Source organism: Lampris incognitus, chromosome 15 (assembly GCF_029633865.1).
Source record: "Lampris incognitus isolate fLamInc1 chromosome 15, fLamInc1.hap2, whole genome shotgun sequence".
In the NCBI taxonomy this organism is placed as follows: Eukaryota; Metazoa; Chordata; class Actinopteri; order Lampriformes; family Lampridae; genus Lampris; species Lampris incognitus.
This window is the reverse complement of record NC_079225.1, coordinates 32,172,994-32,245,082: the sequence shown is the minus strand read 5'-3', so window position 1 is coordinate 32,245,082 and position 72,089 is coordinate 32,172,994. Positions and strand designations below refer to the sequence as shown.

The 72,089-nt window shown below is 43.4% G+C and overlaps 1 protein-coding gene across 2 annotated transcripts; it reads left to right on the top strand.

Moving 5' to 3' along the window:
• The first annotated feature begins 58,507 nt into the window (after positions 1 to 58,507).
• On the top strand, positions 58,508 to 70,732 carry snw1 (SNW domain containing 1). Of its 2 annotated transcripts, none has more exons than XM_056294616.1 (14): positions 58,508 to 58,524; positions 59,088 to 59,241; positions 59,666 to 59,827; positions 60,434 to 60,529; positions 60,813 to 60,919; positions 61,636 to 61,740; positions 61,878 to 61,947; positions 62,262 to 62,327; positions 62,582 to 62,698; positions 63,133 to 63,274; positions 65,376 to 65,478; positions 67,611 to 67,728; positions 68,401 to 68,564; positions 70,410 to 70,732. In XM_056294616.1, exons 1-14 carry the CDS (start codon positions 58,511 to 58,513, stop codon positions 70,600 to 70,602), a joined length of 1,611 nt encoding a protein of 536 aa, XP_056150591.1. In that variant the 5' UTR covers positions 58,508 to 58,510; the 3' UTR covers positions 70,603 to 70,732. The 2 variants fall into 2 exon arrangements, with proteins under 2 accessions (XP_056150591.1, XP_056150590.1); XM_056294615.1 differs by having other exon boundaries at positions 65,373 to 65,478.
• The last annotated feature ends 1,357 nt before the right edge of the window (positions 70,733 to 72,089 follow it).

Below are 72,089 nucleotides of genomic sequence, written 5' to 3'. Positions count from 1 at the left end.
CACTGGAGCCTATCCTCAGCATTCATTGGGCGGAAGGCGGGGAAACACCCTGGACAGGTCGCCAGTCCATCTCAGGGCTGACACATTCACACCTAGGGACCATTACCCACAAGCAAAAAAATAAATGAAAACAGAAATGGCCATACATTTTGTGTACTGAACTCTCAACTCCTCTCGCGCCTGCGTCTACCTGACCTATCGTGTGAACTCCTGTACGGTTTCCAATACATAAACTTCGCTGCACTCCTGCCCTGCAGTGGTTGAAGCATCGGCTGTACAAATGAACAGAAGCAGTGGCTGAAAATAGTTTAAACGTCATGTTTATCGGGTCGAAATTTTTAAGTGCTAATTTTATGAACGGTGTTTAATTTTGTTTGATGTCAAGTTAACTCAAGTCAAGTCCATTTTATTTGTATAACCCATTATCACACATTACAAATTTGCCGCAGTGGGCTTTGCAGCAATACAGCATCCTGTCCTTACTCTCCCATCGGATAAAGAACAACTCCCTAAAAATACCCTTTAACAGGGAGAATAGGAAGAAACCTCAGGGAGAGCAACAGAGGAGGGATCTCTTTCCCAAGATGGACAGATGTACAATGGACGTTGTGTGTTCAGAATAAAACACAATTTACAGAATACAACATTGAAAGAGGATAACAGAATTAAAGTGGAATTATAAGATATATGAAGAATATGATGAGGAGGACGCCAAGCAGTGTCCAGATGCCACCAGAACAGCCTAGGACCTGAGCCATGCGACCACCATCACCATGTAGACCTGACAGGAGGACAGACTACACATGCACACAGGGGAGACTCACACCACACCATTCCATACACGGGAGACGAGACAGGAAAAAACATTAGCCACACTTTGGAGGGAGAGAAGGATATAACACATTGAAACAGGATGGAGTTTGAATCTAGAAGTTAGATGTAGCTAACGGTGTTGTTAGCTAATGTTAGTCAGCTGGCAAGAAAACAAAATGCACAAACGATAAATATCAGACTTTTCCTCACTCCCTGCCCACCCAAACCCAGTCTCCTCCACATCAGATACTGACGATGTCGAGACCAACTCGCCAGTGAAAGTTTTCAAGTGACATTTGAGTCATCTCAGCCCGATTCAAACTGTGTGCGCCGTGCGGTCCTTTACAGATGATGATAACCAAGTGCAGTCTTCCTCTTCCATCCCTGCGGCTCCGATCCCTACAAGACAGTTTAAATCAGCTTGGCTACAAGACTTTGCCTGGTTACGTTATGACAGGAAGGAAATGTACTGCACCTTTTGTGCTCAAGTAGGACAAGAGATTGCTGGTAAAACACAGTTCATTACCAGTTCAAGTAATTTTAAAAAAGAAATCGTGAAGAAGTATGGTGACAGTAAAAAAAAAAAAAAGAACGCCAGGGATTGTCTGCCCCTCATGCCACCCCAATAGCGAAAGCAGTGCAACACGCTAGTGATAAAGTCACACAAAAAGAGATGAGGGACTTGAAAAGAAAATTCAATGCGGCCTACATGATTGCAGTGGAAGAAATGCCATTCACAAAGTTTAGCGCTCAGATTCTACTGATGAAGAACAGCATGCATGGATGTGTCAAAAACATATTTTAATAATACAGCACGTGCAGAGTTTGCAGGTTGCATTGCAGATGAATAGAAAAGCAGTGGTCTGGAGGCGGCTTTAAAGGAAAATTACATCTCTGTTATAACTGATTGTGGAACAGATGTCTCAGGAACAGACAATATGGTAGGCACTTATCTGATGGAGCAGCTGTGACCCGTCTAGTAGGGTTGGCCGAACTTGATCATAGTCATGCAGAAGAAACCCTAAATACTATCATGTCGCTGCTTGAAAATCCAGATCCACCCATTCCAAACTGGTATATACACAAAATGAGCGCTTTTGGAGCGGATGGTGCAATGGAGGAATAGGGGTACGTTTCAGAGGTGATATAGGTGAACATGTCCTGTCCTTCCACTGTCTACCTCATCGTCTGTAACTGGCAATGCTGAGCACTCAAAGGTCTGTGCCAATGACTGAGAAAACTTATGGCCTTTTGCAGCTTGTGTGAAAAAGTCTCAAAAGCAAGTGAGAACTGAAGGCAATAGGTACATAATTGGGCTATACAGTGCAAAACCCTTCAACTACTAAAACTAGCACTGGCTGCCAAACATTTATCGGGCACCGCCGGTTTTCCTTCAGTCTAATTATGCAACAGGGCAGGGGCAATACACTGCTGTGCATCATCACGTGGTGCACCTTGCAGCCACATCCAAAAACACTGACATAAAGGGAAGGGCCAAGCATATTGTGCTGCAAATGGAAAGCCTGTCTTTTGTTGCCTTCTGTCACTTTTTGCATGGTATTTTTTCAGAGATCTCAAAACTCAGCCTCACACTTGAGAAATTCTCTGATCCTCCCACAAGCGGTTGCAGCTGTTGAGAGGTGTCTGGAGACAGTTACAAAGTTGAAGGTAAAGCCACTGAGAAAAGGGAAGCTCCAGGAATTCTTACAGCACAGAGGGAAAGATTCTGAAGGTACAGAGAAGCACGAAGTTCTGCCAGTAAGAAAGAGGTGGAGAGCTCCAAGTAACTCCACTGTCATAACTTTCCAAAATGTCAAACTTAAGGGCCCCCCAAAGTCATGCCACATTCATAAATGGTCTGAATGCAGTCATTGATATTACTGTTAAAAAAAACTAGAGAGAAAATTTGGAAACATGCTGATGAATGTTAGAGGAAGGGCATTCAAGGGGATTAGCAATCATTGGGTCCTTTTTAGTGTTCTGTCATGATGCATGGCCAGAAGACGTTGTTATCTATGGCAAAGAGCAGACTGACACAGTGAATAGGTACAGAGAGCTCTTGACAAACAGTGGATGTGATGTTATAGCTACCCAAAGGTAATGGAGAATGCTGAAAACATTAGTGAAAGGTCAGTTCATGGATAAGACATACACTGAGTTATGGAAAGTGATGCTAAGGAAGGTGCCGTTCTGCAGATTTTAAGAACATTCTTCACTTAGTTGAAATTGTGCTGGTGCTTCCCGTATCTGCAGCCCAGTGCTAAAGAGGATTCTCAGCACAGAATAGAATCAAGTTAAAAGTATGCCGTACCCTAAAGCGTTACAACACTGGAAGACTTAGTGAGGATCAGTAGAGGGCCTCTCACTTGAGCAGTTTGACCCAGAGCCCAATGTGGAGCGTTGGTTGTCTACAAGCAAAAGAAGGTACAGACCTAATTACACTGGCTGGCCAAGGGACACTAACATGGCGGTGGTGAGAGATACAAACTCAGACTGAATGAGCACAAAACAACTAATTGTACATCACAGAAAGTTGAATCAGATCATCTGGACACAACCTGGATTATTGAGCATGCGTAAAGACAACTATTTATACACAGTTGAATAAAAAAAGTGGGGAAAAAAAGGGGCATCAAGGTAGCGTAGCAGTCTATTACATTGCCGACCAACATGAGGATCGCCGATTCGAATCCCCGCATTACCTCCAGCTTGGTCGGGCATCCCTACAGACACAATTGGCCGTGTCTGCTGGTGGGAAGCCGCATGTGGTTATGTGTCCTGGTCGCTGCACTAGTGCCTCCTCTGGTAGGTCGGGGCACCTGTTACAGGGGAGGGGGAACTGGGGGGAGTAGCATGATCCTCCAACACGCTACGTCCCCCTGGCAAAACTCCTCAGTGTCAGGTAAAAAGAAAAGGCTGGCAATTCCACATGTATCGGAGGCATGTGGTGGTCTGCAGCCCTCCCCGGATTGACAGAGGGTGTGGAACGGCGACCGGGATGGCTTGGAAGAGCGGGGTAATTGGCAAAGTACAATTAGGGAGAAAAAGGTGGGGGGGGTAAAAATAAAAAAAGACTGGACACTTCAGTATTTATGGTATTATGATTGCAGTATGTTGAACATTGTACATAAAGAATACATGTTGTAGAGTTATGGAAGAGCAAACAAAGGCAGACAGTACAGAAGGGAAAGAAAAGGCAGTCGAGGCAGCCCTTTAACAATATATCATACGTCTTCATATATTTTGGCTCCTGAAAATTTGATTTGGCTCCTAAATGTTTTGGGTTTAGATATTCTTTTTCTTTTTGCATGGAGCCCTGCATGTAGGTAGCATGTCAGATGGATGGAGAGCCACAGGACAGCATGCCGTCTGAATGTGTCTTCCTAAGAGGACAGACTAACGTATAATACAGTATAATTGAGATCACAGTTTTCAATTGGTGCAGTGGGAGGGTGAATAGAATGGTGGGCGAGAAGATGGAGACAAAAGGAGGAGGAAGTGGGAGACAGGTTCAATAGAATTGGAGGACATTCGAAAGTGAGAAAATGTGAGGGAGTAGGACTGACAACAAAGACATCAAAAGAGACGTATGGGAGCACAACCTATAAATAAAAAGATTGAATGTGAAAGGAAAGATGGGCATTAAGAAGAAACAGACCTTTTCAGGAAAGGTGTGCGCTGTATTTGTCTAGAGAAGTGCGAGCGCCGAGATAGTCTCTAATCCTTTCTCCCCAAAGCCTTGAATCACCTGCCATCCACAAAGTCACCGTCGATCCCACAGGAAAACACTCATTATGGGCTGCCATTACATTTGACTGCATCTCTCGCCGTAACCTTGAAACGCTGTTCACTCAGCCAAAAACACTTCAATCCGGTGGGAGAGCCAGGTCAACTGAGTCAATGTTGAGTCTTTTCTCCTGAGGGCATCATAGTGGACATGTTGTTTTGGTTAGACAATCCTCTAAGGGTGATGAAGTTCTACCATATCAGGAACATGAAGAAATGAGTGTAGCATTGTGGATCTCTGTGAAACCATCGGAATGACTCGGACTGCCAACAAAGACATGCCCAAGTTATAGTACTTGTTTTTCTCCCCTTTTTCTCCCTAATTGTACTTGGCCAACAACCCTATTTTCCAAGCCATCCTGGTCGCTGCTCCACTGCCTCTGCCAATCCAAGGAGGGCTGCAGACTACCACAGGCCTCTTCCGATACATGGAGTCACCAGCCGCTTCTTTTCACCTGGCAGTTAGGAGTTTCACCAGGGGGACATAGCACATGGGAGGATCACGCTATTCCCCCCAGTTCCCCCTCCCCCCCAAACAGGTGCCCCAACCAACCAGAGGAGGTGCTAGTGCAGTGACCAGGACACATACCCACATCCGGCTTCCCACCTGCAGACACGGCCAATTGTGTCTGTAGGGACACCCGACCAACCCAGTGGTAACACGGGGATTCAAACCGGCGATTCCCATGTTGGTAGGCAATGGAACTACCAACATTCCCATGTTGGTAGTTCCATTGCGCTACCTGGATGCCCAAGTTGCCCAAGTTATAGCACTTTTAAGCAGCTATGATAGAGTGAATGTCCTTAAAATTTTTCAAAATACTTGTCACGGTTGCTATATGAGGTAAGGTGCATGATTTTTATTTTGGTGTGAATGTATAACGCTTTATCTACAAGACAAAAGATACCCCAAAGCTATAGGTTGAATGCAGATGATGTAGAATGCAGAGGATTCTCCCATCTTTCCAATGTGTGTGTGTGTGTGTGTGTGTAACGTGGAAATAAAGAGTCTCGTCCACCTATGTTATTTTCTCTCTTGCATCATATTCATAAGCCTACTGTTGTTGAACCTTTTTGCATTGCTTCAGTTGTTTTTTTGGGCCTTGAGGTAGGTTTTAAATGAAGACCCACACAGTTGAAAAGGATAAACGTTTTTCTCTTCAACACAATGACACACATTACAGTTAACCTTAAACAGTTAAAGGAAAACCTCCGGGCTCTTGCCGATTTAAAATGTGCAATTATTGCAATTACATTGTACATAATTAAAATCAACTTTGTGTATTATTTTCTACATTGGATGCGACTTCCCACATTGGTCTGAGCTGCTGACCCCTAATAATACGTCTAATCTGCACTTTTTTTCTGCCAGTTCACATGGAATGAAAAGTACAGCAATAAATACAGCAGGGGAGCAACTGATGTCATGGGAGACGGATTGCAGAGGAGGGGAGCTGTAGCTAATTTCATGCCTTGTATTTTTCCGTCACGCATGGTTTATTCGCAGTTCAGGCCGGCACGATGAAATGCGTGCCCCATGATCCCCCATGGTCCTCCCAGCCCGGGTCTCCAGTGGTGGAGAGCCTGGGCTATCTTTATGACGGGAGGCCTCGCAAATACATATTAGTCTTTTTTCATATGGCGCTAATTCAGAAAGAGCCTGATAAAACCATGTGGGAGACAGCGGTGGCAGTTCCATTTGGGTTCGCTACCCTTGACTGCCTCTCAGATGTAAATGACCGTGGTCTCCCCACAGCCCAATGTGCCTCCTCTGCTTTGGCTCCATTTGTAACTTAACACCTTTGTCACTGCGCTGGTTGGCTGAGGAAATACACATGAAAAACACACGCCAATACATTAGTGCGGGGGGGGGGGGCAGTAGTGGCAGGTGGCTGTGTAACATCTTAGACCCAGCAGTATGGCTAACTTTTCCTAACGTACAAATGCAAAAAAATAAAACATAACTTTCTTTTAAACAGTGGGCTAGGGCTGCGTGGAATGTACATTTTTAATAAAGTGAGTGAACACTCCATTCCAAATCTGCCACACACACACACACACACACACACACACAACCTTACAAATAAGGTTAAAATAGTGGTTATTCTTGTGTTGTTGTTTTGGGGGTTCAACTCAAACCAAGTAGGAGACCGTTTACTGACTGACTGTAGGACCGTGACTGCAACTGATGTCGCCACTTGAGACACTGGGGGGGGGGGGGGGGGGACGGGATTTGCGATTAAAAAGCGATCTCTGCCTCTCGACTCATTCTTCCAAGCTGGCTCGCCACAATACTTTTTGTTTTGAAAGCCCCCTTACTTAAAACATCTTCCCACACTCCTGCACTGTTGTGTAGTTGGTTCAGTATCAGACATCAACACACGAAGCAGTGGAAAAGGGGAGCATGTACTTTACTTAGCACTTTTTTCATAGACACATTTTACTTCTTCTACTCCTTCTACACATGCGTAACTCACAGTACCTGGAACATATAAACCATAGTAGTGCCACCTAGCGGTCTCCAACGTAAATAGCATTAACAGAACACAATGCATCACTATGTATGTACAGTGCATCTGGAAAGTATTCACACCCCTTCACTTTCCCCACATTTGTTATGTTACAGCCTTATTCCAAAATGGATTAAATTCCTTTTTTTTTCCTCATCAATCTACACACAATACCCCATAATGACAGATTGAAAAAGGTTTTGTAGAAATTTTTGCAAATTCATTAAAAATAAAAAACTGAAATACTACATGTACATAAGTATTCACACCCTTTGCTATGACACTCAAAATTGAGCTCAGATTCATCCTGTTTCCACTGATCATCCTTGAGATGTTTCTACATCTTGACTGGAGTCCACCCGTAGTAAATTCAACTGGTTTGGAAAGGCACACACGTGTCTATATAAGGTCCCACTGTTGACAGTGCATGTCAGAGCAGAAACCAAGCCATGAAGTCAAAGGAATTGTCTGTGGACCTCCAAGACAGGATTGTATCGAGGCACAGATCTGGGGAAGGGTACAAAACATTTCTACAGCTTTGAAGGTCCCGAAGAGCACAGTGGTCTCCATCATTCGTAAATGGAAAAAGTTTGGATCCACCAGGATTCTTCATAGAGCTGGCCGCCCAGCCAAACTGAGCAATCGGGGGAGAAGGGCCTTGGTCAGGGAGGTAACCAAGAACCCGATGGTCACTCTTGACAGAACTCCAGCGTTCCTCTGTGGAGATGGGAGAACCTTCCAGAAGGACAACCATCTCTGCAGCCCTCCACCAATCAGGCCTTTATGTAGAGTGGCCAGACAGAAGCCTCTGTTCAGTAAAAGGCACATGACAGCCCACTTGGAGTTTGCCAGAAAGCACCTAAAGGACTCTCAGACCATGAGAAACAAGATTCTCTGGTCTGATGAAACCAAGATTGAACTCTTTGGCCTGAATATCAAACGTCACGTCTGGAGGAAACCCGGCACCTCTCATCACCTTGCTAATATCATCCCTACAGTGAAGCATGGTGGTGGCAGCATCATGCAGTAGGGATGTTTTTCAGCGGCAGGAACTGGGAGACTGGTCAGGATCGAGGGAAAGATGAATGGAGGAAAATACAGCGAGATCCTTGATGAAAACCTGCTCCAGAGCACTCAGGACCTCAGACTGGGGCGAAGGTTTACCTTTCAACGCGACAATGACCCTAAGCACACAGCCAAGACAACGAAGGAGTGGCTTCGGGACAAGTCTGTGAATGTCCTTGAGTGGCCCAGCCAGAGCCCAGACTTGAACCCCATTGAAAATCTCTGGAAAGACCTGAAAATAGCTGTGCAGTGACGCTCCCCATCTAACCTTACACAGCTCGAGAGGATCTGCAGAGAATGGGAGAAATTCCCCAAATATAGGTGTGCCAGGCTTGTAGCTTCGTACCCAAGAAGACTGAGGCTGTAATCGCTGCCAAAGGTGCCTCAACCAAGTAGGTGTGAATATTTATGTACATGCAATATTTCAGTTTTTTATTTTTAATAAATTTGCAAAAATTTCTACAAAACCTTTTTCGCTTTGTCATTATGGGGTATTGTATGTAGATTGATGAGGAAAAAAAGGAATTTAATCCATTTTGGAATAAGGCTGTAACATAACAAAATGTGGGGAGAGTGAAGGGGTGTGAATACTTTCCGGATACACTGTATATGGACACATCATCTACCCCTTTTGAACAAACAATAGTTCTAGTACCTTAGATTAGAACTGACAGTATTACACTCTGAATAATGTATGTAACCCAATAACATCATTCACTTTTTACATTTTCTTTTTCCTCCCCACATTAGTCAGCAGTATGTTTTTCCACTTTCCCATTACAATCTTTGGTCCAGCTAGGTGGATTTCTAATCCTGGCAAACCTGAGCTGGTTATCAGAGTTAGAGTCAGGTGGTTTATCAGTCTCTGGTTTAGTACAGTCCATTGCTCTGTCAGAGTCAGTATCCGGGATCAACTCTGGCAGTGCAGATAAGCGTGAGGCGTTCCAGATCCTTCCAACATCCAGCAAGTAAGTGTTTGGTCCTTTCTTTGTCACAACAATCCTTGGTTTTGTGAACTTCAGTTCTCCTTTTACTTCCCGTGGCTTCCTAAGCCGTACTTTGTTACCGGACTGGAAGTCGGTTGATTTAGCGTGTCTGTGAGCATCTGTGTACTCTTTCGTCTTCACTAGTTTTTGCTTCACTTTTTCATGCACAGCGTGTCCATCTTTTGGAGCTACAGGCATCTCCATCACCTGTAGCTTTGTTCTCATTCGTCGACCATGGAGCAGTTCTGAAGGGGATACTCCAGTCGTAGAATGAGGCGTTGCTCTGTAATCCATCAGGTAAATTCTCAGGAGTGATTTCCAGGGTTCACTTTGGATTGATGCGGTCTGTAGGCAGTCTTTAAGGCTTCTGTTGAATCTCTCATCTTCTCCATTGGCTCTTGGATAATAAACTGAAGATATGAGGTGTCTGGTTTTGCTCTTTTTGAGAAAGTCAGAGAACTCAAAGGAGAGGAATTGAGATCCATTATCACTGATCAGTTCTTTTGGATTCCCTTCTCGAGAGAAAACAGTGGTCAGGAACTGGGCGACAATAGCTGTGTCAGCACGGGGAGCAAAAGCTACTTCAGGCCATTTACTATGGTAGTCTACCAGTTTTATGGCATATCTGCAATCAGCAGGTGCTATCTCAAATGGACCTACGATGTCCACGGAAACCTTTTCCCAGGCAGCAGTTGGTAGGGGAACGGTTTGGAGTGGAGCATCATGGGTTACAGTCGATTTACCATTCTGTCTTCAGGTTGTACAGTTCTTAATCAATGTCTCTATCTGGGAGTCCATTTTGGACCATCAATACTGTTCTCTGAGGCATTGTTTAGTGCGCACAATGCCTTGGTGGGTTTCATGAGCAATATTAATGAGTCTTTTCTGCAATGACTCAGGCACCAGCAACCGATGAGTACCTCTGACAATACAGTCATCCATGACTGCAAGCTCATGGCGGATCATATATAACCAAGTCCAGTTGTACTTGATTCAATTCCTTTGGATAACTATGACCTGGATGAATGAGAACATTCACAGTCATGGCGGATCAGGAAGAATGGCTGTAAGTCAGGCTCAGTTGCTTTCTTTCGTGAGGGCCAGCCCTTCCGTATCTGTGCACGGAGCTTTGTGAGCACCGGGCAGACACAGCACTCAGACTGGAAGTCATCCACAGATACAGCACTCAGATGAGTGAGAATGGTTGCAACGGATTCCACATTCTCTGCACATGCAGTGTCTGTCTCGGGAAGTGGGAGTCTAGATAGACAGTCAGCGACCTAGTTCAAAGATCCAGTTCTGTATTCAACATCATAGTCAAACTCCATCAGGCGAGCAGACCATTTGGCTATCTGGAGACCAGCGCGGTTATTGCCCTTGGTAATCAGGAGTGTTGTAAGTGCTTGATGATCGGTGTGTAACAGGAATTTCCTTCCCCAGAGCCATGTATGCCATTTCTCAGCAGACCAGACGCAGGCCAGTGCTTCCTTCTCAACAATGGAATATTTTCTCTCAGCGTCCCACAGACTGCGAGATGCAAAAGCAACAGTCTGTTCCTATCCAGTACTGTCCAGCTGAGTCAAGACGGCACCTAGCCCATGGTCTGAAGCGTCTGTAGAGACTATGGTAGGCTTGTTGGGGTCAAACAGCACTAGAGCAGGGCTATTCACGATCATCTTCTTGACTTGGTTAAATGCTGCTTGAGCTACACCATTCCAGTGGAATGAACTGTCCTTTTGCAGCAGAGCCCTCATAGGTTCAACAACAGTTGCGTAGTTGGGCACAAACTTTCTGTACCATGCACTCAGACCAAGAAATGAGCGCAGGGTTGCAGGATCAGTAGGGGGCGGGGCATTCAGGATAGCAGTGGCATGAGAGTCATCTGGCTGCAGACCATCTGTACTCATCTTTTGGCCAAGAAAGCTCAGAGTAGTTTGACGGAGCTGACATTTGTCAACATTGAGTTTCAGTCCTGCTTCATTGATTTTGTGCAGCACAGCACGGAGATTGGCCTCATGTTCAGCTTCTGAGGAGCCGTAGATGATTACATCATCGAGGTAACATTGCACCCCTTTGAGGCCACTGAGGATCTTTGTCATCATCTTCTGAAATGTAGCAGGGGCAGAACTCAGTCCATAAGGAACTCTGTAGTATTGGTAGAGGCCTTCATGCGTAATGAAAGCGGTGAGCCCTCTGCTCTCTTCATGCAGCTTCAGTTGATGGTATGCAGATTTGAGATCCAGGGTAGAGAACATGACAGATCCAGGCAGCTCAGACAGTATGTCCTCAATCAGTGGTAAGGGATGGTTGTCAACGACTACTGCTTTGTTAGGTTCCCTCAAATCGACGCACATGTGTATGCCACCTGTCTTCTTCTTAGTGACTACAATTGGGGATACCCATTCAGATGAATCAACTTTCTCAATAATCCCATTTTCCTCCAGGTTCTTGAGTTCATCGGAAACGGCATCATGGACTGAAAGTGGTAAGCGTCGAAGCTTTTGTTGTACCAGCTTCACTTCTGGTCGTACCTTCACTTTGTGTACAAAGTCCTTTGCACATCCAAACGCAGCTGGAGTCTCACTTTTCTGTTTGCTGGTAGTGGGCGGAGCTTCGGTTTGGTGGAGTGTCGCACAGACATTGGCAGTCTGAGGTATTAACTGTCCTCCTTTGATCTGTAGCTGGCGAGCAGTCACCAGGTCCATACCTAGTATAGGTGTCCCTGTTTTCACTATGCAAAAGTCTGTGGAGGCACTCTTGTTATAGTAAGTAATGTCAGCTTTAAAACATCCTAGCATCTTCAGCCTCTCTCTGGAATATGTAACAAGCTGCATTCTAGGTTCAATTAGCTTATTTGAACCAAAATATTCACTGTAAACATTCTCAGGTAGTATAGAAACACCAGACCCTGTATCAACAAGTAACTCAACAGTACATGCCTGTGCAGTACTAGGTGCAGTAATAGTAGCAGTACACATTAGCTTAGCAGCTGTTTCAGTAGTAGAACCAACAGTTAAGACAGTAATATCAGGCACAGTCACTTCATTAACAGATTTTGGGAGGATTTACACACTCTAGAAAAATGTGCCATCTTACCACGTTTTACATTTGCAGTCCTTCGCAGGGCAGGATTTATCGTTGGCTAGGTGATCAGCTGAACCACAATGATAGCATGTGTGGGTTGCATCCGTTTTCTGAACGGTCTTGTATTTTGGCTTGCGCGCTTTCTTTTGCACTTGAACAGCGGCGACATGCTTTGTGTCACCATCAGCAATGACTTTTGTATCAGCTATAGCAGCTTCAGTACGCCTAGCTACTTCCAAAGCTCTATCAAGTGTCAGGTCCTCCTCCATTAACATTTTCTCACGTATACGAGGATTATTTGTCTTCTCTACGATCTGATCACGCAGCATTTCACTTTCCATATTGCCAAACTTATATCTCTTTACGAGCTCGCACAGCGCTGCCACATAGTGATCCGTTGACTCACCCATAGCTTGAGCTCGTTGCCTAAAGCGGTACCTCTCGGCAACAACGTTCAGGGGTGCTGCAGATTCTTTGTCCCTCTGTTCCTAGGCAGTGAAAAAGCAAGGCGCTCTTTTTCTGGGCAGGAAAGTCACTTCCCCCGATAGCAAGCAGGTAATTGTCGAACAACTTTTTCCATGCAGCAAATGCGGTTTTCGGTTCACCTGGCCAATCCAGGAACATGGCAAAAGGTTGCAAGGAGAGTAAAGCCATGTCTTCGTCACTACTACTCTAAACGCCACTTTGTTGTGTAGTTGGTTCAGTATCAGACATCAACACACGAAGCAGAGGAACAGGGGAGCATGTACTTTACTTGGTACTTTTTTCATAGACACGTTTTACTTCTTCTACTCCTTCTACACATGCGTAGCTCACAGTACCTGGAACATATAAACCATAGTAATGCCAGCTAGCGGTCTCCAACGTAAATAGTATTAACAGAACACAATGCATCACTATGTATGTATATGGACACAACTTGCGCCAATACCATAAACACAAACTGCAGAATCAAAACAGTTGTCTTGACAAACCGAGAACTTCTGAATATCATTCTGAGGTACGTTTTGACAATGACGCACAGCGTGCAGAATTCTGAGTTGTGAATCAAGCATGTGGGTTTGCATGTGCCCAGAATGCTGTATTTCAACAAATATCAGCTTTGCAAAGTGGAGTGAACACTGCAGCTGTGTCCATTCTTCCTCGGGAGGCAATGCCAGCTGATCCACCACCAGGTATGTGTGGAGCACAGCTGTAGCCCTTGCCTTGCCTTCTCCCATACCTGTCAGGAGCCGTTAAGGCGGAGTGTGTGCCCATCCCCACCCCAGGCCGCCCTTCCTCCCTCCGTCAGTCATTCGGTGGGCGGCTCATCGTTTGGTTAGCACGGAGGCCACAGTTGTCCTTAGGTACACCTTGGCTCGCACTTGTTATGCTAATGAGCTGTGTTTAAGAACACTGGATGCCAGTTGTGGGGTATTCAGGGAGTGGAGTAGAAGGAGTGGGGATAGAGGGATGAGAAAAAGAAACAGAGATGGGCAGAAAGTGTTGGAGGGGGCACCGCCACAGGGAACCTCCATGCATAAAGATGAAAGCGTGGGGGCCAACGTTGCTGCAGCAAATCAATCAGACAGTGGTTGCAGGGCGCTGCTGGCCTGGCAGCGCCCCAACTGTGACAGGAACGTATCTCACAGCTGTATGTGCTTACATGTAAGTTTGTGGCATAGTGTGTGTGTGTGTGCACATGTATGTGTGCTATATATATATACACACACACACACACACACACACACACACACACACACACACACACACACACACACACACATATCGGCAGTCACTCGGGGTCGAGTATGACTGTCCTCCTTCTTGGTCCTTGTGGGTCTTCAGGTGGGCGAAGAGGCCAATCCTGGAGCCGCATATTTTGGTGCAGTGTGGGCAGGGATGGGCGGTGGTAATTGTGGGATTGGTTTGGGCCTTTTTGGTGGAAACTCCCTCCTTTCTGAGTCTGCGCTTACCTTCTGCAGCACGTCGGAAATCATTATTATAAAGTGCAGCTCCTTCCCGGACAAGTTTTCTCCAGGTCGCCCTGTTGGTTGCTGTGTCCTCCCAGGTCTTAGGGTCTATGTGGCATTTTTTGATGTTCGTTTGGAGGTTATCCTTATACCTTTTATTTTGACCACCTGAGGCACGTTGTCCTGTGAGAAGCTGGGAGTATAGGACTTGTTTTGGGAGGCGAGAGTCAGGCATACGGATGACATGGCCAGTCCATCTGAGCTGGTGTTGGGCAATGGTGGCAGTGATAGTGGGAATGTTAGCCTCCTCCAGGACGCTGGTGTTGGTGCGTCCATCTTCCCAGCGGATCTTGAGGATTTTTCGGAGGCACCTCTGATGATGTGCCTCTAGTGCCTTCAGGTGCCTGCTGTATGTGGTCCAGGATTCTGAGCCATACAGTAGGGTGGGCAACACTACTGCTTTGTAGACCAGAATTTTCGTTCTGGCCTGGAGGTCGCGGTTTTCAAAGACCCTTTTCCTCAGTCACACAAACACACACAATATGGACAAAAGTATTGGGACACCTGGCCATTACACCTACAGGAGCTTTTATGACACCCCATTCTAAATCCATAGGCATTAATATGGAGTTGGTCCCCCCTTTGCAGCTATAACAGCTTCCACTCTTCTAGGAAGGCTTTTTGGAGTGTGTCTGTGGGAATTTTTGCCCATTCATCCAGAAGAGCATTTGTGAGGTCAGGCACTCATGTTGGACATGAAGAACTGGCTCACAACCTCTGTTCTAGATCATTCCAAAGGTGTTTGATAGGGTTGAGGTCAGGGCTCTGTGCAGGCTAGTCAAGTTCTTCCACACCGAACTCACCCAGCCATGTCTTAATGGATCTTGCTTTGTGCACTAGGGCACAGTCATGCTAGAACAAGAAAAGGGCTCTCCCTAAACCGTTCCCACAAAGCTGGAAGCATAAAATTGTCCAAAATGTCTTGGTATGCTGAAGCATTAAGATTTCCCTTCACTTGAACTAAGGAGCCTAACCCAAACCCTGAAAAACAACCCCATACCATTATCCTCCTCCACCAAACTTTATAGTTGGCACAATGCAGTCAGGCAGGTAACGTTCTCCTGGCATCCATCAAACCCAGACTCGTCCATCAAACTGCCAGACAGAGAAGCATGACTTGTCACTCCACAGAACATGTTTCCACTACTCAAGATCCAGTGGCGGTGTGCTTTACACCACTCCATCTGACGCTTGGCATTGTGCTTGGTGATGTAAGGCTTACATACAGCTGCTCAGCCATGGAAACCCATTCCTTGAAGCTCCCGGCACACAGTTTTTGTGCTGATGTTAATGTCAGAGGAAGTTTGGAACTCTGCAGTTATTGAGTCAACAGAGCACTGGCGACTTTTATGCACTATGCGCCTCAGCACTCGTTTACCCCGCTGTGTGACTTTACGTGGTCTGCTACTTTGTGGCTGAGTTGCTGTTGTTCCTAAACGCTTCCACTTTTGAATAATACCACTTACAGTTGACCGTGGAATATCTAGCAGGGAAGAAATTTCATGAACTGACTTATTGCAAAGGTGGCATCCTAGGACAATATCACGCTTGAATTCACTGAGCTCTTCAGAACGACCCATTCTAAATGCAGACTGCATGGCTAGCTGCTTGATTTTATACACCTGTGGCAATGGGTCTGAATGGAACACCCGAATTCAATGATTAAGTGGTGTGTCCCAATACTTTTGTCCATATAGTGTGTGTGTGTGTGGCTGACACATTTGAGTGCTCTCACACACACACACACACACACACACACACACACACACACACACACACACACACACACACACAAACCCATTTAAAGTTTACCTCTGGAACCAAATGAAAAGTGAGGTGAAGCGAGAGTGAACTGGAGTTGTGGCATGATGTATTTTTTCCCCAAAATAAGAGGTGGTCTCAAGTTACACACCTAGAAACTTCAGTCTTCAATCCCTTGGAATCTTACTGCGCTAATGCCACCTGCCACTCTGTTCCAGTAAGGAATCTTTGTTTTCAACGAGCCAACGCCTATGGTGATACTGGTAATTGCATTGGTTTTTCACCACTTCGAATCTCACCGAGATCCATTTGAAATTAAATAGTTGCCAGTGCTATTGTTTCAGCACCTTCCCCATTGCCCAACAAAACATGAACCTGGAATTTAGCTATCCTCTTACGAGGATGTTCTGCCAAGATGTAACTATTAAAATGTAAATTAATTTAATGTTCTGGATAATCATAGATTAGCTTTGTCTTAAATACAACAGACAGAAAGTATCCAAAATTATGATTTATTTGCATTTAAATCGTCCAGATTTTAAACTTTGCTTTGACAGAATTTTGTTTTCTTATTGCAATCTGTACACAAGTCCCAGTACTAATTTGCATGTTACACGGTAAGCACATGCTTTCTAATTACAACTGTGCATTTAATACTATTAATCTTATTTTGTGATGTCTTGCAGCCTTGTAGGCACCACATGAGATTTTGCAGTTTTGTTCCCCACTTTCACTTGTTATTGGACTTGAAATGTGTGACATTTTCAAACATCAAGTAGAGCATAAAATGGAGCATAACAGTAGCTGCTTGAGCTCGCCATGCAATGCCTAAGCTTCACTTACAAGGTTTCTGCCTCGAATCTGGAGCGATATGTATCACCGCTGCCGGAGAAGCTGCTGCATGCTTCGCTATCAGCACCCTCCATCGACCAACATGCTCTGGAGATTAGCCATGCGCTGCTGTTTCTGCTACTGCTGCCTGTACCTTTCATTTTCCTCTCAAGGTCAGATCAGGGTCGAGCGCCATGCACCAAAGCCACGGGCATGGAGAGGTGGACGCAGCATGAAATGGGGGGGTTATCAACCGTGGTTTCTTGTTTGAGGGGGCACACGCAGCAGGCTGAGTAATTGCGCAAAAGGCTGTCGATGTTTGCCGAGAGCATTTTAATTAGCCTGGCTCTCTCATTTCGCCCTTTTGATAACAAGCTCTTCCCGAATGACAAAGCAATTTTGTGTCGATTAGGAAATGAGCAATCCCCCCCCCCTCTAAATTAAGAGGTTGATGATGGTACCACTGGTGCTTTCGATAGGCCCACTCGCCCGGCAAATACCCTGAATGAGACTTGTAGTGAGGCCACTGAGCAAATGGAGAGGGTCTAAACTTAGATGGCAGAAAAACGTCTTGGCTAGCCTGCCTGCTGATGTAGTGTAGCCAAACAGACTGGCTGGCTGCCTGCCTCTCTCTCTCTCTCTCTCTCTCTCTCAATGTTCATTCTGTCTCATTCACTTAAGTGCTACCATGCACCAACACACATATTAAAACATACAGCCACATGCACTGAAGAGCTTTTTCATCCATCCATGTTTTTTCTCTCGAGTAGATCACAGATTCTAATGAACGCATGCAAACGACTTTGCTGTGCTTGAGTGTGAACGTGGGAGCCTGTGTGCCTACTTAATGTGTGTGTGGGTGTTTATGGGTTTGTGTGTTAATGTGCTCACTGATGAGCCACCTTAATATAGTGCTGCCATCTAGTGGTATGTATATAGACTGACATGGCTGAGTACATTCAATGTGTAACAAACGGATAACTGATGTGTAAATTTATCAAACAGGACAACATGTAATTAAGGGATCATGTAACCCAGAGATTGTTCCCATTATGCATATCTGGTATTTAGCTACACGCAGTCGCATGATACGATGAAAATATCCATTCAGCTGTCACTGTCCTATCTTTATGTTACAAATACACGAACACAGAGGGTAAAACGTGATTTTAACTGCCTAAATAGAGGAGGAAAGATCAAATATGACTAATCCTTTGTACACTCAACACTTGGTCATAGTTAAACTACATCAGATGAACTTGAATGATGCTGTTAACCCTTCTTGAGTAGCAGAAAGGCTGCTCTTTAAGAAATGGGGAAAATGAGTATAAAAATAAGCATAAAACGGACATAAAAGCATTTTTTTTCTAAATGGAGGAAAGAGAAAGTAGAAAACTTGGACTCACATGACAGAAACGTTTTGCCTATTGTACCTCACAGTGTATCATATACATCCACTCTCGTACTCACTGTTAGGGTGCTTTCACACTAGGGACACGGGCCTGGGTTCGAGTGCACTTGACCCCAAAGTCCAGTTCGTTTGAGTAGTGTGAACACTGTGTACCGTACTCGGGCACAGATCAACGAACCGGGGCCAGGTCCACTTGAAAAGGTGGTCTCGGGCGTCCGCGTAGTGGTCTATTCTGTGGCCTACCAACACAAGGATCGCTGGTTCGAATCCCCGTGTTACCTCCGGCTTGGTCAGGAGTCCCTACAGACACAACTGGCCGTGTCTGCGGGTGGGAAGCCGGATGTGGGTATGTGTCCTGGTCGCTGAACTAGCGCCTCCTCTGGTCAGCCGGGGCGCCTGTTCGGAGGGAGGGGTAACTGGGGGGAACAACGTGATCTGCAGCCCTTCCCGAATCAGCAGAGGGGGTGGAGCAGCGACCGGGACAGCTCGGAAAAGTGAGGTAGGTTGCCGGACACAGTTGGGGAGAAAAAAAACGAAAAAAAGAAAAGGTGGTCTCGAGCACGGTTCTTGTGTAATCGGGTACGGTTCGCATCAGCCGTGAAAACAGCTGTACCAAAACACGGAAGCGGATTGCTATGCTACAAAGGCATTTCTGAACGCCGCCTGACTCATCCAAAATCTGCATAAGCACGCAGGATGTGCCGATCTCGCGTGTAGATACACAAGTGTATTCGGATACGGAACAACATTACTAATATGAAAGCTGACTGGCTAGGTGGGGGCAATAGTACTTGGGCACGGTAATGTGAAACGCCCTTGGCTGTTCTCCCTCCTCTTATTATTAAGTATTTCTTTTCTCCCGCTGGCACTGACTGCTGTTTATTTAGCCCCCATAAACTGTACAAATGCTCCACTGACCTTGGCTGACCCAATGTTTCTGTGGACTCATTCCTAGTCCTGGCAAAGTGTAGTGTTGACCAGGACTGACCCAACACTACTGAGGCCAAGTAACATGGCCCTTAGCTTCAACAGCACTAGGTTAAAGTCAATGTTAAAGGTTAGGGAAGAATTAAGCAGGCATTTAAACAACTAAGGCTCTCTCATAGTATCCCTCACTTTCTCTCAGCCACCCTTGTGTATGTTGTATCCGTGTATCATTTGATTATTTCATATCCGATTTAGAATCCAAAAATCAGAAAACCAATAACAACCTGCTATTTCATTTTCAAATCGATATATTGTAATTTTTGAAATACTACTTTTGATGTGTCATGGAATGTAGTTTTAAGATTTAATTCCAAGTTATAATTCTGTTGTAATTCCTTTATCCTCTTTCAATGTTGTATTCTGTAAATTGTGTACACACAAAATCCATTGCACGTCTGTCCATCTTGGGAGAGAGATCTGTTATGGTACAGCCGCGACAAGCACACAACCGGAGTTTGCCACTGCAGTAGCACAATGCGAAATGAATAGAGAGAAAACCGAACACAGAGCTGTACGAAAACAGAGGCGAGTAAACCGGCAGCTATGCTTACTGTCACTGCAGCCGTGAGCCGCTTCGGGACCCCCCGCGAGGACGTCTCCTCTCAGTGGTCCGAAGAATGCAATCCCAGCTCCCGCGAGCGGTCAGTCCCGTTCGTTGTAGATGGTGTTCAAGTCTTGTTTTTAGCGGAGAGAGACGTGTGTAGAAAACGCCATTACTTCCGCTGTGTGTGTGCCATACAGTTCCCTAACTGCTTGTGTCCGCCGGCGGTGACCAATTATCAATCAGCCATTCCCGCCAAACGAATGGACAGGATGTGATGTCACACTCAGGAAACCTGCTGCACTGGGATTTGTAGTTTTTTCCCTTTAAACAAAGAAAAAATCTCCCAGGCGTCACACAGCGTACAACACATAATAAGCATAGCTTTGGCATCTCCTGTTTACAATCAACTCTGCACAAAAAAATAGAACGGAAGGGGAAAGGAAGACCCCAAAACACATCCGTAACAGATCTCTCCTCTGTTGCTCTCTCTGAAGTGTCTTCCCATTTTTTTCTCCCTGTTAAAAGGTTTTTTTAGGGAGTTGTTCCTTATCCGATGCGAGAGTCTAAGGACAGGATTTGTGTTGCTATAAAGCCCACTGAGGCAAATTTGTTCCATTCCATTTTCCAAGCCACTTACCCTAATTAGGGTCACGGGATGCTGGAGTCTATCTCAGCAGTGAAAATGGGCTATACAAACAAAACTGACTTGACTTATAACTTGTAAGTGATAACTTGCAATTAAAATTATAACTTACAGTTGTGAGTTGTGTACAATTACAATTATAACTTAGTTTTGAGTTTTACTCTCATTGTCATTGCTGCTGATTGGTACAAAATGCTACGAAATGCATTATAGGATATTTGGCTGTCCCAAGTTCACACAATTGTGCAGCCTCGATAAAATGGGCGGCGCAAGGACACTTCCAGGCATTTGGTCGCTTCATCCGGTTAGCTAGATGCGTACTTTGAATTGGAATAGTACTTGGGCTGTGTAATGAAGGTTTGCTAACTCGGACTGTAATTGTATCTGGTTGGAAATATGTGAACACTGTGGTACATCGGCAAGAATGCAAGGATGTTATCTTCAAATATGTTTACTGATAACAACTGGTGGGTGTGTATGTGTGGTTCTGAAAATTAAACAATACAAAGTAATCATTAGCAACAATATACATAAATTCCAACTGGTAAGAACTGTCAGAAGAATAAAGCACAAACGTGAAAGCTGTTAGTTGCCAACCGTTAGCTTGGTGCCTTTTTACTACTCAGTAATTACAGAAACTTAAAACAGCGAAGTTATATCCGGTACATACATTTACATTTCTTATGTATTCCTAAATGCACAACTTACATTTCTCTGGATGCACACGAACACAACAGGTCTTTCGAGGGACAGGAGAAAAATATAAATCAGACTCTCCCTTAACATCTACGGTAATCCTTAGGTCGCTGGCTTTCAGTCCGTCACTTAAATAGGTCCGACGCTCTCGTAGAAATTAAAGGAAAGTTCCTCCCCAACAACGCGAGGCAGTACCAATGGTGATCTACACACACCCATTTGGAACCTAACAGCCGCCCCCAAATGTAGAGATTACATTTGCTCCATAGAAAGGTGAAAACTCTCTGAGGGGAACTGAGGCGCTAGGGTCTCCCTCATCTTCGCCTTCTGGAATGGCTTGCAGGACGACCAGCCGTGCAGCCGGTCTAGTGTAGACACAGTCCTGGCTCCGCGCATCGGCTGACCTGACATGATCATCAGCACTGGGGTGTACTTTGATGGCACGTTCAATGGGCCAATGGGCCAAAAGACTCTCGGCAGCTGGAGATCAACTTAATATCACAACAGAGTCCTCAGTGAGGTTGACTGGAGTGGAGTGCCAGTTTTGTCGGGTTTGCAGGCTGGGCAGGTAATTCCTGATGAAACTAGACCAGAAACGGTCAGCTAGGACCTGAAAGGGCCTCCAGCGACGACAGTTCAACAGATCGGACTCCGGGTACACCACCTGAAGCAGCAAGGAGTCGGGCCACCCCATCAAGACCATGTTCGGTGTTACTGGATCCGGTTCTGCAACGTCACTGGATGCATACCCCAGGGCCTTTGAGTTTAGGATGCCCCCTACCTCAATCAGTACCGAGCGCAGAACTTCTTCTCTTACAGTCTGCATCTGGATCGTAGCATACAGGGCAGATTTGTTCAATTTAATTTCCCTCTCCCATACACCACCGAAGTGAGGTGCACTTGGAGGGTTGAACACAAATTTGACCTGATGTTTGGCCAGCTCTGACTTTAGAGTGGGGTGCAAAGCCGTAAACGAGTCATGGAGCTCCCTCTCGCTTCCTTTGAAGTTTGTGCCCTGGTCCGATAGAAGCTCCGCTGGTTTTCCTCTGCTTGAGATGAATTGGCAGAGGGCCATCAGGAATGAATCCTGGTCCAGACTACTCAGGACATCTATGTGGACAGCGCAGGTGGTAAGGCACTTGGAGAGTATGCCCCAACGCTTCTCATTATGCTGTCCAACTCTAACTATGAAAGGCCTGAAGCAATCCATGCCTGTAGAGAAGAAAGGTGGTTTCAACGGCCGCAGAGGGGCAGGAGGTAGGTCTGCCATCTGTGGTACTGCAGGATTTGCCCTCCATCTCTGACAATCAGGGCAGGCATCTTGGTGCCGTTTTACAGCCTCTCTTCTGTGGAGGATCCAGTGTTTTCGCCAGAGTTCTGCAAAGAGTTGCTCTGAGCCAGGATGACAGAGATCTCAGTCAGCATCCTGAAAGATGAGGTTGGTCCCCTGGTGGGCCGGGTCCAAGACTATGGGGTGAATGGTCTCTGGCGCCAGCAGGTCACAACGATGCAGTCTACCGACAACCTGGATCAGCTTCAGTTGGTTGTCATATTCAGCAGCTAGGGTAATCAAACGGCTGGTGAAGGGTACACGTTTGTTGTCTGATAGGTGCTGGAGATCCTCATCGAAGCAGACTGTCTGGGCTCGTCTCAGCAGGTCTCTTTCAGCTTCCCAATAGTTTTTTGGAACTGGAGTGGACTTGTTATCTGCCACCCCATGACGTGACCGCACAACAGCCTCTACCATATCCCTAAAACATGTAAACTGGCTGGCATCAGTTAGGTGAGGAAGAGGAGCAGTAGTGATGGAGTTGCAGAAGGTGGCCTTACACAGCTCGGTGCCATCCAAAGGATCAGCCTCTGGCTTGGTAGGCCAGTGCTGAGGCGACAGGCACAAGAATGCCAGGCTGCAGCGCCACCGGTTCATCTCAGCCAGTTCCCTTAAAGTCTTCCCACGGGTGATGTCGTCTGCGGGAATGTTTGCAGAGTCCACGTACCTCCAGGCTTGGGTTTCAGTCAGCTCATGGATCTCAGCAACTCTGGTACTCACAAATGCCTTAAATCCTTTCTAACAGGTTGCGACTGATGGCGTTTCAAAAGTCCACAAGAACCATCGACAGTCACTCACGGTAAAAGATGAACACAAGCAAGGGCGTTGGAACCAGGGGGGACGGAGGGGACAAGTCCTCGTCAATGTGGGGGGGGGGGGGGAGTCCCCCCCAATAAACAAGAACATCCACTACTATGCATCCACTACTATGCATAAATGTATATCATATTGGACATATGTATACTCCCTGTATGTGCCAGCATTCATGTCATTCCCATCCCACAATATGAAAAAGTATTGGTTATTAACAACAACAAACCCCCCCTCCTCCCCATGTCTTTGGTATTGGCGGCGTCCCGCTGAGACATGATGGCAGTGAAGTGGCAGTGGCACTCACAACTTTTCAAGGCAGCAACCACGAATCTTCCTCTATTCATCACTCAAAGGTTTGTAAATTCCCTCACAAAGGGTACTCACCCATTTTTAAAAGATAAACGTCGTTATAATAAAACCTGAGGTTGAAACATGTTTTTAATTAAGTAAACATGTTTTTGCTAAGTCCTCTCAATGAAAGTCAATGAGCGGGAAGGCTAACTTTAGCTAGCAGAGACGTTGTGATAGTCACATGCAAATAAATTCTAAAGGTTATAACGTTAACACGGAATGGGTTATATTAACCTTATTGTGAATACAATGTTTTACATAGCATTTATATTCATTTCAGAGTACTGTGTTTTGGTAGTTTGGTAACTTCATAATGTGTTACTAAGCTGTTGGGTAACTTTGCTAGCTAGTTAAGCTTAATATGAGAAATGAAAACATTACATAAAGTACAGCAACCTGACCTTACAAGGCTGTACAGCATTTACAGTATGCATTACAGGCAGGTTAAATGCATATTTTGTTGCACTTTGTTGCATATTGCTTTCTTGCACTGTTCTATACTCTTTATTCTCAATACAATCTTCCGGGGGAGGCCTTATCATATGGCCATAAAACATGTTTTTCTTTGCTGAAAACTGTTGTAAAATGGCAGTTTAAAACCGGTTTTGTTTTGTTTTTTTCCCGGGGGAGCATGCCCCCGGACCCCCCCTACAGGGTTTTCCCCCCAATATAAAACTCTCTCCTATGCCCTTGAACACAAGTACAGACAAGAACACAGACTGACAAATGTCCAAGAACTTTTTATCTTCATTGTACCAGTGAGAGGATCCACTGCGTACAGTACCTGAATGCAACACGATTGAGTGTAAGTGACAAAATCCGTTTGTTTTATTTTCTATTGGCATGTCCTAACTGGTTGTGAGCGACGCAGCGCACCATTTTGAGCTGAACTTTTGTCGGACACCCTGTTCCTATAGCCTAGGACAGCGGTGGCTAACCATGTGCCATGGAGAACCAATGCAGGTTTTCATTCCAACTCGATTCCAGGTGATTTCACTGATATATTCTTCCTCTTTGGTTGAAGGGTTGCTAATCAGTGAGATCACCTGGTGTGGAGTCCAGCTGGAATGAAAACTTTCATACACATGGCTCTCCATGGCCATGTGTATGCAGGCCACCCCTGGCCTAGGATTTCCCAATTAGTTTTCTCCTAGGGCCAAATCATGCCATGCATGCCAAGCCAAGAGCCAAAATGTTCGAGATTTTTTTCCCATTGTGCCAGCAAAAGTTGTTTCATGTGCAGTTGTTGTTGCTATTATGATTATCATTATTATTGTAGCCAATTCGGGGGACAGCCAAGACGTGAACCCGGGTCTCCCGCACCATGGGCGACTACGTTAACCAGTCGACTAAAGGGTCCAACTCGTTAGCTAAGGGCTAGCGAATCTACTCATCCGTAGTCGTTACACTTCGGCCCTCCTTCGGGAAGCATGTCCCCACGCTTCAGCATACCAGCTCCCTCACGCCTCTGGTCACACACACATTTCCGATGGCCTCACAGTCTCACCATGTCACTTCTGACATCAATGTAGTGAGTCTGGGGGTGGAGGGGGTCTGCCGGAAGCACGTGCGCCCAGAGGCATAAGGGGAGCTGGTATTTTGAAGCGCGGGAACGCGCTACCAGAACGAGGGCGGTAGTGTAACGACCACAGATGACAGGACTCGCTAGCCCTTGGCTAATGGGTCGGACCCCTTTAGTCAACTGGTTAATGTAGTTGCCCTTTTGCGTGAGACTCAGGTTCGCGTCCCGGCTGCGGCGGTTCCCGGCTGCCCCCCAAATTTGCTGCATTGGTGTCAGAAGTGGAATGGTGACACTGGGAGGCCATCGAAAGCGAGTGCGCCAAGAGGCGTGAGGGAGCTGGTATGCTGAAGCGTGGAGACGCGCTTCCTGAAGGAGTGGGGTAATGTAACGACCACGGATGACTAGACGCGCTAGCCCTTGGCTAATGGTTTGAACCCTTTAGTCGACTGCTTACCATAGTTGCCCATGGTGCAGGAGACCCGGGTTTGCGTCCCGGCTGCGGCGGTTCCCGGCTGCCCCCCGAATTCGCTACATTATCATATTATTATTGTAGCGTGTTCAGGTTCACTGGGGGGGCGGGTATAAGTGTTCGTTGTATAGTTGAGGGGGTGATGTTTTGCAGTTCCAGGGGGGAGGTGGTACACTGTTGCCGGGTCAAGAGATAGTGGGTCGGGACTAGGGAGAGAGAGAGAGACAACTTGTGAGTCGGGCTTAACGGCAGTGTGTACGACGTGGCTGTGGCCGACAACAGCCGTGAATAAAGCAACGCTCAATTGTAAATTTTGAAATGTGTTTTTTTTTAATAGCGGGGAACACTATATTATTATCATTATAATAATAATGATAATAATTGTTGTTTTTTGTATGTTTTTGGTGGTGTCGTTTTCTTTTGGATATGTGTTTTTTTTGTGTTTTGTGTTGCACTGCTGTGGGCTGGGAGAAACTAAATTTTGTCTCTTTTGTGTATGAAAGTACATGACTGAGATGACAATAAATTGTTTCTGATCTGATTTCTGATTATTATCATTAGTAGTAGTAGTAGTAGTAGTAGTAGCAGCAGCAGTAACAGTGGTGCTGATAGTAGTAATAATTTAGGCCCGGGATTCTTAAAGCCTATGTTGAGGGTCATACTAGGAAAAATTGCACTCTTGAAACAAAATAAGTCCAAAACCAACCATTTAATTATGGACAAATGAACTAAAATACATGGATGTTCATTCACCAATCAGTGAGAGAAGTGAGAGTGACAGGATGAGGCGATCCTTCTGATGTTGGGCCTGTATTCTGTTGTGGCAAGCCTGAGGCACTGGCCAAGATGTGCATTGGAGAGTCTGTTTCTTCCCTGGTTCTTGATCAAGTTCACTGAAGAAAATGATGACTCACATATGTACATTGAGGGGAAGCTTGTGAGTAGGAGCATTGCAATAGCTCTCGTGTTTCTAAGTCGAGCTTGGGGAACCACATTGATCCAAAAGTTACTCACCCCAACGTCCTCGTGTTGTGCTTTGAGCAAATCAGATGGTCCCATCTCCAAGACCTCCATCTGAAGAGTTGCCTCATCTAAGGTATCAGCCTTTTGGCCTCTGCAGTCCACTGGCCACCAGCCAAAACAGAGAACGGCTGTCTCAGGAAGAGGAGGATGTCACCCGAGAGTTTAGGGGAACTTTCAAATCGTTCCTTGAAGTTTTCATGCCAGGCTAATCACAAAATCCTTTATCACTGGATCCTTCTGCATTTCGTTCTTCTCGCAATGCTCCTGCAGATGTGGAAAGTGCAACTTTCTCCCGTGAACGTCTCTCTCCAAAAGGTTCAACTTTGACTGGAAAGCTTCACCCGTCTCGTACATGTCTGCAACAATGTGGTTCTCGCCTTGTAATTGCAGATTACGGTAATTTAGATGAGACATGATGTTACACAAAAAAATAACATATGCCATCACCTTATTGTCACCTGATATTCTTGGGCTTTTTGGCTCTGCAGTCCAGATAAAAATGACAAGCTCATCGTGCAGGTCGCACATCCTGTCCAACACATGGCCTTTGCTCAGCCAGTGAACATCATTATGTAGCAAAAGATCCTTGTGTTATGCTGACATTTCCTCCAGCAATGCTCTGAAAAGACGATGTTGCAGATTAGAACTCTTGCAAACGAAATTTACCTTTCTCATCACAGTATCCATCCATCCACCCATCCATTATCCAAACCGCTTATCCTGCTCTCGGAGTCGCGGGGACGCTGGAGCCTATCCCAGCAATCATTGGGCAGCAGGCAGGGAGACACCCTGGACAGGCCGCCAGGCTATCACAGTATCCATCACCTCTTTGATTTCCCCACAGTTTAGTGCACAGCACTGATTGGTGCTTGTGAATAATGCAATGTAATGGAAAGATTGCTGGGTTAATGGCAGCAAGCCTGCTTACCATGCCCTTGTGTTGTCCCACCACTGACAGAGCCTCATCGGTGACAATGAACAGTTTTGCTCACATCAAAGCTGTTCTTCTCAAAGAACTGTGTTAATTCATTACGGATGATTTCCCCGGTTGTGCACCCAGGCAGAGGAAGCAAACATAGTAGCTCTCCCTGAAAGGTCTTCCCATTAAAAAATCTTGTGAACACAAATCGCTGTCCCATATCGGTTTGGTCACAGGACAAGTATATGGCTAGTGATATAGCTTCTGCCTTCTTCAAATCAGTGAGTAGATTGGAAAAACATTCCTTCACTCAAAGTTCTACTCTTCGTGTTGCCATGTCAGCCGACAATGGCACCTGCTTTCATAGCTCCACAACCATTTTCTTGTTTTTCTCATCACGACTTAAAACCTTGCCAACCATATCAGTTGCAAACGTTTTAATCAACTCGGCATCAGCGAATGGCTTCTTAGCTTTAGCAAGGTTCCATGAAACATGCAGTGATGCAGCTGTTGCACCCTCTTGTGCCGATGTTGATTTACAGACAGTAGAAACGGAGTGTTTGTATGATGTTATTATATTTACTATTTTTTTGTTTGTGGTGATCTGATTTTGTAGTGTAGTTGGCATTAAAACTGGCAGCATGCATAGTATTGAAGTGCCACTTGAGACAGCTACGGTCTTCATGCATATCAGGCATATCAGTTTGGCATTAGCGTGGTCCAGTAAAATAAAACAAAACACGGATGACACCCAGCTTTATCTATCCACCAAGCTTACCTCCACTCTTCCACCCACTTCGCTTTCTGAATGCTTACTAGAAATTAAATCCTGGTTTTCATACCACTTCCTCAAACTTAATAGTGATAAAACCGAGGTCCTCCTAGTAGGTACTAAAGCTACTATGGCTAACCCTGATAGTTTTTCTCTGATTATTGACAATTCTGTAGTTCCTCCATCGCCTCAGGTTGAGTCTGATCTTGGACAGCACATTATCGTTTGAAGCTCACATCAACAATGTTACTCGGTCTGCATACTTCCAACTATGCAATATTAATCCTCTTTGCCCATCACTTGCACCTAACAGCACCGCCATACTCATTCACTTCCTGATTACATCCCGTATCAACTACTGCAGTTCTATCCTCTTTGGTCTTCCCCTCAAATGTCTTCGTAAACTTCATTTGGTCCAGAACTCAGCTGCCCGTATCAATACCAGAACTCCTCCATAGATCATATCACTCATGTTCATCAGCAACTCCATTGGCTTCCTGTTAAAAACTGTATTGACTTCAAGATCCTGCTCCTCACCTTTAAGACCGTTAATAACCTAGCTCCATCATATCTTTCTGAACTCCCTCATATCCACATGGCCTCCCGCACTCTCAAATCCTCTTCTGCTCTCCAACTCACCACACCATTGGCCCGCTTGACTACCATGGGGTCGAGCCTTCAGTCATTCTGCCCCCCACCTATGGATCACTCTCCCACAAGAAATTCGTAACACCAACTCTCTTTCAACCTTCAAATCCCATCTCAAAATGCACCTTTTCAAACTGGCATATTCAGTCTGATCCACAATTCATTGAGTTTTGTGAAGATGATGATTTTATACTTATCTGTTGTATTAAGTTTTTATTGTCTACCCTGGTTTGTTTTGATTTTATGCTGTCTGATACAGTGCTGTTTGTTTTTCAACTGTGTTCTGTAAGGTGTCCTTGAGTGCTCTGAAAGGCGCCCACGAATAAAATGTATTATTATTATTCGAACTGATCAGTCCAGTCAGATTTGAACTGATGGTTTTCCTGGTTGACTTTCCACTTTTTCACACGGGCCATGTTCTTAGTTTAGAACAGTTATTATCCGTGACTTAGCTGGTGAGTGGCTCTGTCTAGTCAAGGACCGTAGAGAGTGCAGAGTACGTTTTACGTCTACACGCACACGACGGCATAGGTCAAGTGTACAGTGTGAGGTAAGATGAAAATAAAGTAGAGCAGCACGCACTTTATTTCACATGTTGTGCACTTTATTTCAGATGTTATGACAAGTGTGTTAGTGCCAATGGTCGGTGTGGGCCAGACATTTGGCTCTCGTGGGCCATGGGCCACTGGCCACTTATTGGGGTTCAGGTCTATAGACTGTTGATAAACTTGCTGCCAGATCAGTAGGAGTGTTGGGATTTATTTTTTTCTTTTGAACTGAATTGGAATACATAACTGGAACCGAACTTGAACTTAAGTGTCACATATTTCACTGTATTTTTTCTTCATAACGGTCAATGACATGATTTAAGGTATATAGTGTCACACTTTGCTTTGATTTGGAAATGGCGAAATTGTTCCCTTACCTGTGAAAGGAAGGCAAGGAAAATTAGTTAATTCAAGAAAATTATGAAACCAAAATAGGCACAACCTATTAACTTAAGATAGTCACTTATTGACCAGTCTAATTCAAACTATCACACCGAAACAAACCATCCAACCTGGATGGGTTTCCTAAACTTAACCATTTCTAATCTAAAACGGGAAAACTGACTTCTTCTTACGTTTTTCATAACTGCAGGATTCTCCGTTGGAGTGAATGTTATATGTACTGTCCTTGTTTAAATTCAGTAAAATGCTGGCTTTCATATTCAAAGTATCTGGTCTTTGGTCTAATCTTATATTGTTATCCCCAATCCAGTAGAGCCTCAATCTGGTCCTGTGGCATAAATAGGATTGTATTGGTGATGCAATTGCTACATCTGCATTAACTCTTCAGTAGTGACGAGCCACACCACTGGAACATGATGCATTGATTACCGGTAAAGAACCATGACGCACAGGGATGTCATTTATAATGGCTGCCTTCATCAAAACAGCTGCAGAGATTAGCTGTCGGAGAAATGACTGCGTAACCACTTTGGAAAGATAAATGGAATACAAGGAATAAAGGAAAAATGACTCATCTAGGATTTGATCACCTACTGATGATGACAGAAGGGCAAGGAACTATGGAAAATGGCTGCGTTAGGTAGGCTTTGTCTTGTACGTGTCCTCCATATCACTAGCATTTCGGGAGTGCATATGCGGAAGTTTGCATGCGACAAGTGTGTTCATGTACATAAACATACATGCATGCCAGTGTGTTTATGTCGGAGCTGACGGGGCTGCTGACCCAGTTCAATTTGTTTTCATTTTTCATTCACATGCCATGAGCAACGGCGATGCCGTCACGTTCTCTCAACCCCCCTCCTCCTGCTCCCAGTATTTACCTGGGAATCAGTATGACATGAATCACTTCCGACAGGGATGAGTGCAGCTTTGGAACATCTCCACTATAAAAATCGCTGCAGAGAAACTTTCTTTCAAACCACCATGCCTGACTGGCTAATGAGTTTAGCAATGCTGTTTGTATTATCGCGTTTGACTGATGTTAAGAGGAATTACATAAATGTTTCAGATAGACAAAGAATTGGCTGGGAAAATGAGATGCCGCATCAGGGTAAGGAATTCACATAAATTGATCTTTACCTGTGCTAGGTTGTTTTGGAAGTAACCTTACATGGAAAACTTGGGTAATTCAAAAAGAAATGCTACACTGACTCAAATGGGTACTGACTATACAGCCAAAGACCCCAAAGGTAAATAATGAGTAATGTACCGTGTGTCTGTCTGACCATCTGTTGGTCTGCTTGTCGGTCTGTATATCAATCTTCTTGTCCTTCTCCTATGTCAGGATCCCTCATCCCTTCATCTGAATGACACTGAAAAAGGGGAAACGCTGAAAACAATGGGGTATTTCAGAGCATGTGTTTTTTTCCGCTTCTAACACATCTCCCGTTGGGGGGATGCTGACACTGACACCTCCATGCTGGCTTGCATCAAGGACTTCTGTCAAAGCCGCCGTGAAGGCTGCACACAACAGCCAGCAGCATGTGGGCCCGCCCGTAGTCTGCCAGGCCATATACCAGGGCTGCTGAGTACCATTCATCTTGCTGTCACAGACTGTAACCTAAAGGATACCTTCTTCTTCTTTCAGCTTGTTCCCTGCTTTCAGGGGTTGCCACAGAGGATTTTACAGTTTCCATCGGTACCCTGCAAGGAAGCAGCATCAATGGCAGCTGTTGTTAACCCAGGCCTTGACCAATCTGGTATGGAGCCTTGACCGATCCAGTATGGTCTTGTCAATCTGCATACTGATTTGGCAAAATTTTACATCAGATGCCCATCCTGAAACAATCACTAACCCTATGAACGGGGGCACAGGTAAAGCGCTGGATGCCATCCCAGTATTCATGGACTTGCACCCATGCCTGTCATAATTCAGGATAGCATTGCCTCAAAAATGGAAATTATTTTATTCTCAACTGAGTCTTGCATGCCATAGGAGAATCAGCTTTTACTCGTCTGTTCGGAAATCTCAACGAACGGAGATCTCGTTCACAGGTGTTATCGGTGTGACGCTCCAAATCTGTCCTCTCTCCAATGGTCTCAAAGGCAAATAAGCTGAAGGTGACACCAATCAGCTTTGAGTGTTATGAATGAGTATATGACACCATTTGTTGGTGTTTGTTTTCATGCACTGACTTTAAACATGTACATTTCCCAGCTGTCCCCCGAAAAATAAAAAATTTTAAAAACCCAAACACTAAGCTGTCACTGCCAAAATCGCCTCGAGGGTGATTTCAGCTGAGCGCTCAAAAAATGCTCACCCCATCATTCATTCAGCAAGGACTTCAGGTAGTGGTACGCAGAAGGGGATAGGGTTCCTCAATACCAAATGCCAGGCACAACCCACAGGAGGAGCGCCCAGATGATGGGGTCTATTAAAAGCTTTCTCGTCCAATGCCACCGCTCAGTGACTGATCTCTTTTGACGTGTACTTTTACCCTCTGTCACATTAATAAACTGCATTTCTCCAGAGAGACTGACAGGATGCCTACTCTTAAGAGACAGAGAGATAGGGGGAAAAGAAAAGATCTAGAAGGAGCAAATGAGGGAGAAAGAAAGAAAAAGCGGCATGGCACAAAGGGCAGGAACTGATTGTTGGTAGCGATGAACAGAGAGCTGGTCAACCTGGCACACCTGCGCCTGATTAGCCTCACCCCTTTATATTATGTGTAGGTATCAGTAGGACAGGGAGACAGAGACACACAAAGAGAGAGAGAGAGAGAGAGAGAGAGAGAGAGAGAGAGTGTTGTGACTGAATGAGATACTGCACTACACTGATGGAAGCCAGGAACTTCTTCCTGTGAGTTGGACTGTTTATTATAGTCCCTGAAAAGATATCTAAACTCGTAGATTAGACATAAACGATGGCAGCTAGTGTCAGCGGTGTCGGTGTTGGTCTGAATAAAATATGACCACTCCAGAAAGAAAGAAAGAGAAATAAAGAAAGGGGTTGAGAAGCAAAGACATCAATTACTGACAGCTCAGATGCGTTCTCCCTGTTATTATAGTAGTGTGTAGCCTAAGTTGTGATATTTATTATACTTAGAACATCAAGTGTAGGCTGTTGTGACATTTCTCAGTTCTCCTATTCCACAACAAAATGTCTTTTTGTGAGCTTTAACCTTCTCCCACTGTTTAACTGCGGTCCCTCCATGGGGACCAAAGTGAAACCGGTGCATCAGTGGTGATGACTCAAATCGCTGCAGCTTGAGTGATTCCCTGCGACTGCTGCAGGGAATGTTATCAGCTGTCCATCCAGTTTAAACTGCCTCATTTCTCCATATCCCAACTCAGTGCAGAGACCTATGACAGTCAGCCAGTGCTTACCAGGGAATTGTATTAAAAACCTGGAAGCCACAATCAACAGTGCCTGCGCTTCCGGTCTATTGGATTTTCCACGTTGCTGCGCTGAAGTACAAACTGAAGGATCAGGGGGAAATTTGAATGGCTGCCGTAGTGCATTTTTTTGGGGCCCCAGGAGGATTATGGGTAAAAAGATATCGTGAGAGAGAGCGTGTCATGAGAAGATGCCTGTCTCTTCGCTACTAACACCTCTCAATGACGATGCCTAAACAGATTATAACCGGCCTTTTGAACATGTCAACATTTTTACAGCTCTGTGACAATAACTCATTGCCAAGCAACATCATATCTAATAAGCTATTCATTTTGATCAATCTTGGTAGTGAAGGGAAAAAAAGTAACACTTTTTTAATTTCACAAGTTTTTGATAAACTCCTTGGTGGAAAGTGGACTTGACCGAGACTGACATTCGCACATTCAATTAAACATCTGTCATCAAAAAATACCTTCACAAGATGATGCAGAGGTTTTTCTGCTCCAGCCCAAAAGCAAAAAAAAAACAAACAATTTTACTACATAAATTTTTGTCTAATGCTGGAAATCGACCTATTGGTCAATTTTCCCAAAAAAAAAAATTACCCCCTTTTTAGGCCATGGAAGCATGTGTATATACACTCACTGGCCACTTTATTGCTAGTACCGGGTTGGACCCCCTTTTGCCTTCAGAACTGCCTTAATCCTTCGTGGCATAGATTCAACAAGGTACTGGAAACATTCCTTAGAGAGTTTGGTCCATATTGACATGATAGCATCACGCAGTTGCTGCAGATTTGTCGGCCGCACATCCATGATGCGAATCTCCCGGTCCACCACATCCCAAAGGTGCTCTATTGGATTGAGATCTGGTGACTGTGGAGGCCATTTGAGTACAGTGAACTCATCATCATATTCAAGAAACCAGTCTGAGATGATTCGAGCTTTATGACATGGCATGTTATCCTGCTGGAAGTAGCCATCAGAAGATGGGAACACTGTGGTCATAAAGGGATGGACATGGTCAGCAACAATGCTCAGGTAGGCTGCGGCGTTGACACGATGCTCAATTGGTACTAAGGGGCCCAAAGTGTGCCAAGTAAATATCCCCCACACCATTACACCACCACCACCAGCCTGAACCGTTGATACAAGGCAGGATGGATCCATGCTTTCATGTTGTTGACGCCAAATTCTGACCCTACCATCCGAATGTCGCAGCAGAAATCGAGACTCATCAGACCAGGCAACGTTTTTCCAATCTTCTATTGTCCAATTTTGGTGAGCCTGTGCAAATTGTAGCCTCAGTTTCCTGTTCTTAGCTGACAGGAGTGGCACCCGGTGTGGTCTTCTGCTGCTGTAGCCCATCTGCCTCAAGGTTCGACGTGTTGTGCGTTCAGAGATGCTCTTCTGCATACCTTGGTTGTAATGAGTGGTTATTTGAGTTACTGTTGCCTTTCTATCAGCTCGAACCAGTCTGGCCATTCTCCTCTGACCTCTGGCATCAACAAGGCATTTTTGCCCACAGAACTGCCGCTCACTGGATATTTTCTCTTTTTCGGACCATTCTCTGTAAACCCTAGAGATGGTTGTGCGTGAAAATCCCAGTAGATCAGCAGTTTCTGAAATACTCAGACCAGCCCGTCTGGCACCAACAACCATGCCACGTTCAAAGTCACTTAAATCCCCTTTCTTCCCCATTCTGATGCTCGGTTTGAACTGCAGCAGATCGTCTTGACCATGTCTACATGCCTAAATGCATTGAGTTGCTGCCATGTGATTGGCTGATTAGAAATTTGCATTAACGAGCAGTTGGACAGGTGTGCCTAATGAAGTGGCCGGTGAGTATATATATATATATGTGTGTGTGTGTGTGTGTGTGTGTATATATATATATAAACTTCATTAAATGAAACCCTCAACAGTAGGGAAAGTGCTCGGCAAATAAGGAGCAAAATAATCAGAGGGAACATTCAAAAAGGGGTTTAATGCACACATGTGTAACTTCAGAAATAACCGTTTAAAGAATGTAACATCTTTAAGACGTTATATTTGGTCATTGGCGGACAAAAATATTAATTATTCAACCACATGGAAAATCCTCTCAAAAAATAAAGCATATTGAACCAGTAGCAAAATGTGCAATGTGTGTCTAACTGAAAAGTATTTTATCATTTGCAAACCAGAAATGTCCACACTGAATAACAGGAATGAATTAGCCAGCAGTTGCAGACATAGATATAAGCACCTATTCTGTAATTATAAATAGAGAATGCCAACAGACAAATGCCATTAACTTTGTATGCAACCTCCCTCTCCCCCTCCCACTAGACGGTTAGTGATCACATGTATTTGAATGCAAGCACCTCCCTCTTCCCCACTGGACGCTGTGCACGTTATGTGCACGGCGAGACAGTTATATATACATGCTATGTTTTTTACCGTTTAGTTCTAGTGACAGCTGATGACTGCATATAGCATGAAACAGGTACTGTCAGAGTTTAATATATATATATATATATATATATATATATATATATATATAGTGCATCCGGAAAGTATTCACACCCCTTAACTTTCCCCACATTTTGTTATGTTACAGCCTTATTCCAAAATAGATTAAATTCCTTTTTCTTTCTCATCAATCTACATACAATACCCCATAATGACAAAGCGAAAAAGGTTTTGTAGAAATTTTGCAAATTTATTAAAAATAAAAAACTGAAATATTGCATGTATATAAGTATTCATACCCTTTACTCAGTACTTGGTTGAGGCACCCTTGGCAGCGATTACAGCCTTCAAGTCTTCTTGGGTATGAAGCTACAAGCTTGGCACACCTATGTTTGGAGTATTTCTCCCATTCTTCTCTACAGATCCTCTCGAGCTCTGTAAGGTTAGATGGGGAGCGTCGCTGCACAGCTATTTTCAGGTCTTTCCAGAGATTTTCAATGGGGTTCAAGTCTGGGCTCTGGCTGGGCCACTCAAGGACATTCACAGACTTGTCCCGAAGCCACTCCCTCGTTGTCTTGGCTGTGTGCTTAGGGTCGTTGTCGTGTTAAAAGGTAAACTTTCGCCCCAGTCTGAGGTCCTGAGTGCTCTGGAGCAGGTTTTCATCAAGGATCTCTGTACTTTGCTCCATTCATCTTTCCCTCGATCCTGACTAGTCTCCCAGTTCCTGCCGCTGAAAAACATCCCCACAGCATGATGCTGCCACCACCATGCTTCACTGTAGGGATGGTATTAGCAAGGTGATGAGAGGTGCCTGGTTTCCTCCAGACGTGACGTTTGGCATTTAGGCCAAAGAGTTCAATCTTGGTTTCATCAGACCAGAGAATCTTGTTTCTCACGGTCCGAGAGTCCTTTAGGTGCTTTCTGGTAAACTCCAAGCAAGTTGCCTTTTACTGAGCAGAGGCTTCCGTCTGGTCACTCTACCATAAAGGCCTGATTGGTGGAGTGCTGCAGAGATGGTTGTCCTTCTGGATGGTTCTCCCATCTCCACAGAGGAACGCTGGAGTTCTGTCAAGAGTGACCATCGGGTTCTTGGTCACCTCCCTGACCAAGGCCCCTCTCCCCGGATTGCTCAGTTTGGCTGGGTGGCCAGCTCTAGGAAGAGTGCTGGTGGATCCAAACTTCTTCCATTTACAAATGATGGAGACCTCTGTGCTCTTCGGGACCTTCAAAGCTGTAGACATTTGTTTGTACCCTTCCCCAGATCTGTGCCTCGATACAATCCTGTCTTGGAGGTCCACAGACAATTCCTTTGACTTCATGGCTTGGTTTCTGCTCTGACATGCACTGTCAACAGTGGGACCTTATATAGACACGTGTGTGCCTTTCCAAATCATGTCCAATCAATTGAATTTACTACAGTTGGACTCCAAGATGTAGAAACATCTCAAGGATGATCAGTGGAAACAGGATGAACCTGAGCTCAATTTTGAGTCTCATAGCAAAGGGTGTGAATACTTATGTACATGCAATATTTCAGTTTTTTATTTTTAATAAATTTGCAAAAATGTCTACAAAACCTTTTTCACTTTGTCATTATGGGGTATTGTATGTAGATTGATGAGGAAAAAAAAGAAAATAATCCATTTTGGAATAAGGCTGTAACATAACAAAATGTGGGGAAAGTGAAGGGGTGTGAATACTTTCCAGATGCACTGTGTATACACACACACACACACACACACGCGCACACACACACACACACAGAGTTAAAAATTTGGGACCCATAAATGTGATAATGAGCTAATTCTGATGTTATAGCATGTTGAATAAGATGGGCTCTCAATGACAAGTGCTTTTTCGGGGGGGGGGGGGGCATCAAACAAGCCCGTATTTCATTTCACATTTCAGCCTTCATTTTTTATTTTCTCACTTACATATCTTGATTTCCATTTTCATTGCTTTTTAGTGCTTACCTCTGTAAATACTATTACATTTCAGACTGTTAAATGTTGCATTTTAGATGTTACATTTGAGATTTAAGTTTATTTTTAAATTTTTACTTGTTAATACTGTAAAATTTTAGATTTCAGATTTTTGTCGAATTTTACATTTAAATGTCATATCTTTTAGCTTTTTGAGGTTAGCCTGATGCCTAAGCATTTCATTGCCAGCAATGTGTGCCACGCTGTATTGTTGTGCATTTGATTAATAAAGCTGGAAAACTTGAAAAACAGAGGCTGTTTTACTTTTGGGACGCCACCGCTTGCAGAACTGTTACTCTCCTGTTCTAGGTCCATCTGGTGTCACTTAAAGGTAAAGTAAGAACTACCCTTGGCCTCTCTTGAGATTTTTCGATTAACTACCAACATATAATACAACTTGGGCCTTGTGTGTCCACTGTGCAGAGGTTACAGGGGTGAGCAGAGAGGCTCTCTCCCATTGCCAAGCTGGTCTTGGTCCTGCTTCACTCGAATGCTGATAGCTGAATGAGTAGCTGAATGAGTCAATGCAGTGAAACTTAACAAGACAAAGACCAGGAACAGTTTGGCCAGGGAAAGGACTTGGTAATCTATTACAACATTTAGCTTGTCAGACATTGAGCCAACCTACTACTAGTAGGAACCCTCTTCCTATGTAATCAAGACACCAAAACAGCCATACAAAAATTACAACAGGGGACCACAAGCAGTAAATAGTCTGTAGGTTTATCAGGCTTAGCTTTAAATTACATAATAGGTTCCAGCGTGACCCCGAAGTGGATTAAGCTGGTATAGATAATAGATGGACAGAAGAATTTTGTTCTGTAATCTGGTGCTTTTTTCTTCTTCTGGGTAAAATGTACATTTTGGGCACACACGGGCAATCAAAGCCCAAGGTAACATATGCTTTCTTGACGCAACACTGACAACAAAGTAAGTCAATCAACTGACGGAGAGAGCAAGTGTCTCACTGCCTAGTATATGGCAGCTGTGAGAAACGATATTGATAGTTACTTCACCTTGGACATTCATCAGTACTAACAGCAAATGTCTGTGCTTGTGTTCCTTTGAAAAACATTCATCTGGAGTTAATTTGAGATGAACAAGCTCAGTGTAATACTATAGTTCGACACTATACACATTCTTCTTCAGTCTCCAGGGTTTATCTTCGCCCCGAATATTTCTAGGGTTTTGTTGACTTCGTTATTTATTTTCATGCCAAACTGCATGTATTGACAGATATCAACTCTGTACCACTTCTTTTGTTACTCCTTCTCCTCTCTTGCTCACACGTTCCCCACTAAAATTATCCCACCAGGAACACTCCCTCAGAACAAAAAAAAAAAGAAAAGCAAAGTGGTCAAAACCTGCATAACTACTACACATTGACTAACATAATACAGGTCATATTACCCATGCATTCTCCATTTTCAAAATAATCAACAGCAGAACATTATCTAATCCTGAACTCGATCCTAACCTCACAACAGCAACACGAGTGCAGGGAAAACCTCATGCGTGTTTCAGATGCGATACACTCTTGCTTAGTGCAGCTGCTGGAAACCAGCTGTTTCTGCAAAGCAGAGGTTAGAATCTGATGCGGTAGGTTGTCTTCTTGTACTGTTCTGATAACAAATATGTTCAATCTTATGCTGAGTGCTAATTAACATTGAACATACACTAAACGTTAAACATTACACATGAACTTTGTCTTGACGGGATTCTTAACAGAAAAACAAGGGTATATACTAAATATTTTTACAAAGACGATGAAAAACCCACTTTAAGGAATGTACATGTGTCTAAATCGCATTTCTGTACAAGCATCTCAGTGACCCCATTTACACCACCAATTGTGAGTACTACACGGATGAACAATTCAACAGTAATGTGAAAATGTAAGGTGCTATATCAATAATACATTTCAACAGTAGAGGCCTCTATGGAAACTTTTCTAAAATCAGGTATTATTTGTCAAGTTCAATAAGTTTAATGTAATTGCTGTATGTGAGACTTGGCTTGATAATGAGAAAGTTTATGATGTGGAACTGGAAGGATATGAGTTGTTTATGATTAATAGAATCAATAAAAAAGGATGTTGATGCAGCATGGTTAAATGCATGTCAAACACTACAGAAAATACTTTAGATATTTAACTTAATCGTAATTAAATTAAATTATTAAACTGATGCTGAAAAATCTAAAAATATAATTATCAGCTGTGTATACAGAACACCAAGAACCTGCCTTGATACACTCAAGAATAAAGTAGCTGGTATGTTTGACAAATTGAATAACAAATAGGTGCAAATTGTATGTGGTGAATTTAATATTGATTTGCTAAACCCAAATGCACACAAGAGTACAACACACTTTATTACTACAATGTACAGCCACAGCCTATTTCCTGTGATAATAAAACCAAGTTGTAGAATAACAACAGATCTATAGCAAGAGTAGGGTGCACGTTGAGGACAGCCTGGAGAGGTGGAGGTATGCACTGGAGAGAAGAGGAATGAAAGTCAGTAGGAGCAAGACGGAATACCTATGCGTGAATGAGAGAGAGGACAGCGGAATGGTCAGGATGCAAGGGTGGAGGTGACAAAGGTATACAAGTTTAAATACTTGGGGTCAACTGTCCAAAGTAACGGGGAGTGCAGGAGAGAGGTGAAGAAGAGAGTGCAGGCAGGGTGGACTGGGTGGAGAAGAAGGGTACCAGCAAGAGTTGTGAGACCAGCTATGTTATATGGTTTGGAGACAGTGGCACTGACGAAAAAACAGGAGGTGGAGCTGGAGGTGGCAGAGTTGAAGATGCTAAGAGTTTCACTGGGAGTGATGAAGGAGGACAGGATTAGGAATGAGTATATTAGAGGGACTGCTCAAGTAGGACGGTTTGGAGACAAAGCAAGAGGCAAAATTGAGATGGTTTGGACATGTGTGGAGGAGAGATGCTGGGTATATTGGGAGAAGGATGCTGAATATGGAGCTGCCAGGGAAAAGAGGAGGTTTATGAATGTGGTGAGGGAAGACATGCAGGTGGCTGGTGTGACAGAGGATGATGCAGAAGACAGGAAGAAATAGAAACGGATGATCCGCTGTGGCGACCCCTAACGGGAGCAGCTGAAAGTAGTAGTAGTAGTAGAATAACAACAGACACTGCTACATTGATAGACAACAAATTAACAACAAAATTGAAAGCAAAATAGTAGCTGGACTACTCATAAATGACAAGTGACCACCTTCCTGTTTTTGCAATTTTTCTGAATTTTTTTTCAAGCTGTAAATGTAAATAGGTCTAAAACTTGTGAACTGTTTCGACACAGAACACCAGAAGCCATCGCTGCCATCAGAAAGGCATCTGGCTTTAAACATTTGCCAAATCGAATATGCGGATCATAAATCAATTTCCATACCAGATCGGTCAGGGCCCGGGTTGTTTATTCATGCCTATGAGCTACATTGCCTATGTCAGTGTTTCTTGTATTTATTTGTGTCTTAGCTACCTAATCTGGTCTGTACAGCACTTTGGTCAATGTGGGTTAAAGATCCCATGGTACTTATCACAAAGAGTTGAGGGTTCCCCAGTGTCCTGGCAAAATTCCCAAACTGGCTTTCTCCATCTGGCCACCTAACTAATCATCCCCCACCCCCCACCCCCATGTAATTGGCTCAATGATTCCTCCCTCTCCACCTCAAGCTGATGTGTAGTGAGCATTCTGGCACAAAACAGCAGCCACCCATCACCCAGGTGGGTATTACACATTGGTGGTGGTTGAAGTGGGTTACCCCCTTCAATGTGAAGTGCTTTGGGTATTTAGAAAAGCGCTATATAAATACAATGCTTATTATTATCATTATTATTAAATAAATAGTCAAATCTGATTTGTTGAAGGTTTCTTGTGAGGTTGCACAAGGTTCAGTGCTAGGCCCTAAACTATTCATACCGTATATAAATGACATTTTTAAAGTGTCTAAATTGTTAAAAATTTTGTTTTATTTGCTGATGACACTAATTTATATTGCTCCAGGAAGTTTGTAATGGCTTCTGAACACAGTGGAAAAGGAATTGAAAGTCTTAAAGAAATGGTATTATATTAAGAAGTTATCACTGAATGTAAGTAAAACAAAGCTTATCATTTTTGGTAATCAGCAGATCAATAAGTAAAAATCATGATCAATGATGTTGCAATAGCAAGAGTATGAAAAAAATTTGGGTGTGACAATTGATCAAAATTATGTTCGGAGCCACACAATGTAAAAACAAAAATGTCAAAACCCACTGCAATATGATATAAAACATATAAAGGTATCTTGAATCAGAACTCACTATATATTCAGTATTGTTCTCTCGTAGTTCCATAAATTACCTACTGTTTGGAGATATCCAGTAGCATTCAGCGGGGTTTCAGTCAGGACCTTCAGTAACGAACTGCACCCCCCACAATTCTCATATGGGTGCCGTGCCGATACAGCCAACACAGCCACATACAAAATACACTATCACGCACTACATACTACTGGGTTAACACCAACAACACAGATTATCTTTAACAATCACAATGCACACCATTGCAGCATCACCATCAGAACTTCCTTTATGTCACTCAGCAACCAGATTGCACACGCACACATGGCACAAAAAAGAAAAAAAAGAGTGCACTCAGTAGAGTGCAGATCTCTGTCAGGCGCATCTCCCCTTCTCAGGTGTTGGGACTTGGCAACAAACCACCTCTTTTTTCGCCTACAGGGAAAAGGGGGCCTTATGTGTTTAAACGTCGCGGTTTTCAAGATATAAAATTAACATAGGCGAATGACTCCAGTTGTGACTGATTAATCCTACTGTAAGCGCCATTTACACATTTGGTTGTTTTATTTTGAAGGTTTGACTGGCTGAAATCTGTACACAGGAAGTGCGCTTTATTGTGAAATGTTGTACAGGAAATAAACGAGTGATGGCGGAGCGACACGGTTGTTTTACTGTTGCGGTTGACGTTGTCGATGTCAAGCCAAATGCCTATTCAACGCATAAACAGTCTCGTGTCATCACTCATCAGAAGTGGTTATAGAAAATAAGAATTAAGACAGACAGTATGAGTTACTAGAAACTTAAGACAGCCACTACATTAAGTAAAACAACCCGCTCAAGAGGAAGACGAGCAGACCGCATCACCACATTGCTGCTGGAAATGAACATCACAGAACTGCAGATAAGTGCATGAAGATATGCAGCTTCTTAAAAAAATGAGACAAGGATGTTTTGGTCAAAAGAGGATGACATTTATTGAGAAAGCCGTCCGTGCTTTGTGTCATAGACCCTTTTTTCATGAACACTTGGTGAACTGAAGCTGTATAAAACAAAAACAAAATGGCAGATGAGGACGAAGCAAGGCCAAGGTCACGGAGCTGCGGTAGCAGGTCAAGGTACACTGAAAGAGGTCTGGAAGAAAAGCTAAACAGGCATATAACTGCAAGAAGAGCTAAATTGACACAGTTAATGCTAAAAATGAACAAGATTAATGGACTTATGAAAGATAATGAAAGTCCAGACGTTGTTGATGAACATTTGAATGATTTCTCAAAACTTATGAGTTTTTCCATGCAAATGACAATGTACTGTTGCTGTTTCCTGATGAAGAAAAAGATGTCGATCAGACAACGTGGTTTAAACCAAGAAAAGAACAACAATTTCATGGTTGAAGTTGAAAAATTGTTAACAAAAAGACAGCAACACTATGAAGAAGTAAGTCCAGATGATAGTGTATCAGTGGCTGTTACACCAGCAGGAAGGAAATCTGGATCCTGTGTCTCACGAAGCACAACTAGCAGACACTCGTTGAGAGCATCAGGAGCCTCCACCACATCATCGGTTCGACAGAGGGAACAAGCAGAACGAGCCGCTTTACTCGCATGTGCAGCTTCCCTGAAAAAGAAAGAGGCATTATACATTGAGGAGTACAAGTTAAAGGCAAGAAAAGAACAACTTGAGACGGCTATTGCTGCTTCCACAGCCAAAATAAAGGTTTTGGAAGACTGAGTATGATGTAACTGCTAATCCTGGGACAAGCCTGGTAGACAATCAACAGCTAAGTAACCAGTTGCCACAAGCACATTATGAACACATTCCCCAGTCAAAACCAAAAGATTTCCAAGTGAAACAAGAAGAAATCGTACAGCAAATTGATGTTAATGGAAATACAGTGAATCTGTGTGAAGTGATGGTGGAACAAAATGACATCACTGAGATGCTAGTCAAACAGCAAAGAATGTCACACCTACCCCAAAGAGACATACCCATTTTCAGTGGTGATCCCCTTGAGTTCAAAGCATTCATGAGTGCATTTGACCATAGCATTCATGACAAGGCTGATAGTGATAGGTTATACTACCTTGAGCAATTTACTAGAGGTGAACCCAGAGACTTGGTAAGAAGTTGCCAACATGAGCCCTCTTCAAGGCTACAATGAAGCAAGGACATTTTTTTTGCTTTATCACCATGGTAACGAGCTGAAAATTGCATCTGCCTACATGAACCGAGCATTTAACTGGCCTCAGATTAAACCAGATGATGCCAAGGCTGTTCAGAGTTACTCACTGTTTCTTACTGGATGTAACAATGTAATACATAGATCAGCTTCAGGAAATGGAGAATCCCACTAATCTCAGAATCAGTCTCAAAGTTACCATATAAAATGAGAGAAAGATAGAGAGTTTATGCCTTTGACATTCAAGAAGCAAGTGGAATGAGAGCAAAATTCTCAGATCTTGTCAGATTCATAAACAGACAAGCTAGAATAGTTGCAGATCCTGTGTTTGGTGACATAAAAGATGCTGAAGATAAAGGAAAATCTTATGCAAACATGAGAATGTCAGAGCACCCAGACCAAAGAGGAGAACATTTGCCACAAGTGTATCATCAGCTGCAAATGAAAAGTCACCTGAAAATGGTAAACACTCCTCTCGTTCCAACAGCAATGCCTTTCAGAAGCCATGTGCATACTGCGAAATACAACACACATTGGCAGAATGTCACAAAATCAGAAATCAGCCTTACAAGGGTGGATTTTCTTAAAAGTAAAATTACTGTTTTGGTTGTCTGACACAAGGACATTTGAGTAAAGCTTGTAAGAAAAGAGCCACATGTGAATACTGCTCTAAGGGACATCCAAGCATGCTTCATATCACAAAAGACGAAGACAATGAAGCAGTTGACAGCAATCAGAAAGACACAACTGAGAATATTACCACACATCTCATGTGGGGCCTGTGGAGCTACCGGGGCCGGAGACGACAATCGTGTTCTGTCAATTATACCTGTGTGTGTGTCAAGGTAAAGAAGAAAAGCAATAAGGTAATAGAGACTTATGCATTTATGGACAATGGAAGCCAAGCCACATTCTGCTCTGAGAAATTAATAAGACAGCTTGACAGTGAGGGTAAGAAAACTCAAATCCTGCTTCGTACAATGGGCCAGGAAAAGGTAGAGCCAAGTTACCTTCTTTCAGGGTTAGGAGGTGTGTGGTTTAAAAGAGAACACTTACACGTACAAAGACATTCCAGTGTCAAAAGAGAACATTCCAGTGCAGGAAGACTTGAAAGCGTGGCCACACCTTCATGGAATAGAGCTTCCTCAGACAGATGCAGACATTTGACTTTTAATAGGATGTAATGTGCACAAAGCTATGGAGCCGTGGGAAGTGATTCACAGTGTGGACGACGGTCCATATGCAGTTCGAACAATCCTAGGCTGGGTCATCAATGGTCCTCTCAGGAGAGAAGGTTGCACTACTGCTGAAAGTGTCTCTGTGAATCGCATTTCTGTTGCTAAGGTTGAAGAACTTCTGGTGCAACAGTTCAACCATGATTTTCCAGAGAAAGCTAGTGAGGAAAAGCTTGAAATGTCACGAGAAGACATACAGTTTATGGACTGTTTTAATGAGACTGCCAAAAAGGTTGATGGACACTTCAGCATAGGCCTCCGTTTGAGAAACAAAAATGTGAGAATGCCAAATAACCACAGCATGGCTGTGCAAAGAGCGGAAAACCTAAAAAGAAAACTTGTCAAAAACAAAGACTTTCAGAGGAAGTATCAAAGTTTTATGTCTGATCTGCTAAGTAAAGGCTATGCAGTTAAAGTACCAAATGAAAAGCCTGAAAAACTGTCTGAAAATGAAAGAGACTGGTAAATACCTCATCATGGGGTTCACCACCCCCAAAAAATAAAACTGCAAGTAGTTTTTGACTGTGTGGCATCTTATCAGGGAAAGTCATTGAATGGAGAGTTGTTGCAAGGTCCAGATTTGACTAACACATTGATCGGAGTGTTAACACGATTCAGACATGATCATATTGCTTTAATGTCAGACATAGACGCTATGTATCATCAAGTGAGGGTTCCACCAGAGGACAGTGAGCTCTTGAGATTCCTCTGGTGGCAAGATGGAAACTTGAATGAACCGCTGCAAGAATACAAAATGGTTGTGCACCTGTTTGAGGAGACATCCTCCCCCAGTTGTGCGAACTTTGCAATGAAAAAGACAGCTGAGGATGCTAAAGACAAGATGGCACCTGCTGCAATCAAAGCAGTCCTCAACAATTTTTATGTGGACAATTGCCTTTTGTCAGTGCCAGATGAAACCCAAGCATGTGACATGGTCAGAGACTTGACAGCATTGTGTGAGAGTGGAAGATTCCATTTAACAAAGTGGATGAGTAACAGCAGAGCCGTCCTCGCCTCAATACCTGAAACAGAAAGAACAAAAGAGGTTAAAGATTTGGATTTAAGTCATGATTCATTGCCTGATGAGAATCTTGGGTGTAAAGTGGTGCATTGAGTCAGATGTATTCAAGATCAGGATAAATGCAAAACACACACCACAGACAAGACGTAGTGTGCTTTCATGTGTAAGTGATTGATGTGCTGCTTGAAAGTTTGTGAACCCTCCACACAGGGTCACTGTTTTTGTAAAAAACATTAAAATAAGCTTATTACACATACATCCAAATCCCAATTTGTAAAGCACACCTTCCAAATAATGGACACACACACAAAAAGCGATATATTTTCATTATTTAATTCAACAAAGGTGGTTTATTTCACAAAAACTGAAAATTTAACATATGCAAAAGTATGTGAACCCTTGTATTAGTAGCTTGTGGCTCCTTCTTTTGCAGCCATTACTTCAACCAAACGTCTTCTGTAACCACTAACCAGTCTCTCGCATCTGCTTATGGGGATTTTTGCCCACTCCTTGCAGAACTCAGCCAGTTGAGAGAGGTCGGAGGGACATCTGGTATGTGCCAACTTCTTCAGGTCTTGCCACAACATTTCAATTGGATTAAGGTCCGGACTTTGACTGGGCCAAATAGAGTACGAATCCTCTTTCTCTGAAGCCATGCCTTTGTAGTTTTGCTGGAATGCTTTGGGTCATTGTCTTGTTGCACAATCCATTTTTGTCCCAGCTTCAACTCCCTGACTGATGGCAGGAGATTCTGGTCAAGAATTTGTTGATATGCTGGAGAATTCATGGTTCCTTGGATAATATGGAGTCGTCCAGATCCAGAAGCAGAAAAGCAGCCCCAGACCTTCACATTTCCATCACCATGCTTCACTGTTGGGAGGAGGTTCTTTTCTTCATATGCAGTGTTGGCTTTTCTCCAAACATGTTGGTTTTGATTGTGACCAAATAATTCTATTTTGGACTCGTCTGTCCAGAGAATGGACTTCCAGAAGGCCTCTGGTTTGTCCAAGTGCTCTCTGGCAAAGTTGAAACGGGCAGCTTTGTTCTTTTTTGAGAGCAGAGGCTTCCTTCTAGCAACCCTCCCATGAATGTCATGGCTATTCAATTTTCGTCTGATTGTAGACGCATGCACATTTGTCCCAGATGCTATCAGAGAGGTCTGCAACTCTCTTGAGGTGATGTGTGGGTTGGCCTTTACCTGATGTATTATTTTTCTGGTGCTTCTGGGTGATAGTTTTGACGGGCATCCACTTCTAGGCAGAGTTGCTGTCATGTTGACGGCCGTCCATTTGTAAATTATATGTCTTACAGTGGATGGATGGAGCTGGAATCTTTTGGAGATGGTCTTATAGCCCTCCCCAGACTGATGGGCTGTCACTACCCTCTTCTTCATGTCCTCGGATATCACCTTTGGTCTCGGCATTGTTGATTTGTATGGGACCACAGTGGTTTGGTTGGTTTCCTCTCTCTTTTAATTCGTGCAGGCCAAACCCTTTCCCAAGGATGTCTCATTTCATTGGTCTGCTTAAATGATTAATTAAGCACCCAAATGTGTTTCACCTAAGTCTGTTACCTGCTTGACTTAACCAATGCAGCTGGGGGTTCACTTACTTTTGCACATACCCTAATTCCATGTTTCATATAGTTTTTGGGCTACTTAAACAAGTCCCACTAAACAAGTAGATGCAATTGATAAACATATATCTGACATTTCATATATAAAAACTGGTGATGATAAAATAAGAAAATCATAGTAAAACAACAGAAACATCTAAACTGCTCAAGGGGTTCACATACTTTCAAGCAGCACTGTATATATATGGCCCATTAGGGTTTTTGTCACCTGTCATTCTCCCAGCAAAAATAATCCTGCAGGGACTATGTGGCAAGAACGTCTCCTGGGATGAGGAAATCCCTGCTGAACTGGCTCAGAGTAAAAAAGTGGCTTTCTGACCTCACAAGGCTTCATGGTTTCACTGTGGATAGAGGTTTGAAACCAGCTGGATTTGGAACAAATCACATCTGCACAATTGCATCACTTTGCAGATGCAAGTGAGAAAGGATACAGAGTTGTTTCCTACCTTCGTATAACAAACAAAAAAGGAGAAACACACTGTTCTCATTCATTATAGGCAAGTCCAGAGTCTCGCCGCTGAAACAGACCACAATCCCGAGACTGGAGTTAACAGCAGCTGCCGTTGCTGTAAAGATGGACAGACTCATGAAAAAAGAGCTGCAAATGCCATTGGAAGACTCAATGTTTTGGTCTGACAGTACTACTGTGTTAAAGTACATTGCAAGTGAAAATGTTAGATTCAAAACATTTGTAGCAAACAGAGTGTCACTTATCAGAGACAATTCAAAGCCAAGTCAGTGGATGTATGTCAACACAAGAGTTAAATCCTGCTGATTATGCATCAAGAGGGATGACTACAGATGCATTCATCAAGTGTCACAATTGGATTGCTGGGCCAGAATTTTTGAAGAAGAAGGAAAACTGGCCAGTTTCACCAGACATGAGACCCATACAGAAAGATGATGTTGAAATCACAGGAGCGGTGAGTGTGAATGCTACACATGTGCATGAAAACCCGCTTAATGAGCTTATCTGTCATTATTCAGAATGGCACAGGTTAAGGAAGGCAGTAGCCTGGATGTTGAAGTTCAAGCAGCTGCTTCACATGCTCACATCGCAAGCAAGTGATAAATGGAGAAATGAAAAGAAAATTGAGATGATTGCAAGACAAATGCTGCAATTCAAGTCAACTATTAAAGGATCTTTGCTCACTGCTGAAGATGTTGCTAAAGAAGAAATTGTGATTACCAAGTTTTGTCAAAATCAAAGCTTCAGTGATGAACTTCTGACTCTTCAGAAAGGTGACAAGCTTAACAGAAGCAGTCATATTGTCAAACTTGATCCTATTGTTCAAGAAGAGATCTTAAGAGTTGGAGGAAGGCTGCATCAGTCTGCACTGCCTGCAGACGAAAGCATCCTATGATCCTTCCTAAGAATCATGTGTCAACTTTGATCCTCAGACATATTCACAATGAAACAGGACATAGTGGAAGGAATTACACATTATCCAGAATGAGAGAAAGATTCTGGATTCCACAAGCAGACTATCAGGAAAATATTGTCAAAATGTGTGAAATGCAGAAAAGCTTCAGCTAAACCTGGAGAACAAAGAATGGCTAATTTGCCTCAAGATAGACTGATACCTGACAAGCCTCCATTTACTAATGTAGGTATAGACTACTTTGGACCTTTTGCTGTTAAGTGTGGGCGTAGTACAGTTAAAAGATATGTTTTGTTCACGGGTCTTACTGTCAGAGCTATTCATATTCACTTGAGACTGATTCTTGTATAAATGCATTCAGAAGGTTTATTGCTCGCAGAGGCCAAGTATCTGTTATGAGATCAGATAATGGCACAAATCTGGTAGGAGCAGAGAGAGAAATGCATGAAGCAATCAAAGGATGGAATAATTCAAAAATATCAGAGATGCTTATGCAAAAAGGCATTACCTGGATATTCAACCCACCAGCAGGCTCGCAGTTCGGTGGAGTGTGGGAGAGACAAGTTCGCTCTGTAAGGAAAAGTCTCACCCAGATCCTGAAACAGCAGCCTCTTGATGATGAGTGCCTCCACACGTTGTTTTGTGAAGTTGAGACAATTGTCAATGGCAGGCCAATAACAAGAGTGTCAAATGATTTAGAGGCACTCACGCCTAACCATTTGCTACTTCTTAAAAGACAACCTGTGTTACCACCTGGAGTATTTAAAAAAGAAGACATGCATGCCAAGAGGAGGTGGAAACAGGTGCAGTACCTGATGGACATCTTTTGGAAGCGTTGGACTAGAGTATTTGCCACTTCTACAAGAAAGGCAAAAGTGGTTAGTAACCAGGAGAAATTTGAAAGCAGGAGATGTTGTGCTTATAATTGATGACAGCGCACCAAGAAATCCTGGTTGATGGGAAAAGTTGAAAGGACAATTTCTGATACAAAAGGTTTTGTCAGACGTGTATTCGTGAAAACTAAAACTAGAGTTTTGGAAAGGCCAATTGATAAGTTATGTTCATTGCTTGAAATGAATGAGTAATTGATGTAAGATTCTCATATATAATGTTTCTGCTTAAAGCCTGAGATTAATGCATATTGAATGAGTAATTTTGAGTTCAAGTAAATGTGGATTTGAAATATACTGTTTATGTTAACAGGTAAATAACTTCAGTTCTAAACAAGCAATAGAAGTTTTAAGTTTTGAAATTTAAATGTTGCTTTAATGTGCCAAGATGTAATTGTTATGCCTCAAGCAGTAACAATTAGGGGCCGGAATGCAAGCGCCATTTACACATTTGGTTGTTTTATTTTGAAAGTTTGACTGGCCGAAGTCTGTACACAGGAAGTGTGCTTTATTGTCAAATGTTGTACAGGAAATAAACGAGTTAAGGTGGCGCGAAACGGTTGTTTGACCGTTGCGGCTATCGGTGTCGAGCCAAATGCCTACTCAACGCGTAGACAGTCTCATGTCATCACTCACCAGAAGTGGTCATAGAAAATAAGAATTAAGACAGACAGTATGAGTTACTAGAAACTTAAGATAGCCACTACACCCACTCTTGAAATTGTATTTTTATGGCGGTGTTAAGATTGCAGTCTATGGCACTTCCATGTCTACTCCCCCCGATTATGTCGGTTAAGCAAACATGACAGCAAGGTGAATAACGAATTATCTGTGGTTCACTCTGTGTTCCCCCAGTTATCCTGTGCTGAGATCAGCAGTGAATTATTTGCTGATTTGCGAAAAATGACCGACGTCTCGTTTACTTTCAACACTCACACCTGAACACATAATGAACACTGTAGTGACCTAGTACTGTTGAGAGTGCTGATTTAGCGTAGTCAGTCTATCAACCCCCTGCTCTCCGCCAATCACGGGAATGCATGTTAAATCGGTTAGTGTGCGTGCCTGTGGTTGGTGGAGCGGGGGGGGGGGGTCCTCTGGTTACTTATTGGCTTGGGTCTGTACAGCGTGGCTGTGGCCATCAACAGCCGAGAATAAAGAGGACGTTGGATTGTAAATTCTTTAAGCGTGGTCTTTATAGCGATGTGGGTCGCACTGATTTTAGCTCGGGCACTGTCGCTGCCCGAGCTAAAATCATCTGTGCGCATGCGTGTAGCGACAGAGCCCAGCGTTGGTCGAGCGAGCTAGAATGAATGAGGAGAGGGTGCGGCGATAGCGAGAACCAAACGTGTTACAACGGTTTTTAATCACCGCGACCATGGTTCTTGATCATAAAGTCATAACTGCACAAACAATTAGGCTGATAGGTCCAGTAGTTAGCGACATTAGCCGCGGACACACACACGCACACACGACTGTTACGGACTAGTCGGGTCTAGGGGTTAAGGGTTAAACACGCAACATTAGTCCTAACCTGGAGTGTGTAGAAAAGATGGAAACGAGGAAAAAACAAGAAGAGGGCTGATTTCCAAGACGAGAGAAATAGCGGAGGTGGGCTAGCTTACCGAGGTAGCAGGCTAGCAGTTAGCAGGTCCCTCCGACAAGGCCTCGGCCAAGTGGGTCTCAGCTTCCATAAGCGGCGGAAACTGTCTTGGTAGTTCAGTTCAGTTAGGTTAATGGTGGATGGACCCTCAAAAAAATAAACAAGACTTGGTTTTCTTCAAAGTCCTTCAAAGCTGGAATGGTGTGAACCTGCACCGAGTTCTCAAAGGGGCGCATCCTGAGACGTTTAGGCAACCTCCCGCCATTAACAAACTCCAGGAGACGCACACACGCCTCGCGGTGACGTCCTATTATATACCCCGCTTAACCACGCCTCCAATCATTTCTCAATGAAAACCAGTCCAAATAAGTAAGAAAAGAAGAGGGCGGGAAGGCTGCTATAACCCCTATCACTTGTAACAACGACCAAACACATAGAGCCTGGGGAAGATAACACACAAGTTCCCATAGCTGATTTAGTGTTCACCGGTCACTGGCGCAGCTTCAACAAATTCAATAACATATAGCCACAATGTTAGCAGTGCCCCGCCTTCAATAAGCAAAATGTGCACACCAACCTGGAGCTGAAGTTCCACCTCACTTGAGACTCGTGGCGGCCTTCTCGCGATGTTCATCCAGTAGGTTAGTCCGTTTGGAAGAACGTTAAAATGCAGACAATCCTACCAGATTCGCAAAAAACACGAAGTAGACTGGCAACAAGATCATACGTAGCTGCGAATGCGGCGGCCATTGCGTTTCGTTTGCTCACAACCCGCCAAAGGTTGAAGTTCAAAGTTGATGACGACGAGGCTGGCGCCGCTAAGACACATCAAAATTTGATTGGCTGATGACACGGTCACTCAAAGTTGAATCAGTTTGCAACTTCGGGTTTCACGGAAAGGCTCGCAATACCGCTGGTCCAAGGAGCTGTGACGCGTTTAAATTATGTAGTAAATCCCCGTACAGCCCGCGAGAAAACAAGTAATTGAATTCAGATGCATTTCAGGCACACTTCAATTTAACTGAGAAACTACTACTACTTTCGGCTGCTCCCGTTAGGGGTCGCCACAGTCTGTGACTGCTCCTAATGTAACAAACGTGTTTTACTGTCTATATTGGGTCTTTCTGATAACATGGACTTTATATTTTTGGCTGATGCCGGCAATAAATTTATATTGTTTATTCCAACAACACTGTGGACCTTATTGGTTTATAACAGACAAAACATAGGGTAATGGCCAAATGTGTTTTATTCAAGAACTTCCAACAGTCAAAAGTCAGTAATTTACAGAACATTACCACTGAAGTGGTAATATGTAAAAATAAAAACATACGTGTTCCCATACATCGTGAAATATATAGGCCACATAATTGTAATTGTCAAGGCACTATTGAGAAAACAATGCTGTGCAAAGTAAAAACAGCATTAGTAATGCAATGGTAGCATTACTTCTAAAATGATATTTTTAAGCAAATGAAAATATAGAATTCCTTTTCAGTGAAGGACCAAAATATCCAGGTTTTTTTCTTCATTGCACCAGTAAACGTTTTTTGTGTGCAGATGTTGTTGCTGCTATTAGAATAATAATAATAATAATAATAATAATAATAATAATAATAATAATAATAATAATAAGCCGCATCGGTCGTCACGCGGGTCAACAAGGACCGCGATCCCCAGTGAGGAACCAGGCTGGGATAGAAAAGTCTGCTACTGGAACAAACTCTACCCACCAAATACTAGAGGAATACCACACCGAGGACACTCCTCACGGTGGCCTTCTATGTACAACAACTAAAAATCCAACAAAAAGAACAAGACAGAAATGGTTTAGGGAAGAGTATAAAGACGTCATGGAAGCCTTCTACACTGCTTGACTAAAACCAACAGTAACGTCAATGTCCAAAGCTGCCTACAACATCTGGCAAGAAAAACACCCCACGGACAGATTGAATCTGGATGCCAACAAACTCTCCAATGTCAGGAGCGACATCATTAAAAACCAAAGACTAACAGACCTGGAACTCAAAAACATACGGGAAAAGATCAGAGAGAGCCCCCCCCCCAACACGAGCATTGAGGAGTTAAATATCAACAAACCAGACAAGACAACAGCAACTGGTGAAAAGGAAGAAAAACAAGCAGAAACCACCATCACGGACCCCTCAGAAGTACAGCACCAAGTAGAGACAGTCCAGGAGAAATACAACGAGAAAGAAGCAGAAATGACACTAAGTATCGGGCAGAGATGGGAAACCCTAAAAGAAATTCCTATCGAAGAACGACTAATACTCCCAAAGATCAAGAAAGACCACCACTCCAAAGAAGCCATCAGACTCGCCAACGAAGCCATCCAAAACATCAAGGGCGAGATGACAAGACCGTTGAACCTAACAGAAATCAACCAGCTCATATATGCGGCCACTTCAGCCATAGCAGACACAGTAGGAAAAAGACCAAGACAACAACAGAAACAGAAGAAAAAACAACCAGTTTGGAAGGAGAAAATTGAGAAGGAGATTAGGAAACTGCGGAGACAACTATCACTCCTGAGTGAAGTCGAGAAAAACTCCAACATCAAAGAGAAAAAAAGGAAACAAATGGAACGAAAGCTCAACATCAAACAGAAGAATGATATACCAATAGTCAAAGAGATGCTAAAACAACAGATTCAAGCAAAGGCACAGAGACTGAGGAGATTCAATAAGAGGAGCAAGTTCTTTTGGCAAAACAAGATCATCAAAGAAGATGCAAAAAGAAATTCTATCGTGAGCTGAGCAAGAAGAGGATTGATGTCAATGAACCACCTACAATCAAAGAAGTTGAGGAGTTCTGGAGTAAGATCTGGGAGAACAACAAAAGACACAATGAGGGAGCTACATGGATCCAGCAACAACAGGATCAGTACAAACATATACAGCACCAAGAATGGTCAGACATCAACACCATTGAGACCACTGCTGCCATCAACAAGACCAACAACTGGAAGGCACCAGGGAGAGACAGAATTGCCAACTTCTGGATCAAAAACCTGCCCAGCATCCACAAAGACCTCGCATGGGCTTACAATGATACCATCAAGAATCCAAAGAAATGTCCCAAATGGCTCATATGGGGAACCACGTACCTGCTCCCGAAAACAGAGGAGACACAGAACCCAAAGAATTATAGACCCATCACCTGCTTACCAACAATGTACAAGATCATCACCTCCATCATTACAGAGCGGTCCTATAGCTTCCTCGACAAAAACAACTTGTTACCAGCAGAACAGAAGGGATGTAAGAAAGGTAGCTATATGGATGCAAGGACCAGCTACTCATCAATAAAGCCATATTGCAAGAGGTCAAATCGAAGAAAAATAACTTGTTAACAGCATGGATTGACTACAGGAAGGCATTTGACAGCATGCTACACTCCTGGATAGAGAAGAGCCTCAAGATCTAGAGTCTGCCCAACAACTGTCAAATTCATCACAGAGAGCATGAAGACCTGGAAGACCACCCTGAATCTCCATCATGCAGAGGGGTCGTTAACATCGAGACTGATCAACATCAGAAGCGGAATCTTCCAAGGGGACTCACTATCACCACTGCTCTTTTGCCTTGCACTAGCACCACTCAGCAATCTACTGAACAACAGCAGCTATGGGTACAAATCACAGAATGGCAAACTGACCCACCTATTATACACTGACGACCTCAAGGCATTTAGCATGGATGAAAATCAGCAGAAGGGTCTACTCACCATTGTCAAGACCTTCAGCGACAACATCAAGATGGAATTTGGAAGCAACAAGTGTGCCAAAGCCACTTTCAAAAAAGGAAGACTTACCAAGACTGCAGACTTAGACCTTGACACTGACACTATAATCAAAGAGCTAGACCAAGATAGCACATACAAGTACCGAGGAGTGAACGAAGGAGACGGCATACAACACTCAACCATGAAGGAGAAGATCCAGAAAGAGTACCACAGGAGAGTGCATATGGTACTGAAGAGCGAACTCAATGTGGCTAACAGAATTGAAGCTATCAACAACCTAGCGATACTTGTAGTGACGTACAGCTTCAACATCTTCAATTGGAAACTGAACGACATCAAGAGACTAGACACCAAGACAAAAAAGATGCTGACCATGGAGAAGATGCACCACCCGAAAGCAGATGTGGACAGGCTGTACCTACCAAGAGCTTCAGGAGGATGAGGCCTAGTCCAACTCGAACTGACCTTCAAGACTACGACTATCGGGCTGGATGCATACCTGACAAAAACAGATGACCCACTCCTCCGAATAGTAAAACATCAGATCTACTCCATCAATAAAGAAGCTGCACAATTCAAGAAAGACCTTGATGTCCCAGAAACCCCACCAACAGAAAATGAGGCATCTATCATCTATGCCAAACGAGTGAGGCAGAAGGCAAAACACCATGGCCAGCGGTGACTGCAAAAAACCTGGGAGGACAAAGCAATGCACGGGAAATACCCAAAAAATAATGAAAGATGCAGACGTCGATCAACAAAAGACACACCAGTGGCTGAGGAGCACCAGGCTGAAAGCAGAGACGGAGGGCCTGATAATCGCTGCACAAGACCAGAGCCTGGCAACCAGATCCTATCACCATCGCATCATCAAAGATGGAAAAGACCCAAAATGCAGAATCTGTGGAATGTACGAAGAAACCATCGACCACATTGTCTTAGGCTGCCCGGAACTGGCAAAGACCGAGTACATGTACAGGCACAACAAGGCAGCAGCATACCTGCACTGGAAGATCTGCAGGAGTAACAAGATCAAGACGACTGAGAAGTAGTACGAACATCAGCCAAAAACGGTCACTGAAAACAATGATGTCACCATCCTCTGTGACATGCCCATCCACACTAACAGAGAGATAAAAGCCAACAAGCCGGACATCGTTATCAAGGACAGGAAGCAAAAGAGGTGTATGCTCATTGACATGGCAATACCATCCGAAAAAACACCTCAGTGAAAGTCACGGAGAAGCTGACCAAGTACAAAGACCTGGAGATTGAAATCAACAGGATGTGAGGAATGAAGACCGAAACAACACCAGTGGTCATTGGAGCTCTAGGACTCATGAAGAAGGGAATAGAAAAGTTCACCAACCGTATCCCAGGAAAAATCAACATCAGTGCAGTCCAGAAGATCCCCCTCCTCGGAACAGCCCACATATTACAAAGAGTACTTTCAATCAAGTGACATCTACCCTATAGTTCCCCAGGTCCATAGTTTGGACCCGGCTCTACAGGATGTCAAAAAGGAAACGTGAAAGAAATAATAATAATAACACCATTTTCCTTTTATTTTTATTTTTTTATGGAGAGTACTACGTGTTTGTAGCTATAGTGTTATAAAGCTTAGTGGTTATTCTTCAATAAGCCCTGTGATGGTCTGGCGACCTGTCCAGGGTGTCTCCCCGTCTGTCGCCCAATGACTGCTGAGATAGGCTCCAGCATTCCCGCGACCCTGGGTAAGGATAAGCGGTTTGGATAATGGATGGATGGATGGATGGATGGATGGATGGATGAACTCTTCTGTTTTCTTTCTCACCAGAGCTAGAGTAAATAGAGGATCACAGCCCCGAACTCCCAAGATATCTGCAAAAGAGTTGACTCACTTGCAGTCCTCTCCACACTGCACTGATCACAGAGTCTATATACTACACAAAGTGTCCCATTTACTATTGACATTTCCCAGGGGTCTTATGTAGGTTTCACATAATTGGTATAATACCTCCTGGTCTATTGTAAATGGGTAACTGTATGTACCAGCTCAAGGACATATCATCGAGTATCCTGAATACAAACGGGATTCTTGTTTGCATGTAATGTAGCATGGGAAAGATATTTACTGAGGACTTTTGAAAATGGCAGATGCTTTGCATTGCTATCCTGTTCTTACACTTCTCCAATTACTCTTATGAGTATTTTATTTCCCACTTGTTTGTTGAGCCAGCAAAATAAGCATTTAATCATTAGAATAAGTGGAAACTTTCTTTCATATATGAGCAATAAACTTGAAACTACCTTTCTGTTTGAATTTTTCTTGTCACGTTTGATCTGGTGCTATTGTTCGCATCGCTGAGGATTCAAGGAAAATTTAAATTATAGCACCTTGAAGTGACAAACTTGTTTCTCGACAAATGCTTTTTACTCATGTGTCAGAATACTGTAAGCGTTCATGGCCATATTGGTAAACGATGTACCCATTAGGCAGGGACCGAGAAAAAAACAGGAACCATCCAGATTAATAGTTTAAAAGATATCTCACTTAAATTATCTCAAAGGCTCCAAAGCTGGTGATAAAGTGAGATTATAATATACAATTTTATTTAAAAAATACCATAATTAGCGGTTGCTTTTTATTTTATAGATACGAACATTATCAATTAACAAATTTTAAAAATTGAATGGCAGGGTTAGAGGAAAGATTCGTTTGCTACTGCGCATGCTCATATCTTTGCTAGGGAAGAACGGAAAATGTCGCTTGCGAGGTAAGTCATGCGACAAGGCCTTGTTTATGTTTTTCGCCCTGTAATTTCGTGATCGAGTGTTATTCTTAGCGACATTATAATCCTTCTTATACGCGTGAAACCTTTAGTGAGCTAAAACTTGGTTAGGGATTTGTGTAGATGTTTTTGGTCAGTTTGCGGTGTTTGCTAGTCCGATCAGAGCTAACAGCGTTAGCTAGCACCTAAACTCAGTGTTAGCGCAACTACTATTTAGTTAGCACGTTGTCGTGTTTGTAGTGTAGCTTGTCTATCAGAACTGTATCATCAGCGTTAAGATGATAGGCGATTAATTAGTTGTGAGTCTTAGTATTTCTAATCATGTACTTGCAACATCGTTGGCTAATTTTGCTTGCGTGTAGTGTATACGTTTTCCAGAGATAGTGGAGTCGTCAGCCGCTATAACATCGGGCTAACAACAGAACTAAGCTAAAGCCAAAGTTGAGTAATTTTAACGAGGCCTGGCGACCTGTGAGCTAGCCAACAGCAGTGACAACATTTGATTCTGAGGTTATATATATATATATATATTTATATATATTTTGCAGCTTTTTACCAGCGCCAATCCAGCTGTCGCAGGATCAGCTGGAGGCAGAAGAGAGACTCAGGGTACAGAAGTCCTATTCCACAGCCCTGGTTTCATCCCGCAGAGAGCCTCCACCCTACGGCCACAGGAAAGGCTGGATACCGCGCTCACTTGAGGTAAATTTCTTGTTATGGTCACTTGCTGCTATGTATTCCATGCCATTGTGTAGGTAATAATCACAGTGTTTCAAAGAAGTAAATTTGGGTTTCTGCGGGGATCAGTGGGTCATGTGTTTTGTTTTATATGAGGTTAATTCTAATGGTAACGCTATATCCATGTCAGTGATAGCTCCATTATAGGCCGGTGAAACTGATTTAAGTAACAATTTGTATTCTGCTCCCCCAGTCATTTATGTCTAATCATAGTGAAGATTGTGCAGCGTTTTACATTTCTATCTAGATGGATCTCTTTCACTTAAGCAGTGGTGATAGATGTTAATGTAATGTTGTGGCAAGCTTTATGCTGCCTTTGAGTCATAAAGTAAAGTCAGACCACCCTGTTAAAATCCCATTTTACCCTCACAATCTTGTGTTGCTTCAGGACTTTGGAGATGGCGGTGCTTTCCCAGAGATCCATGTTGCCCAGTTTCCCTTTGAGATGGGCAGGAAGAAAAAGACGTCCAATGCCCTGGCGCTGCAGGTGGACGCAGAGGGGAAGATCAAATATGATGCCATAGCCAGACAAGGACAGGGCAAGGAAAAGGTACTAATGAGTGCTGTGTGAGACGGAGCACATGTTCTCACTATACACGGTTTACATTAAGATGTATTTGCAGCTGGCACAGTGACTTAGTAGTTAGCACTGTTATTGCACAGCAAGAAGGTCTTGAGCTTAATTCCAACCTATGTGTGTGGAGTTTGCATGTTCATCCCTTGTTTGTTAGGGTTTCTATCAGGTACTCTGGTTTCCAGAATCTCTAAATTGCCCATAGGTGTGATGGTGTGGGTGTGAGCCCGCTGATGGACTGCCAGTCTATCCAGAGTTTCTCCTTTCCTTTCTGCCCAATGCCTGCTTGGATAAACTCCAGCCACCTGCAACCCTGTATTGGAATAAGTGGGTGTAGCTAATGGATAGATGGATATATATGTAAAACTATGACCTATTTAAAGTTGGTTTTGTTTTATGTTGTGCACACACTATGCATATATAGTCAAAAACACATTTTCTTTCTTTGAGTTCACTGACATCTAAACCACACTACCCAGTCAAGTTGTAACTATAACTTCCAGATCTAATAATATCGGGCATGAGCATTTTGCAATAATATGCTACAATTTTTTAAAGTGCTGTTGTCATTAATCTATGCAGGTGATCTTTAGTAAGTACACAGACCTGCTTCCTAAGGAAGTTCTGAATGACGAAGCTGCAGAACTACAAAAGCCAGATGAGGAGGCTGTCCGAGAGGTGAGACCTGGTGCTATCTGATGTCATGGGTTATTCAAATATTTGGAGAGTATTAACAAAGATAAAGTCGGTAGACTAGATTTTGTGTGTTACTCCATCACAGATCAGTCGTCTTCTGCAAAATTAAAAAAAGATAACCCACCTGGCCTCAGTCCTTTTGAACCATATATTTTTCATCCAAAATAATGCAGTGAGGTTTTTTTTGGAGTTGATAATTTATGTAAATATAGTTATTATTCCCTCATCGGTTTGGCACTGAGTAAGGTCACCATTTTGCCCTTAGCTGACAGAAAAGACACGTACTGCCCTGGAGAAGCAGGTGTCTCAGAAGATTGCCGCTGCCATGCCTGTGAGGGCAGCAGACAAACAGGCCCCTGCACAGTACATCAGGTAAATATTACAGCTACTTCCATCCAAGCAATTTGATTAGATAGATGTTGCTACCTTGTTAGACCATATTGATAATCATCTTAGTCACTGTTTTACTTTTTCTTCTTATAATGACTCACTTGATAAATTTTAGTTATTGACATGTTTCATAGAACACAAAGTCTTAAACAGATTAAGATAATTAAACACGATAATGGACAACCACTGTGCGTATTTGGTTTTATCGCTGGTGACTTGAAGTAAGCAGGCAGCTGATTAATGGTCTTGGTTTGTTTTTCATTTGCATGGCTGTAAATGATGCATTATCAGGTAATATTGCCTTAAATAATACAGCCTAAATTTTGCTAAATTTATGAAATCAGTGTTTCCTTCTTGCAGACAACTGTCAGCAATCATCAGTGGTATTTTTAGACAAAGCCAGTCATTAGTACATGCAGGAAGGAGGTTAGGATATTGCAAACTCTTGAGTACTATAGATAAGGCAAATGAAAGGTTAGCAATAGATAACGCAATGCACTGTTTTAAATTTTGGAATGAAATACAGCTCATCAGTCCAATTAGTATTTATCTTCTTCATGGCATAGATGTTGACATAGAAAAATAAAAGCTTTTTATATTTAACATGCTTGTGTATGTATAAGTAAGTATGAGAAGATCAACTAGGTTTAAAGAAAGTCCTATGTGTGGTGACACATCTTGTCCTCCACCTCCCTCAGGTACACTCCATCACAGCAAGGGGTGGCGTTCAACTCAGGAGCAAAGCAGAGGGTCATCCGCATGGTGGAGATGCAGAAAGACCCCATGGAGCCCCCGCGATTCAAGTAAGTAAACACAATGCTAAAAATAATTCCACATGTTGAACCTTATCCTTCCAAGGTCAGTGTTTCTCATAGCACAAAGTTCAGGTGAGGCCTTTGATCACACTGGAAGAAAATGAAACACTATGTTAATGTTTCAGGATCAATAAGAAAATTCCTCGTGGACCCCCCTCTCCTCCAGCCCCTGTCATGCACTCCCCAAGCAGGAAGGTACAGTTGGGTTTACAGAACATTTATTTTTAAAGTGCAAAAATAAATAAGATCATGTTAGAATAATGATTTGAGAATATGTTTAAGAACAACGTATTTAAGTTACACAGTTAATTTTTGACACATTTTTCAATTATCACTTTTACATTTTGAACCATTTGAATTAAATTTTGGCATATCCACATTTTCTCCATAGAAACAAGTTATCCCACTGTGACAAACAAGTATGATTACAGCAGTAACAATTAATTTTTTTTCCTACCGTCTCCAGTAGAAATTGAGCTATGACAGACCCTTCTCTTAACTGTTTTTAGATGACTGTCAAAGAGCAACAGGAGTGGAAGATCCCCCCCTGTATATCCAACTGGAAGAACGCAAAGGTATGATGACACAGTAGATAAGCTTTCCTTGGAACAATTAGCATATATCACAGCACTCTGGAAAACTCACTGGGTAGTTAGGATTAGTTATTAGCTCACAGGAATGTAGCTCCTGTTTCTGCTTCTTTCTTCTTTTTTTTTTTTGACGGTATTTGTATAAAAAAAAACCGCTCACAGTTTGATATTTTATCAGTTGCTAATTTTTTTATGTATATTGCTCACTTCTATCTGTCTCTATCTCTCTTGTCCTCCAGGGGTATACTATTCCTCTGGATAAGCGTCTGGCTGCAGATGGCAGAGGGCTTCAAACGGTTCACATCAATGAGAACTTTGCCAAATTGGCCGAGGCCCTCTACATTGCTGACAGAAAGGTATTGTACCATTTGGCCCCTGTAAATCTTGATTTTTATGCTGTTGTCCAGTGTTGTGTTTTCTGAAAAGAAATTCCATTTGTATACTTGGTGGTGGTTTTAGCACTTCAAATAAGATGTTTGAATAATCCATCTTTAATGGTCATACAAAGGGTTACCAAAATAATTTGTAAATGATATTGACGTTACAGTTGTGAGTTGTCTCTGGGTTTTCCATTATGGGAACAAAGAAACGCTTGACTTTGCTTCTTGCAATTGGTTGATTGTAATGGTGCTGATCAGGGGCTTTATTTTGACTTTTCACTCAACCACAAGTTGCTGTTCATACAGGTCTCGGCTAAACAGCGTAGATTTAAATTCAAATCTTGTAATACTTCAGTGTCCACTTGATAGCCTCAATGCTGAATTTGACCTTGTGTTTAATGTGTCTGTAGGCCAGAGAGGCAGTGGAGATGCGTGCCCAGGTAGAGAAGAAGATGGCCCAGAAGGAGAAGGAAAAGAAAGAGGAGAAGCTGAGAGAACTGGCCCAGATGGCCCGAGACCGCAGGGCGGGAATCAAAGGTCACAGTGACAAAGGTAGGCCTTGATGTTGAGGGTTTTGGGAGGGACTCAAAAAAAATGCCTTTTAAAGGTCGTATGGAATGAAAATATCAATTTTTTGTGACCTCTTATTTGCACTTGATTTACATCTACACTATATGGACAAAAGTATTGGGACACACCTTTTAATCATTGAATTCAGGTGTTTCATTCAGACCCATTGCCACAGGTGTATAAAATCAAGCAGCTAGCCATGCAGTCTGCATTTACAAACATTTGTGAAAGAATGGGTCATACTGAAGAGCTCGGTGAATTCAAGCGTGATACTGTCAAAGGGCACCACCTTTGCAATAAGTCAGTTCGTGAAATGTCTTCCCTGCTAGATATTCCACGGTCAACTGTAAGTGGTATTACTGAAAAGTGGAAGCGTTTGGGAACAACAGCAACTCAGCCATGAAGTGGCAGACCACATAAAGTCACACAGCGGGGTGAACGAGTGCTGAGGCGCATAGTGCGTAAAAGTCGCCAAGGCTCTGTTGACCCAATAACTACAGAGTTCCAAACTTCCCCCGGCATTAACGTCAGCACAAAACCTGTGTGCCGGGAGCTTCATGGAATGGGTTTCCATGGCCGAGCAGCTGCATGCAAGCCTTACATCACCAAGCACAATACCAAGCGTCAGATGGAGTGGTGTAAAGCACACTGCCACTGGACCCTGGAGCGGTGGAAACGTTCTGTGAAGTGATGAATCATGCTTCTCTGTCTGACAGTCTGATGGACGAGTCTAGGTTCGGCAGATGCCAGGAGAATGTTACCTGCCTGACTGCATTGTGCCAACTGTAAAGTTTGTTGGAAGAGGGATAATGGTATGGGGTTGTTTTTCAGGGGTTGGGCTAGGCCCCTTAGTTCCAGTGAAGGGAACTCTTAATGCTTCAGCATACCAAGACATTTTGGACAATTCTGTGCTTCCAACTTTGTGGGAACAGTTTGGGGAGGGCTCTCTTCTGTTCCAGCGTGACTTTGCCCCAGTGCACAAAGCAAGGTCCATTAAGACATGGTTGGGTTTGATTGGTGTGGAAGAACTTGACTGGCCCGCACAGAGCCCTGACCTCAACCCTATCGAACATTCTTGGGATGAACTAGAACGGAGATTGCGAGCCAGGTCTTCTCGTCCAACATCAGTGCCTGACTTTACATATGGTCTTCTGGATGAATGGGCAAACATTCCCACAGACACTCCCAAATCTTGTGGAAAGCCTTCCCAGTAGAGTGGAAGCTGTTATAGCTGCAAAGGGGGGACAAACTCCATATTAATGCCCATGTATTTAGAATGGGATGTCATAAAAGCTCCTGTAGGTGTACCCTGCTTGAATTCACTGAGCTCTTCAGAACAACCCATTCTTTCACAAATGTTTGTAAATGCAGACGGCATGGCTAGCTGCTTGATTTTATACACATATGGCAATGGGTCTGAATGAAACACCTGAGTTCAGTGAGTAACAGGTGTGTCCCAATACTTTTGTCCATATATTGTATCTTATATGTTTGCTATGTTTGTCTGTGTCTGTCTTGCACTGTTTGGCGAAGCTGCATCCCTCATTTCGTTTTTACGTGCCTGCACGTTTTAATGACAATAAATTGAATTGAATTGAATTGAATATCACTTTTCACTACCAGTATCAATTCTGAGTTTGAATCTTTAATTAAATATCCGATAGTGAGTACCAATCTTATCCATTACTTTTGCTGAACAGTGCAGACTTGGACCTTTAGTTTGAGTTCAATGGGCTAAATAATTCAAATGCAGTCACGTTTTTTCCTCCCACCACTAAAGAAATACAGGCTTCTATGTGCACCAGTACAGTAAATGAATTCATTTTACTTTTATTTATGACATGGTAATAATGATTTTCTGTATTAAATTTTAGTTGGCATCAAATTTCCAATACTAGCACTCAGTTTTACCCTGGTATTGGCCTGATATCCAATACTGGTATCGGTGCATTCCTAAAAAGTATTACTGAGTGTGCGCATGGCATCATGCTTCTTTTACTTCTCCGCGGCTCTCCATCTTTGCATTTCCCTCTTGCTTCCTTTTCCCCTCCCAATCCTGCCATCCTCTGGGCTCCCGCAGCAGGTGGTGAAGACAGCGAGGCCAGAGAGCGTGACGAGATCCGCCACGACAGAAGGAAAGAGAGACAGCACGACCGGAACATTTCCAGAGCCGCTCCTGATAAGAGGTGCTGAACATGCACTTTTAACAGCCCCCAACATGAACACTAGCTCGCCTACAAATACACACACTCACTCACACACATGCACATGCAGATGTACTCATCACTGCTGAATCATTCATGTGGTCAGGGGTTATACTGAACAAACACGGCAGGAACCCATACAGTGCTTAAGCCTGACACCTTGACTACAGTGATTCAAAACTGTGTATGATTTGTGTGTGTTACGAAATGTGTGCTTTCTGTCAGGTTGGCAGTTGATTGATCCCATGTGTGGAAAAAATTAAGGGAACACTAATTAAAGTGAGTCAAAGAAAGTTGAAACAGTTCATGTGGATACAATGTTTATTAACAGAAACATTTCATCACTCATCTAAGTGACCTCTTCAGTCTAAACTAACTGCAGGTATCCCCACCCTTATAAACAATACAGTTGCATAACGACTGAAACCAACGATCAATTTCATATGCAAATAGGCATGACCATTAACTAGTTTCAGTGGCCATGTGTACTATTCACAGAGGATTAACTCTCTGGACAACCAAGTCCAGTTGCACTTGATTCAACTCCTTTGGAGAACCATGACCTGGATGAATGAGAACATTCACAGACATCTCTGGACAACCACATCAAGTTCACCAGGGAGGATGTGAAAAATGACAGGTTAGCCTTCTTAGACTGTGAAATTGCAGTTGGTGATGGGGGACATTTGATTGTTGATGTTTACCATAAACCAGCACATACTGATCAGTACTTAAGGTTTGACTCTCATCATCCACTGGAGCACAAACTAGGAGTCATCAGGACACTGTACCACCGGGCTGACAACGTCCCCAGTGACACAGCAGCTGGGGAAGGGGAGAAATCCCACATTAAACAGGCCCTGGATAAGTGTGGTTATCTTAGCTGGGCGTTTGTCAAAGCCAGGAAAATACCCAAACAGTGCACCAGCCGATTGAAGGGAGGCGAAAGATAACGGCTACCTAAGTGTAAAAAATGGTGATTCCATATGTGGCGGAAGTGTTGGATAAGTTGAAACACATATTTTCCAAACGCTGCGTCTCGGTTGCTTTCAAACCCCAAAACATGCTGCACCAGAAATTGGTCCACCCCAATGATCGGATCCCCCCCACACAAACCGCGCAATATAGTGTACGCTGTTAAGTGCCAGGAGGATTGCTGTGACTTGTACATGGAGTTAACCAAACAGACGCTGGCCAAGAGGATGGTATAACACAGAAGAGCCAACACGTCAGGCCAGGACTCCGCAGTTTACACCCAGCTACAGGCCATTGGCCACTCTTTCAAGGATGAGGATGTGCACATCCTTGATAAGGAGGAACACTGGTTTGAATGGAGAGTCAAAGAGGCCATCTATGTGAAGAGGGAACGACCATCCCTGAACCGAGGGGCGGGGGGGCCTAAGAGTACATCTGTTAGCATTTTACAATGCTGTGATTGCAACCATTCCCCAATCCTCTGTGAATAGTACACATGGCTATTGAAAATAGTTAATGGTCGCGCCTATTTTCATATGAAACTGATCATTAGTTTTGGTTGTTATGCAACTGTATTACTCATAAGGGTGGGGATGCCTGCAGTCACTTTAGACTGAAGATGTCACTTAAATGAGTGATGAAACATTTCTGTCAATAAACGTATCCAGATGAACTTTCAACTCTCTTTGATTTTCTTACCTGGATTATTGAGCATGTGTAAAGACACTAATCAAAGTGACAATTTTAACTGTTGGAGGAAAGAAACCACATCATCTTGGATTACCCTCTGTTTAATCTCAATATAGCGGTTTGTTCAAGGATCGTTTAGTCAAGAAGTTAGTCATTTCTAGATTCTACAGGGTGAAAATTATTTCAGGTTTAGGGACTGTGTAATTACAAATTAGTCTGCAAAAATATGCTGCCTCTTACCTTTTCATTTTCCCTGTAGGGTTTCTTCTAGTGCTGTCATTCACTCTCCAAACTGCCTTTAGCTGCTAAGTCTCCCTAATGTGTCAGCCCTCCAGGCCTCTGCCAATAATTCCTTTACCTTAGACACAGACTACCTTTATCTTAGAACTGTTGAAAATTTTGCCTCACCTCACCCTCCTCTTTGTGTGTTTGTGTGTATTTGTCTTCAGGTCAAAGCTCCAGAGGGACCAGGACAGGGACATCAGCGAACTCATCGCTCTGGGAATGCCCAATCCCCGTTCCTCCAGCGAGGCCCAATACGACCAGAGACTCTTCAACCAGAGCAAGGTGAGAGAATATCCACATAAAATAAATACCAAACTATGAACTGGCCTTTTCTTGATTGGGGTTACTTATACAGAATGTGGACACAGTTTTAAAATTAACTTTAGTCAGCATTTAGTGGTTACCGGGTTTCTCTCTTGTAAAAAACCATTTCGACAAAGGAGAATTTCTGTTCTTACACCTTAGTGATTTAGATGGAGCTACCTTGCCATACCTGGGGCTCATCACACTTCTATTTCGGAATAGCAACATATTTACTTACTAAATAAGTTTTCAAAGAGGATGAATGTGACTTTGTCAGTTGTTTACATGGAGCTGTCAGACATAATGCATAAAAAAGGTTATTGGTTTCCCTCAAAAGTTTTCTTCACTTCTGAGAAGTCTTAGGTTATAAAATTGCTAGTAGGTGGGTTTTCTTTTGTAATGGGGAGCTGCTGAAGGCTTCTTCAAAGGCAGGCCTTTATCAGAAACTGCAAGATGGTTTCAAAAAATTAACTTAAAGCACTGAAAAAGACAGCAGTGTGTTTTAATCCAAAGCCACTGAAAAGATGGGACACACAGCATTGCACGACACGTTGGGTCTAAATGACTAACCAAGTCAGTAAGATTCAAATGCACTATAACTACTTCTTTACAAAATGATCTTATTCTTATTTTTTCTGTCTCTCTCCCCAGGGTATGGATAGTGGTTTTGCAGGTGGTGAGGATGAGACGTATAATGTTTATGACCAGCCGTTCCGAAGTGGCAGAGACATGGCCCAGAATATTTACAGGCCCAGCAAGAACATGGAAAAGGACTTCCACTCGGATGACTTTGATTCACTCATACAAAACAACAGGTATCACTGATAGATTGAATGATTTTTTTTGAGTGTTCCTCAGGGTGTGTGTGTGTGTTTGTAATTTGTATGGATTGATGTTTACTTGTATTTAATGTTTATATTGGCTTGTTCTTTTTCTTTGACATATAACAATTTCACTTTCAATATTTCTCCATTTCATACAACTGTTGATACTGCACACTGCACAATACTTCATTTAAGTACAATGCATTTAAATATAGATAAAATGGTGGGATCTAATCGAGTTTAAATCACTGGCATCTGTGACCACTTATAACCAAAGGATTCTTACTCCCATCTGAAATGTGCACGCACAGAATTGCAAGTAACCATCAATATTTCAGTGTTCCCTCTGTGGCTGTTTCTTGGCAAATTATTGAAGATAGCCTACAGACTGAACATATTAACTGTTTCACAAGTGAACATTTGATGCAGAGACTAGAGACGATGTTTGCTATGTGGGAAATATAATTTGTCAGCATTCTGTAAGCTTGGGCGTCGAGGTATCGTGGCAGTATATTCCGTTGCCTACCAACACGGGGATCACCAGATCGAATCCCCGTGTTACCTCCGGTTTGGTCGGGCATCCCTACAGTCACGATTGGCTGTGTCTGTGGGTGGAAAGCCGGATGTGGTCATGTGTCCTGGTCGCTGCAGTAACGCCTTCTCTGATCGATCGGGGCGCCTGTTCGGAGGGGAAGGGGACCTGGGGGGAATAGCATGATCCTCCCACGCACTATGTCCTCCTCGTGAAACTCCTCACTGTCAGGTGGAAAGAAGCGGATGGCGACTCCACATGTATTGGAGGAGACGTGGTAGTCTGCAGCCCTCCCCAGATTGGCAGAGGGGGTGGAGCAGTGAGCGGGACAGCTCTTGATTGACTTCCAACATCACTCTTAACACTCCAAATTGAATCCTTCGGGCAGGTTAAAAAAAATAAAAAAAGCTTTTATAAAGATGTGAAACTTTTTAAGGTCATGGCTTCATTACTAGAGACCAAGCAAGTGTGGATGTGATATCCCAGCAGAAGCCCTTGTCCTTGGGGCTGGTGTGCGCCACACATCACTGACCAAGCATAACCTGCCCCATATGTTAAGTTGCCAGCTTGTCAATGTCCTGTAGGAATAGCTTGCTGCCTTGCAATGTTTTTACTACACAATTACACCACCCATAAGATAACAAATCCATGCCTGAAATACTATTGTCTTAAGGTGATAAATCCTCTGTTTCCTGGAAGATTTAAACATTCTGAATCCATGAAATGTTTTTGAGGTTTTTTTTTAATAAAAAAAATTGTGTCTTTAATCCCCCCACTGGGTACATTTTGCATTGTTGTGAAAGCGCTTTCGTGTTTACACGCTCATTGACTAATTCCGAGCTTGCTAACATAGTCAGCAGGCCACGCAGTTTGCAGCTGGCAGTACCTATTTTGTTTGAATGAGAAATGCTAACCACTGTACTTAGAATACCTAAAGGAAGGATGAATGAGTAGCTGTTGTTGAGAGAAATGCCATATAAATATAGATGATCATTTATTTATATCAGCAGTTTTAAATTCAAGATATCTAGTAAGGGTGCCCTGTTTGCAGTAATAGGACCAATGCCAGGTTAAAATGGAAGTACTTGGCAGCAGTGAAGTCAACCATTGCTAAAATCTGTCCAAATTTTGATAGGTCTCAAACCCTTAATTTGTCTTATCAAAAATGTGCAGTACACCACTTTGTCAGACATTTCAGTGGTTCTCACATCATTGTCCTTTCAGCCCAGAGACCTTCAAACTAAAAGTTTGGAAATATGCAGCATGTTCTCATTCTCTTCCCTATCCATCTAAACTTCCAACAGATTCGTCCCTGACAGAGAGTTCTCAGGCACTGACCACAGCCAGAGGAGAGAGGGACCGGTGCAGTTTGAGGAAGATCCCTTTGGTCTGGACAAGTTCTTGGAAGAGGCTAAGCAGCACGGCGGCTCCAAGAGGCCGTCCACCAGCGGCCGCTCCAAGGAGGATTACCATGACAAGAAACGCCGGAAGGAGTAAGAGGACACAGAGGCCGACTAAGGGGGCTGCTGGAATCCAAGAAGGTGTTGAGGTGCTCTGTCTGCTCGGAGTGACAAGAAGTGATCCAAGACCCACGAGTTTCTATCAGGAATGGTCCATTTTCTCTTTCCTTTCAATTTGAAAGAAAGCTTCTAAATTGCCTGATCTTTTCCCCCATTGTGTTCTTTATTTGGCGCCACTCAAAATGTGTGGGTTTTTTTTTTATACCTAGGAAATGAGGGTAAAGGGAGAGCTGTTCTGTGGGAGATGTGCGTCTGCATCTGGAAGCTTCTTCAATGTTGCTTGTTTCAGATGTGAATGGTATTATTTGAAATTATGAAATGATGAATGAATTATCAGTTAATCAAATAATATTGTTATTTGATTACTAGAAATGTATAGAGTTTAGTTTTGTTTGTGTTTATTTTTTAGATTGAAACCACCAGACACCTGGCAGGGACTGTTCAAATGTACCTTTTCGACGTTTTTTTTTTTGATGTCCCACAGTTTTACGAGCAACATTATGTGCTTACTGTTTATTTAAGCCAGTGGTGTATTTGTGAGTAATATTATGGCCCTTATTTGTTACCAGATATGTATAGCATTCCTGTATACCACTTTGATCACTATTTGTTTGATCTTAAGCATATTGAAAGTACACAAGTTTACTGTTGGGATTTAAAAAAAGCAAACCAGCTATCCATTTCCTCTGCAGTACTACCAGCTTAAATAAATTTCATATTGTGTGGAATCAAGATGGCTATGTATTTTTTTACATTTTTTTTACTTAAACATATATCCATCCATCCATCCATTATCCAAACCGCTTATCCTGCTCTCAGGGTCGCAGAGATGCTGGAGCCTAATTCCATGATGATTTGGCGAAGGATTTTTTTTTTCTTACCCAGTCAGCTTCTTCAGTCCACGTTAGTGTTACCCCCCCCTTTCCCTCCCCACTTGTATCCGGCCAATTAACCCACTCTTCGAGTTGTCCCGGTCGCTGCTCCACCCCCTCTGCCGATCTGGGGAGGGCTGCAGACTACCACATGCCTCCTCCGATATATGTGGAGTTGCCAGCCGCTTCTTTTCACCTGGCAGTTAGGAGTTTCACCAGGGGGACGTAGCACGTGGGGGGATCACGCTATCCCCCCCCAGCACAGGTGCTAGTGCAGCGACCAGGTCTTAAACCCACATCCGGCTTCCCTCTAGCAGACATGGCCAGTTGTGTCTGTAGGGGCGCCTGACCAAGCCGGAGGTAACAACGTGGATTCGACCGCTGATCCCCGTGTTGGTAGGCAGCGGAATAGACCGCAACGCCACCCGGACGCCCCCCATTAGTGTTCCTTTACGCCCAGCTTCTGCGAGCTCATCATTGTAGGGGATCCATTAGTTATGTAATTGTTATAGTTTGCACAGTAGTAGTGTCCCCTCTGTTTTAATCACATCCGGAGTAATGCGTTCGATTTACATAGATGATTAAATACCCA

What these genes read in the sequence shown, in the direction of transcription:
- snw1 (XM_056294615.1), top strand. An exon ending in GCCCCTGCACAGTACATCAG is followed by an intron (nt 60,920 to 61,635) that starts GTAAATATTACA and finishes CACCTCCCTCAG; the next exon opens with GTACACTCCATCACAGCAAG. An exon ending in GACTCTTCAACCAGAGCAAG is followed by an intron (nt 67,729 to 68,400) that starts GTGAGAGAATAT and finishes CTCTCTCCCCAG; the next exon opens with GGTATGGATAGTGGTTTTGC.